The 72089-nt window shown below is 40.8% G+C and overlaps 4 protein-coding genes and 1 long non-coding RNA gene across 5 annotated transcripts in view; 2 read left to right on the plus strand and 3 right to left on the minus strand.

Moving 5' to 3' along the window:
• Positions 1-9583: 9583 nt before the first annotated feature.
• On the minus strand, positions 9584-27797 carry LOC118221668. Its single transcript, XM_035406935.1, has 12 exons — positions 26680-27797; positions 24928-25075; positions 24714-24815; positions 24371-24626; positions 22435-22583; positions 20039-20140; positions 18450-18555; positions 18152-18261; positions 17758-17897; positions 16655-16893; positions 16085-16174; positions 9584-11740 (listed from the first exon to the last, which is right to left on the minus strand). Exons 1-12 carry the CDS (start codon positions 26751-26753, stop codon positions 11052-11054), a joined length of 2205 nt encoding a protein of 734 aa, XP_035262826.1. The 5' UTR covers positions 26754-27797; the 3' UTR covers positions 9584-11051.
• A 255-nt stretch (positions 27798-28052) lies between these two features.
• On the plus strand, positions 28053-36236 carry LOC118221670 (vesicle transport protein SFT2A-like). The gene is made up of 8 exons (XM_035406938.1): positions 28053-28460; positions 31195-31281; positions 32036-32118; positions 32252-32333; positions 33798-33833; positions 34297-34355; positions 35018-35047; positions 35229-36236. The coding sequence occupies exons 1-8, from the start codon at positions 28398-28400 to the stop codon at positions 35266-35268; spliced, it is 480 nt and encodes a 159-aa protein (XP_035262829.1). The 5' UTR covers positions 28053-28397; the 3' UTR covers positions 35269-36236.
• Positions 36237-40077: 3841 nt separating this feature from the next.
• On the minus strand, positions 40078-41599 carry LOC118221672. The gene is made up of 2 exons (XR_004764161.1): positions 41008-41599; positions 40078-40877 (listed from the first exon to the last, which is right to left on the minus strand). It is a non-coding gene; the product is annotated as an uncharacterized LOC118221672 (long non-coding RNA).
• A 22302-nt stretch (positions 41600-63901) lies between these two features.
• On the plus strand, positions 63902-68475 carry LOC118221669 (group XIIB secretory phospholipase A2-like protein). The gene is made up of 4 exons (XM_035406937.1): positions 63902-64285; positions 66737-66825; positions 67381-67546; positions 67868-68475. Exons 1-4 carry the CDS (start codon positions 64036-64038, stop codon positions 67984-67986), a joined length of 624 nt encoding a protein of 207 aa, XP_035262828.1. The 5' UTR covers positions 63902-64035; the 3' UTR covers positions 67987-68475.
• A 2679-nt stretch (positions 68476-71154) lies between these two features.
• LOC118221671 (broad substrate specificity ATP-binding cassette transporter ABCG2-like) overlaps positions 71155-72089 on the minus strand; it is a 25173-nt gene continuing 24238 nt past the window's right edge. Inside the window, exons 14-15 of the mRNA XM_035406939.1 lie at positions 71970-72022; positions 71155-71598 (exon numbers count right to left, since the gene is read on the minus strand). Coding sequence (XP_035262830.1) covers positions 71451-71598; positions 71970-72022 — 201 coding nt within the window. The 3' untranslated portion in view covers positions 71155-71450. The remainder of the gene's footprint in view (positions 71599-71969; positions 72023-72089) is intronic.

Genomic DNA, 72089 nt, shown 5'->3' on the forward strand with positions numbered 1-72089 from the left:
TGGAAACTGATTTACAAACATAATTTCAGCCCTTACAATGTCCCACTGTGGAATAATAGAGTCATATTAAGTAAAAGAAAATCTATATTTATGGAAAACCGGATGAAGAAACACATATCGTCAATTATGCATCTGATGGACGGAAATGGTAATATACTTAAATTGGATGAGTTTAATAATAAATATAACTTGAATTGCTCTATTAAAAACTATATTAAAGTGACACAAAACATTCCAACGGTACTTATTCAGTTAATTAAAAACAATCTAGATAACACGCCAACACCTATATTACAAAATATAAATATAGACTATATGGATTTTTTACACAAAAGGTGCAATAATAAATTTCTAAGGCAATATTTGGTAAACACTATGTACCCTGGTTTAACGAGGAGGACATTTAATCTCAAAAACTATGGAAAAACTGAAATACTGGCTATTAGAACAAAATTTCTAAAATTTCCAATTCCTCCTAAACATAAAGAAATACATTTTAAAACTGTTAACGATATTTATCCTTCAAATGAATTCATCAGAACACGATTTAAACTTGAGGTAAATAATTGTCACCTATGCAATACAAATGTAGAAACAGCAGAGCACCCGTTCTTTGCTTGTGGCACGATCCAAAATTTATGGAAATCCTTGCATGATTGGCTGAGCTCCAAATCCATAAATATAGATTTCCTTTCTTTCAAAACTATCCAGTTAGGAGTAATCTTGAAGAACAAGCATATTGAATTTCTAGTTAACAATATCATCATCATAACAAAATACTATATACATAAATGTCGCTTCGCCAAATCCCCCCCATTGTGGAATGCACTAAAAAAAATTCTCTATTTAACAGATGTATAAAAAAGGTCAAAAGTGCCCATGCCAGGAAACTTTATATACTTATGTCTGAATATAATTTATACTCTGCCTCTGATTGGCTCTGACCCTGATATTCTTCTTCGCTCAATGCCGGTGGGGAAAAAAATAGGCATGTGTGATGCGCGGATCGCAGTAATATCCGCGGGCACCGCTGTTAATCCACGGATCGGGCGGGCCGAGTCATAAAAATTAACATTCTGATTAATAGCGGTTGGGTTGCGGGTGGTGAAATAATATATCACTAACGAGGAAAATATTAATTAGATTCTCTAAAATGTGAATAAAACATATTTTAAGCTTCATTTTTCGTCAGGCCCGAATTAGCAGACTCATTGCGCCACTTGCGGCGTCCATTTGTCTTAAACAGCAATGGAGGTCAAAAAAGATGCGAGAGAAAATTTAAAAAAAGGAGAATTTAAAAAAAAAAAGGAAGGGCAGAAAAGTTCCGTGTGGGAGCGATTTAGTGAAATACTGAACTATGACGAGTCAACTGGGTATGTCATATGCAACAGCTGCGAAATAATGATAAATAACGGTGGTGTGATCAGGTGCAGGTCTCTAAATCGGAGAAAACGATTAGTTCGGGTAGGTGATGAGTGGATGATTTATGCGTACATGCGGATTCGGATGGCGTCAGCCGATCCGTGCATCACTAGTGTGTAGCCTATGTGTGAAACCGCGCCCTGTACTCCTCCGGGAGCAGCGCACATTTTTGTTTGAGTTATTTGAGTTTGATTTATTTCTTTGAGGTTGTCAAGCAAGCATCAACACTTTTTAAGTTTATTTTTTAAACAATTGAGGTTATTGCGATTTCTTGTTTGTGCTGTGATTTACATAAAGAAAAAAAATTATCTGCACCTTTATTCCTGTTTACAATCATTTACATGATGTGTTAAAAAATTACCAATGTGTATGGGAACTGACAAAAAAGGTAACGCTTAAAATGTATTATTACGGCGCCAAAAGGCGCGGTGAAAATTTTTGGATGCACCTAAATTATGTTCTGGTGCACCTACATGAAAAAGTTTGGCGCACCAGTGCAACCAATGTAAAAAGTTAGTCTGGAGTCCTGTCAGCTAAGGTTATACTACAGATTTTTTGTGCATTTACTTCACAGTGTGCCTACGAGTCACAGAACACCATACCTGCACTTCCAGTTCATGTCTCCTGTCAGTTCTGGCCCCCTGGTGGTGTATTGAGCTTCTCACTGCAGTCAGAACCATAGAAACCCTGCCCAGTAGAAACAATATTCCAATTCAGACTGAAGCTTCACCTCTACAAATTGCACAATAGGTCCCCTGACCCCTTAGATAACCTCATTCATTCTTTGGATTTTCCTTTGAATAATGTTATAGTTACAGCTGTGTAAAGATAAGTTCTGTCTACTGGTACATTTGTTAGATACAATACAAATTGAAGGCATGGCCTTTTTGGTGATATCATATTTTTGTAATCCTGAGAGCTACGTTGATGAGTTAAACTTCTGTACAACGTTCTTGGTAAGAGCATCTGCAAAGATACTGGGGGGGGGGGGGGGGGGGGGGGGCAGACCCAGAGGACAACTGTAGCAAGGTCCTGGGCACAAGGTACAGTAAGCTACCATTCCACAAAACCCTAAAATGTTTGTCCAGAGATGTAGAATTCAATCCACTAAAGGGTAGCACTTGAGATCCTGAGTGTGGACAAAGTGGAAGGAAGAAGCATGTTGTCAATGGTGTCATAAGCTGCAGAAAGGTCCAGTAGGATTAGAACAGAAGAGTGGTAAAATGCTACAGCTTGCTGAAGTGCTGAGGTGATGGTGAGAAAGGCAGTTTCAGTGGAGCGATCAATCCTGAAACAATTATAGAGACACACTTGCACTTCAGCCAGCTTGTTCAGAATCCCGGTGCTCTCAGTAATAGACATACAGATCAGCAAAGACACTCTGGGTAACTTCACTAAAAAGGACTTACCCGGAGAAAGGCACTAGAGCACACGGATGTTCTTTTAAATATTTATTGTGCAAACACGACCAAAGTTTAGACGCTACTGCATCTTCATCAGAGTCAAAACAGCAGTGACTTGGATAGAGACCAGGTAAATAGCCTCACCTAGACTTCACCTGAGTTTCCTATAGGTAGAGAGACGAAGGTACAATTATCCAATGCTGTTAATCCACAAAAGGTCACATGAAACATAAATTAAAGATACAGTTATACAAATAAATATAGAAGAAAACTATATTACAATCAGAGCCATTAATTCAACCTGGTCAGTTTACAAAAGGAAAAAGAAAAAACAACAGAAAACATAAATACATCTCTTCCCATTTAGATTACAAATAACATGATAGTGACAATTCCTAATTTAATCCAAATGGCTCAAAAGAATTCAGGGTGTGAATCCAATAGGCTTCCCTCTCTAGAAGTTTGTTAATGATGTCTCCTCCTCTTGAGGAGAGAGACACTTTTTCAATTCCCCAGAATTTTAGGGTGGCAGGAGAGCTGTGATTAGCATTGTCATAATAACGTGCTATTGCATAATCCATATTTTTGTGTCGAATGGCAGCTTTGTGTTCGGCAATGCATATTTTTAGAGGACATTTTGTTTGACCCACATATACCATCCCGCATGGGCATTTCAGTAGATAACGCGTGTCGTACAGCAGTTATTGACCAAATTAATTTTGTATTTCTTTCCCGTGCGAGGATGGGTGAAATACTTTGTGTCGTTGGAGTTTGCACAATGAACACAGTGCCCACACCTGCAAAAACCAGGGGGAGGGGTTGGCATCCAACTGGGCTTCGTGGGTTTATCCATAAGGGTATGAACGACCCAATCTTTAATAGTAGAAGACCTCTTGAATGTAATGAGGGTAGGATTAGAGCACACTTTTCTCATTATTGGGTCACTTTGAAGTATTCGCCAATGTTTTAGAATCACATTTTTCACTTTCCCTGCCAGGGGTGAAAATTCTGTGGAGAAGCAAAAGCGGGGACAGTCACTGATGCGTTGTTTCTTAGCCAATAGGCTGTGCCGAACGCATTGCTCTTTGATAAGCTGTGTCTATATCAGTTTTAGAATAACCTCTATTTAGGAAATAAACTTTCACTTATTTAGATTTTAGTTCAAATTCCGCATCCGTGCTGCAATTGCGCTGTAGCCTCAAGAACTGACCCACCGGACTATTGCGTGTCAGACGTTTAGGATTACTGTCTGCTTTCAGGAATGTATTTCTGCTCATCGGTTTATGGTAGATCGTTGTAGCAAGTGTATTATCGCCCTCTTTAAGATGGTGAGGTCAAGGAAATTAATTTTGTCAATCGCGTGATCGTCAGTGAAGGATAAATAGTTAGTGCAGGACTTGAGATAGACAATAAAATCCTTTAGTTCGTTTTCAGTACCCTTCCAAATTAAAAGGATGTCATCTATGTAGCGTCACTACAGGGATATTTTTGCATGAAAAGGGTTCATGTCAGCGTTGTGTATAAACTTTTCTTCCCAGAGGCCCATTACTAGACATGCATATGAGGGCGCAAAAGCACTACGGAGGTGTAGCACAGTGGGTAAGGAACTAGACTTGTAACCGAAAGGTCGTAAGTTCGATTCCCGGGTAAGGACACTGCCGTTGTACCCTTGAGCAAGGTACTTAACCTGCATTGCTTCAGTATATATCTAGCTGTATAAATGGATACAATGTAAAATGCTATGTAAAAAGTTGTGTAAGTCGCTCTGGATAAGAGCGTCTGCTAAATGCCTGTAATGTAATGTACCCATACTAACGCCTCGTCCTTGGAAGAAAAATGATCCAGCATATTGAAAAAAGTTCATGGATAGGATAATTTCAGTCAACGTCAACAAAAATTCCTTGGGGGGGAGAATCCCTTCAGGGCGGGTATCTAAATAATGGGAAAGAGCCTGTAAACCTACGTCATGATGGGATGCAGGTGTAAAGGCTTTGGACATCGAGGGTTGTCAAAATATAATTTTTGTCACATGGGACAGAGTTTAAGACCTGTATGGTAAGATGTGTATTGTGTCACCCAGGTAAGAGGGCAGGTTTTATTACTTAATGAAGTAATCCACATACTGAGACAGAGATTCAGTGAGACAGCCAATACTAGATACAATAGGGCAGAGAGGGGGATTTTCTAGAGACTTGTGAATTTTTGGCAATCCATAGAACGACAGGCACACTGGGTGTTTTGTAATTAAAAAATCTCTCTCTTTTTCAGTGGGTCAAACAAAATGTCCTCTAACAAGACCAGGTAAAAACTTAGTATATGGCTGGACCTAACAGTGTTTCCTCTACGATTTTTTTCAGCAGCGGGGGGAAAGGGTTTTGTTGTACCTGGGTGGTGCGTGCATGCCGCCGGTGTCGGAGTGAATATAAATAGGTCATTTAAAAATATGAAATAAAATGACACTTGACTGCAAAGCAAACATTAGAACATATTTATTGACATCTATTTATTCATACATAATGCCTCTTTGAACCACTACTTACAGAGGGCACTGTATATTAGCCACAGTGGCAAAGTTTGCAGCCTGGCTTAGAGCCATGGGTGGAACCTTGTCTTGTCTACCCATTTCGGGTCCCAGCCTGATAGCCTGTGCTTAGTCTTCGTTTTCTCTCCTCTCTCCTGTCCTCCTCCACTCTCCTCTCCACTGATCTCTTTCTGCCCTCTCTCCTGCTTCACTCTGCTCTCCTGCTCCACTCGCCTCCACTACTCCTGTGTACTTGTCTAATAAGGTTACATTTGAGAATGAGTAACGTCTTTTCACATCACTAATATTTGATCACGCAACCAGTAAGAACATTAAAATATTGTAGTAGCCACCACTAAGGTTACATATTTTAGAACTAGAAGGCATTTCTTTCCCTTCAAAACTTCGGGGCATAGCTAAGAACCTTGAGCCCCTCTCTAGCGAAAGTAACGTTAGAGCGAGAGCACATTATCGACCGCCTGAACCGGTAGTATATTTACTTCGTAAATTATTAGAAAGAACTGGACATTGTTACCTATTAAATTGTAAGTCCTGTAAAAATACACATAATAAACTGTCTAAATGTGAAAAACCAACTTCATACATATACAATTAGTTATACTAAATAAGGCTGTATTAATATATCAACTTTAAGACAAGCAACATGCTCGGAATTATCTCATCGCAACCCATTAAAGGGGAATTACACTTTATAACACCTCTGCTTCTCGTGACTGATATTGTCCTTCTAATGAATGTGTCGCCCTTCATTTTTTGATTAGGTATTTCATTATGTTAATATTTTACGCTGTTTTGTTGTTTTCCTTTACAAATGCGGGAAGTAGACCCAGGCAGTTTAGTGTCGAACTCGAGGATGCATATCATTGCCCGACTTCTGATGTGGGCGTACCCAGGGGTTAAAGTTACAATCTCGAAGATTTCTGTTTCGTTCTCTTTGGCGGTACCAATGGCGAAAAGCAGTAATTGCAGGTGTGTTTTTGGACCCCACTTCCCAGAGATCCAACCGGATCCAACCAGTGTCAACTGTGTGACGTCAGTCAGTTGGCACCTGGGCCACGCCAACTATAACACTTACTATTTACTGAAAAATTGTTGTTATAAAAGTAACGTTATGTACACACTCATTCATTGTCTAACATTAGGCTAATTTAAGCTGTCTTTACACTGCCGAGCTGGGTTAAAATGCTGTAGCAGACCTGGGGTAGAATTAGTGATGATCAATTTCCACTTTATCTTTATCCACCTTTTGCCCGGTATGAACATCTTTACACTGCAGAGAAGAACTTGTGGGATTCGCTGTGGCTCGTACAATTATGTATCTCGTGCACACTAAACAGTCTTGATCGTGAATGATTGTTGTGTGATATTTTTGAAACAACTGCCTTGCAAAATGTTACCGCTGGTGTTTCTGGTTTTGCTAGCAAACTGTTCGAGAATAAAGCGGAGCTGGGTGTTAAATTAGCAATCAGAACAAGAATAATAAAACAAAAACAAAGGAGATTTCATCAAAAAGGGCAAGGCTGAAGGACCATATGAGGAAGCGTAATAAAATAATAACGCTAATCCATACTGCTGTATTCTTTTATTTAGTTTTCTCCGGTTTGACATCTTTACACTGAAATCAGACCTGGCTCTGCTCCACCTATACCCCTGGTTAATGCTCTGTGTAAAGACGGCTTTATTCCGATCATTATAATATATTGATGAACTTGATGGCAATGTAAATAACAGTAACGTTAAGGCCAGTTCAGATCAATGATTCGCAACGAGACGAAACGGTTTTAGAATGTTGCAGAGAAAATTGCAGCGGTGTGAACTGGTTAGTTGCAGAGCGTCTGAAGCCTTTGCCTGGGGTTTCAAAAGACCCACCATGTCAAATCGCCAAGTGCAGTTAGAACGTTTACAATCAGATTTCTTGGAATTTTGCAAGTTGCATCCAGTCTAGTTGCAAATCACTGATCTGAACTGACCTTTAGTTAGCTACATTGCAACGTTGCAACAAGGTAGCATTGCATTCGAGAGAGGTACCAGTCGGTAGCATTAGCTAGCGTTTTTTCTAATTGTTAGCTGACATTAAATGGTGTTAATTACATTAGCTAGCTAGCTAACGCAACGTTACCTGCTATGAGAGATGGATACAGTGCGCAACGTTGTCTAAACTAATGTTGCCTTTCTTGACATGGTCCGGTAGCTAGCGTTAGCTGTGCAGATAGCTAGGCTATGTAATTTAGTAACGTTACATTGTCATCAAATGTAATGCGAAATCTACATCAACAAATAATGACCTCTCATGTTACACAAAAACGTTTCAAGGTTCCATAACCCCAGGTTCCATAACCGCCGCCCCCCCCCCCCCCTTTTTCCTCTGTTATTGTAACGCTAGCAGACACCAGATAAAACAGTACACCGCTCACACACAAGTGAGTTAAAGAGCGAGCTTGTTGCGTTAGCTCCGTCTACCCTCTCTGGCGGACCAACTACTGATGGGTGATGGAAAACGCGTCACTATGTGCCGCTTGTGATTTTTTCCCGGGAATGTTGCCACAGACACCCAGTTCTTTAATCATAAATTATTATATTAATAATAATATAAATTAATATAATAATAGGCCTTTAAATTGTGATTTGGGAGGTGGGTGGACCCTGAGATCCGGTGGGAGGTGGGTGAAAAAAGGTACAAACCAATGAATGTTTCAGCTCAAAATAGTAGTATCTTTAATGTATTGTGCACATAACTGTAATTAAGGAAAATAATGTTTTAAAAAGAATGTATACTATTGATGCAAGCTTCTACATAAAATATTTCAAGTTTATCGAGTGTCAATGCTGATAATTTTTTTTACCCAAAGGTGGTAAATAACGCGTCCACCCCCAATTTAACCCCTGGGCGTACCTGCAGACAATAACATTCGGTTGGTCATAGAAATAGTGTTGTATGTACTAGCTAGCGAAACCGAAAATGTCTGAGGACGAAGGAGATTTTGTTTTTGATCATGGGCATTTCCAGCAGAAAAAAAACCTTAATGTTGAGCCCTAGAAATGGTGACTGGCTAATAGCTGTCAAAAGCACAAGGGTCCAGACTCTGCTTCATGAACAGAGGGGCGACCCTGAAAGCCATGGGCACAGGCCTCTGGTCAGTGATGAGCTGATTATGGAAGAAATAAATGGGAGTAATGGTTGAACAAAGCCTGAATGGGTGAAATGGTTGATCAAAGCCTTTCTGGTTCTAGGCGCTGTGCAGTAGCAGTAAAAAAAAGCCAACAGGATGCTGGGATATATACCCAAAAGTATTGAGTATAAATTCAAGGAAGTTATACTTATCTTATACAATACATTTGTTACTTAGAACACACTTGGAGTATTGTGTGCAGTTCTGGGGACCATACTACAAGAAAGATATAGAGGCTCTGGAAGAAGTTCAAAGAAGAGCAACAGAATTGATCCCTGGTATGAAAGATAAAAGATATGTGGAAAGACTTATGCTTAACCTCTTCAAGCTTAGTAAAAGGAGACTCAGGGGTGATTTGATTGAGGCTTTTAAATTCATAAAGGGGATCAACAAAGTGAACTACAAGAGATTCTTCAGTTTGAGTTCTGTTAGTAGAACAAGGGGACATAAATGGAAATTAACAAAATGTAGATTCTATACAGACATTAGGAAGATTTTTTCACACAGAGAGCTGTCAATGTGTGGAATAGCCTGCCAGGTCATGTAGTAGAGGCAGTAACTCTGGGGATTTTCAAGACTAGGCTTGATACAGTGGTAGATACTATCTAGCCTGTAGGTTATCAGAGCACTAATTTAGTTAGGAAAATGGCGAACGGCCTGTTTTCGTCATTATACTATGTTATGTTATGAGTATGCTGGATAATACGTTCTGGAGAAGAGTAGAGGGAATGCAGAGCAGGGCACAAGGGGGTTTGGTTGATATGTCGACAGCTGAGATGTGTCAGCATCTGTAAGGGAAGAGAACTTCAAAAGAGAATGTGAGAGGAGGACAGTGGGTTCACAGAATGAGATGGTTGGATAGGGGAGTGAGTGGAGGACAGGGACCTCTGAAAAGAGCTGTGGATGTCTACGATCTTCTTGCCAAAATGGCCCCACGGAGTCATCTGCAGAGAGGGTAGAGGGGGTGCAGGAGAAGTGAGAAGTGTTTGCTTGGGTTCACTATGGAGATTTGAATTTTGAAATGAAAGAAGGAGACTTTAACAGATAAAAAAGATACATGTACATTTTATTAGAGGAATATATAATTAAACAGACCACCATGATCTGGAGATGCAAATCTATCCAACTTTCATTTTCAGAAAATGCATAGACAGACACTGTATGCATTTGTGAACAAGCAAGTTTCTTGATTTAAACTTAAATTTTTTCTATAAAAGGCAACAGTAAATTTATGAATTAAATAAAATTTGCCCTATGCACACTACAGCTGAGATGTGATTTACTTATTCGCAACCAGATCTACATCGTACCCGCCAAAGTGACCTGGATGCTAAGGTTCTGCTTAGGTCAGTTCATACATTCTTTCTGGTTCAGCTAAAAGGCAGAGGCATAGGGGGATATTGCACACACCGAGTGGTTTTAATGATGATCTAGGCTTAATGGGTAAAACAACTTTGCAACCATTCACCACTTACTGTGTCATGATATTGTCAGCACTGTGTCATTATGCAACTGCACAACAGAACTACAGTTCTGTACTTCTGTATGGTAATAGATAGAATTTAAAATGAGTGCTATTTAGAAAATAAACTCCCTGTCACGTAACCCCCCTCTACATTTTAACTATGAACTATAAAACTCTGTTTTACTACAATGTACCTTCACCATTGAAATGCACAAATCTGCTTCCAGAAAAACCCCATAAAAATTCCAATTAAATTAATTTATTTGAGTAATTAGCTTTAAAAAAAAACTGTAATGGCTGCTCTGTTCTAACTAGTGACAACAGAAAATACTGCACAGAAGTGGTCTGTTTTGTCCCTTAACTCTACATTAGACTAAATGGAGGAAACAAAATAGTGACTATGGACATATATGTCTGAAATAAAGTTAAATTGAAAATTGACCATCCATAACCTAACATCACAGCTGTGTGTGCAGTCAGTGTTAGCCCCAGCATGTATATGTTTACCACAATTTGTAAAGTATCTTCATGTATAGAATAGATTTATTACAGTCTATTCAGATTATTGAATCACACTTGCTGTTGTAAGGACTCAACTAAGAATCAACTAAAAAGCAATACATGCAACAGACATTTATCAGCCAAACTTAAATAAATCTTGTCTGCTTCCTGATACAATGCTTCCTTCAAACGCAACTGAATGTTAATAATTGTCTTTTCCCAGATTTGGCGGTACATATCCCTGTACCATTAAGCACTACCCCCCTCCCCCCCAACAGTTAAAAGCAAAATTCTAACTTCATAGTCTGTTAAGATACAAAATGAAGTGCCCTTCTCTACACACCTGTGATTATATATTCACTACACACTTGTGTGAATGGTAAATCTTAGGGCTATGGAGTGTGTGTGTGTTTGCGAGTCCTACACAGTAGTCTCTGGCTAGGAGTATTTACACCTTGAAAGGCAGAAAAACGGAAAAGGGGTGCAGTGGGGACAGGTCAATGTCGCTGGCCGAGGTTAGTGAGGGTCGGAGCTCACCAACAGAAGGGTCATAGGTCACCCGCAGGAAGGAGGGTCGTAAAAAGACCCTTGAGAACGTTTCCCTTCGTCTGCGTCTCCCTAGCCGCAGGGTCTTCACCCTCCGATTTGACTGCCCTGCCTTTGCTGTATGTGGGGTGGATCAATCCAGCCAGCGCTGGCACGGGCAGCTTGTGCACTGCAGAGAACGCTACCTGAGGCAGGTTCCTGGGGGAGGTCCAGCTGCAGGAAGCGTGTTCGGGGGTGTCCGCCAAGGGGTGAGGAAAGTGACGAGTAGGGCTACCGCTCTGGGGGGAGGTGCCTACCTGGGGGGGGAGTGGGACCGGCTCCTCAGCGTCCCGCTCTACTGTGTAGGCAAACGGGGGTAGGGGCAACGTGACAGCGGCTGCACGGGGAGCAGGGCGAGGGTCCCTTCGCGCCATGCCGGGGATGGCATCCAGCGGCACCAGCGCAGGCTTGTCCCTCAGCCTCCCTTCCTCCTCTACCTTCCGTTCCCTGTCCTGAGCGGAGAGCGGTGTGTAAAAGGGTGCCGACTCCCCCTTGTGTTGGCCGGACTGTGCCTCGGCATCAAACGGCCGATCACACACATCTGTCCCCTGATTTATGGGGACCATACCCGGCGCCTGAGTCTTCTTGGCCGGAAGAGTGCCTGGCTGTTCATTTACATGCTCATCAGTCCCAGATGCGCTTGCAGAAACACCTGAAACATGAGTAATGTCAGTTTAAACATGGCGAATACATGAGCAACTCAAAAAAACAAGATGTCCTTAACAGAAACACACAAGGCTCCATCTTACATTCGACAAAATGGAACAGTAACATAAACGCAATGTTATTTGCTAGTTTTAGACCGTGGATCTGTCATTTTCCTGTCCAGCGTAGACTCTGTTGAAATAGCGTGGAAGTCATGGATGTCTCAGACATGAGGACACATTACAGGACTTCAGAAGGTGTGATGGTGAACTGTGTGCGCCGTTGCCAATTAATGAACCACGATACACTAAGAGCATGGGTGAGGAGAAATCAGCAGGCAGAAAAGCCGCTTCATCTATAGCCTGATAAGCAGACAGAATGGTTCATGTTACTGAAAAAATGAAAAATATGTTGTCCATCGAATATTGCATTTATTTGTAGATTTTAAATCACCTTAATGCATTGCAATGCTTTTTCAAATAAGGTCCCAGGGATTCACTGTACATTAGTTTTTTAAAAGAGAATCAAAAGACAAAATTAAGATTGTCTTATTAATAAACCTTTAAAAAAATACACTAAAAAATTTGCACCACATTACACAATTAATTCAGAATTCTAATAGATTCGCACACGAGTAGGTCTTTTTTTGTCAGAGGTAAATAGGCCTTTGCTGAATCTTCCATTATATTAGCAATCTGCCAAAGTGCAGGTGGCTTTAAAGGTAATGGAAGATGGTGGTCAAATTGGTTTATTGTATGCAACTCCCAAGACACACCTACTAATTAAGCCACTAAGTTCAGCCCCTTTGGACTTTGCACAGTACTTTGAGCTCATACTATCCCCCCTTTAAGCTAGTAAAAGTGGATCTGGCGGCACCATAAATGCACTTAGACCAGGGATCAGCAACTCACGGTCCTCGAGGGCCGAGAACTGCTAGTTTTCCACCCTCCCTTTACCTGGGAGTCAGGTGTGAAGACAGTCTGGCCAATCAGTGGCATTAATTACCCGGGAGAAAAGAAAACCAGGGCTGGATTTGGATTTGAGGGCCAGAGTTAATGATCCCTGCTTTAGACCATGCACTAAGATAATTCAAATGGAGTCCTCAAAATCAATAATCAAGGACCAATGCAATAAACAACAAAACTAGGGTGCACACACAAAATAGGTAATAGCTTATTGTCGTCGTCGTAATTTATCATTGAAGTTCAAAACAAAACAAAGCACAGCCTATTTAACTGCCTTAAACTTAACTCTAAAAAGACAGAAGTATTGCTGGTTGGCTCCAGGCGCAGTCTGACTAAGTCCCCATGTTTAGATGTGTATTTGACGGCCATTCTTTTAAACCATCAAAAACCATAAAAAATCTGGAAGTCATAATGGATCCTGAGCTTTGCCTGGATGCCCACATTAACTCTGTAGTCAAGACATCTTACTTCCACCTGCGCAATATTGTGAAATTGAGACCAATCCTGTCTAAGGAAGATTCCAAAATGCTGGTTCATGCCTTCATAATGTTGAGGCTTGATTATTGCAATGCTTTGTTAACTGGCCTACCAGAATCCACGTTACAGCGACTTCAATTAGTACAAAATGCAGCAGCCAGAGTACTTAACCACACACGCCGCTCAGAGCATATCACTCCTGTTCTTAAATCATTGCATTGGCTCCCTGTTAAATCCAGGGTTGAATTTGAAGTGTTGCTAACTATCTACAAAGCATTGCATGGCTTTGGACCTTCATATTTGCAGGATTTGATTGAACCTTATGTTCCCTGTCGTACCCTGCGTTCAGCTACTGCTGAACTTTTAGTGGTTCCTCGTTGCCGATTAAAAACAGTTGGGGGAAAAGCTTTTAAGCTGCGCTGCACCGTGCCTCAGGAATTCAATCCCAAGCCATATCAGAGGTACAGCTACAATTGGTTCTTTTAAATCCTATCTTAAGACTTACTTGTTCTCTTAGGTTTATTTATCTATTTTTATTTTTTTTGTAAAGTGCCCTGGGATGTACACATGAAGAGCACTATATAAGAGCTTATTGTATTGTATTGTATTGTATTGTATTAACACACCAGCACTAGAATTACATAGAATATGTTTATAGTTTTGCATAATCTTATTTTGAAAAGATGCTATTTAACCCAGATATTTAAATAAAGATGCCATTTAATCCTTGTTAGCTAAGAGAGCAATACCTACACACTAACAAAGTAGTCAAATGCAAATGTTAGCTAACATTAACTAGTGATCAATAATACAGCAATACACTATTAGTTCTATGGGTCACTCACAACAAGCTTCTTGCCAGCCAATGATTCAGACTGTCGATTAAACAAACAAAATAACACAACAAATTGACTGTTTAATATCTTTTAATAATGCTTAATAATATTTGAGCATTTGCAGTACAGAATCCTGTGGTTGTGTGGGTAATAAACACATTAAAAGCTGTAGGCACTAGCTCCATTAAGGCACCAATGTCCTAAAAGGTCCTCACCGGCAGTACATAGGGTACAGATAAGGTGACAGCTAGCAATTCAATGCTCTTCTTCACCTGTATCCTGTCTAGTTTACAGCGGACGTGTTAATTACACTGTGCTCTCCATTTGCTGTGCCAGCACTCCTTTGACAAGGGCTCTGCCAAATCATTGGGTGTTGCTCTGGTTTTTTCACAGATTACAATATATATACACTATAAGCTACTCAATGTTCTTGTGTGCATATACACAGGCTACACATGCGTGAAATAAAAAACTCAGTTCCCTGCCACACTTCAACACCATACAGGTGGAGTGAGGGAAAGATGCGCAGACGAAGAGATACGTATGTTCTGGGGTAGTGAGAAGTCAATATGTAAATGACTAAAGAGTTGAGTATTACAGGTGCAGCGAGGTGAGTATATAGCCGCGTTTCCACAGCAGGAACTATACCCCGGAACTAGGAACCTTTTGAGGAACTCGGTGCGTTTCCACCGCAGGAACTAGGGTCTAAATTTAGTTCTGGGGGCTTTGTTTTACCCCCCAAAACGTTCCTGCTCGGGGGGTAGTACTTTCCGAAAGTACAGGAACCTTTTGGGTGGAGCTTGCAGCGCTGAACATTTCTGATTGGTCGAGTACTCGTAGCATTTGGGTTGTATTTATTTTCCGCCATTACCCGCCATGTTTGAAAATATGCAGCGGCAAACCAATTTATTTTCATAATAACTTCAAATCAAACTTGTATGTTATGCGGCGCAGTAGCCTACTTTTGATTATAGCCTGTCAACGTCTTGAAATTATAACGTGTGCTCTTATGTTCTTTTCTTGCTTTAGTATTCGTTTTATAAAATGCTAAGCATTCGTGCTGGGACAGCATATTACGTAGGCTCCCAAAACATTCATTAATTCGGTTGCTGAATATTTTCTTCCAGATTTTCTTTGTTAGCCCATTGTAATTGACTCAAAACGTTTGATACAGTTATGTGAGGTATGCGGTAGTTCTGCATAATTAACATTGGTGATACAGTACAAGCAAACTGGAAATCACCTTCCGCACTTTTTATCCGGGTAAAATAACAGGTTAATTCTAGTAATCTTCCCTTTAGCTTTTTCAGACTGCCGTAATTTTACTCAATTTTACTGCCATTTTTCAATTCCACGAAAAGACCAGGAAGACTATGGACTCATTTATGGTGCGTGGTTCGCATCTGGAGGGCACACTTCGCTGCTCGGCTAGCAGTAACTTCGAAGGAAAGCAAACGGTGGCTGTACCAAATTTACATTTTCACGCAAGTCCGAGTTTTCGTTCTATTCTTGTCATTTTGCGATTAGCCTATATGGAATTGACGACGAGAAAGTAATAAAACAGCAAATTGTTTACAACGTGTGCATGTTTTCTGCTGTTAATGAATGTGTTTGAGAGGATATATGAAAATCAATAAATACAAAAGTAACCATATATAGTCATTGTTGGTAACCCGTTGTATATAAGTGGAATAAACCCCTCCGGGCTGTCCTGGTTATTAGAAAATAATGTAGGCTACTTCGGTGGTAGTATGGGGTTACAGAAGAAATCATATGACAGATGGACCGACGACAACGTCAGTGGGCTAATTTGCCTAATCTTCGCGGTACTTTAGACCCCGGTGGAAACGCAGACAACCATTGGCTGAAGGAACCTTTTAGTTCCTGGTAAAGTAGTTCCGGGTAATTTTGGTGGAAACGCGGCTTATGTAGGTACAGTGTATGGAATAAGTACAAGTGTGAAGAGCGGAGTATGCAGCGATGTAGACAGAGGAGTATGTACAGGTGTAAAGAGGGCAGCAAGTACTTGTTGAGGGAATGAGTAAGCGAATGCATGCTGGGGTGAATGCGTACCTGTCTCTCTGGCAGAGTTCTGTGGGTCCTCATAAGCGGAGCACAGGTGCAGGAACAGGGTCTTCAGGACTGAGGTAACGGGTTTAGGACCTAAAAGCGTACGTAAGCCCAAGTTAGCCCTATTCATCCACGTTTCCACAATGTGCTTTCCAAGTACTAATAAACATTATTGTGTTGAAAAAGTCAGTGTTGGAGAACATTCCTTTCCTTCCTTAGGGCCGACGTAGCTCAGGAGGTAAAAGTGGCTGTCTGGCAGTCAAAGGGTTGCCGGTTCGATCCCCCGCCCTGGGAGTGTCGAAGTGTCCCTGAGCAAGACACCTAACCTAATTGCTCCCAACAAGCTGACTGGCGCCTGGCATGGCAGCCTTTCGCCGTTGGCGTGTGAGTGTGATTGTGTGGGTGAATGAGAGCCAATTGTAAAGCGCTTTGGATACATAAATATAAAGATAAAAGCGCTATATAAATGCAGTCCATTACCATTTACCAAATGGTCAGAAGTAGGTCCATGACTAACTTCAATACAGTACGGCACTGTTATCAAGGAGAGGGTATTGACAGCTATGCTCTTACCTTCCTCCACAGGTGAAGAGAGCAGCTCATCCTGGACTGCCTCCAGATTCCTCTCCATCTTAAAGTGTGGGACTGCTGGAGAGTGTGTTTGCATTTGGGGCCTTCTCTCTAGGCCAGGAGACCTTGCAGGAATGGTCCTTTTTTCACTCTGTATGTTAAGACCTTCCCAAGACTGAGGCAGGGTTGAGCTTCCCTGGGGCTGGCATTCCGTGAGAGGGGTGCTGTTGTAGAAATTTGGCCTGCAACACAAACACACTGTCAATCAAAGTCTAGTGGGGTGTTGTGGCTGTTCTTGTTTGAGCATCATTTGAGTATTTTTATGTCTGCTTTTAATTTCCTTGTCTTTTATTACTCCTATTTATTCTATCATTATTTTAATCTATTCTAAATTTTGTTATTTTAGATGTAGATTAAAAAGTATCTATTTGTTTCAGATTTTCCATGTGTCTTTTATATATTTGAATGTTATTTCTATGTCGAGCACTTTGGGTTATTGTGTTGCTCCAGTGACACACGGTCAATCATTGGGGCCTGAGATGAGCTGAGATAAGCACAAAAGGGGGTGGGACATAGACAGTGAGGCAGGGTTCAAAGGGGAGGGTGTGGCTGTGACAGATGGACAGATGTAGTAGAGACAGGGAAAAAGTATGTAGATGTAGTAGAGACAGGGAAAAAGTATGTAGATGTAGTAGAGACAGGGAAAAAGGATGTAGACAAGTCCTTAGCTCCACCCAATGAAGGGTGCAAGGAAAGGACGCAAGGATGGAGGAATCGAGGAAGCACGTATTAGGCAAATGGAACGTCCTTGTTCAGGCAAGCATCAATTTGAAGCCATGCCAATAACAGATGTGGCAGTCCGGGAGAGGTGGATCCACAGGTCAATCATTAATATGCCATGAGTTCTGAAAATACTTCCGTTAAGGATGCACTCATGTTTCCTTGCTCAAGAATCATTTGGGAGCCTCCTAGCTCATCACTCCTAACTCCTTCAAGGAATATTTAACAGGGCGAATGTCCTTGAAGATGGCGGACGTTGACCAATTTCCGGGTTAATCGAGGACTGAGGAGACAAGTAATTGGAATGAGCCCAATATGAGCCTTACCTGACAGTGACCACATTGTCAGCCATGTCAATAGTGAGTTTGGCCACAGGGGGCAGAGGGGAGGGGGGGAGAGGGAAGGAGGAGTCGTCCTGTACCATCGGATCTGATTCTTCAGTCTTCACTGGCTCAGGGTTTAGAGACTGCTCCAGAAAAAACGCAAACGGTAAACAGATTAATAGAGCCTGCCACAGAAACAAGAAGCAGAACAGTCCCTCCATTAGGAAATGGGAAACAGAATAGAGTAAGCAGAGTAAACTCTAGAGAAAGAAAATAAAAACGTTGAAATAGAAGGGGAGGGTTATTTGGGCTTCAGAATGAACAGTTCAATTCTTCAAATTGTAAGCAATGCATAGAAAAGTTAAGAGACACATTTCAAATTAAAATCTAATTTCACCTGTTCCAGCAGCTCTCTAGTGAGGTCAGTGAGAGGCTCGTGAGAGAACCTGCACGCATCCCCTTGGTAACATGTTGTTCCTGTATGAAAGAACCTGCATGGGAATTCCTGTGATCATCGCCGTTAAGGCAAAAAGGCTCACAAAGGAACATATCCAAGTTAATTAGGCCTAAATAAAAAGATGTTCTACAGAATATACCTCACATTCCCATACTGAAATATGGATGCAGAGGCTGCTAGTTTACACTGTTTTTATGCAGAGCCACTCTCAATGTGGCACAAATTCAGAGAAGGATATCATGCATGTAGATGCAGGGATCCTTAGTACAGTAGCCCTGTACATAGAATTTGCACACCGCCATCATCTTTACGTTAGTGGCATGCTCAAAATTGCACTGGTCACCCTGTAAGAAAGAGGAAAAGCACAAAGCCAGGATAAAGCCAGGTCTGAAGCAGACCTGGGTCAAATACGTATTTGTTTTGAATTCAAATACTTTTCTACACTTTACTGATCTTGTCTGGTGTACTGGAACCAATGAAACACTCTTAAAAAGTGCAAACTCCGTCTTCTGGTCATATTGGCAGGCTCGAGATCAAGAGAGCACAGAAAAGTATTTGAATCCAGAACAAATATGTATTTGACCCAGGTCTGGTCTGAAACGGGTCAGATGGTCAAGCCATTGCCTATGGGTTTCACAGGCATCCACATGGGGTCTACACACAATTCCATAACGCACTGCACTGTGCGTGTTCCCACTCTCTGAACAAAAGCAGGCTTATGATTACTGACATGTAACTGGCCAACAGTATTATTAGTATGCTTTCAGACAATCAACCTCAATTATATCCCGGAAAATGTTTATGGCTTACTGAAATCTGTTTTTTCATTTCACACACCCACCCCCAAGATCCTGTGACCAGCCCTCCCCCTCAAGAGCACATCTGCAATGATGTTCCCCACATGACATCTACCATCAGTGGACATTCTGCTTCACTAAGGAGATTTCAGAAATGTTTTGAGCCTACTCTTGCACAGCTTTACAAAATTTATAGCATCCCCGTTTTGAAGCAACACTTCTTTTGCAACACCTGCAGCACCTTTTTTTCCCAAATTGAAGTTTGAAAAAGTCATTTCAAATCGAACCTTCTTGCCTGCTTCCTAACAGGACATGGGAAAGTTTGACCGATGAAGCCTGGCCTACAGTATTCAGTTTGTTATCGAGGAATTCTCTGACAATACACAAAGAATGCTGCCTCTTTTGCGATATGCCGTTATTTTTTTTTATTATGGAGGAACAATTCAGATGTTTGAAAGGGTTCAAAGAGAAAGATGCATATGCCGGTCAAAACACCAACGGCAGATTTACATTGTTTTTGGGTCACTGGAGACAGTATGCAATGAGAAATGGAAAAGTGTTGCAAATTCTAGTGTTTTACCAGCATTTGGTTGGCATGGCTGAAGTTCACCAAGTGCTTCAGTGGTCTAATATAATTAAAATTTTTAACAGTTAGCAAACATTCTTCATTCTTTGTTACTGTAGGAAAGTGATCCTATTAAGTTATTGGGCATTACAAATTATGGTAGCTACATAGGAGCCCACGAAATGTGGCTAGTTTGTACATCAATTACCAAAGCACTACCAAAAAATGTTCTAGCTTTGAATTGCCACTTGCATTCAGAATCCCACCTTCACAATAACGTGATTCATAAGTAGTAACTGATCATCTGTTTATTACCAAACTTAATATTGTTATAACAGTTTGGAAAGAGAAGTTACAGCGTAAAACTGCTTAAAACTGCTCTGACCAAACTGCTGCTTTCACCAGAGTTGCACAACATTACTCAAACCACTCCTCCATATGGATCCATTTCTCTCGTGTACTCACTCTGACGCACGTGCCTCTCAGGAAGTATTTACAAACGCGTCGTCCCTGGGCCTCCACTGTGTGTCGGTTGATATAATCTTCGGAAAGAAAGACTTTTTTTTCCTCCAGAAAAATAAGGGATGATGAGATCAGTGGATATTGACATCACCATAATAACATTAAAGTTTGAATAACCTGCCACAAGTTCCACATAGGAATTAAGGTTGTGGTGGGAATTAAGCCCATACAAAAATGATTAAAGGTTTAAGAAAGGCGATTAAAAAAAGAATTTAATATAATCAGGGGGCACAACTCCAATTCCAAAAGGGCCAGCGTGAATTTGAGTATACTTTTTTTGTTTTAACAAATTATTCTGGCTCAAGTCTTCCGAACATACCAATATTGTTTCAGCCCAGAGTAAAACTTTTCACCAGGGACAAACAGTGAGCACCATAATTCATTGGACAGTGACACATTTTTTGTTATTTTGGTTCTGTACTCTTAGCACTTTGAGTTTGAAAGGATACAATGACAATGATGTTGAAGTGCAGACTCAGGTTTAATTTGAGGATATTTTCATCCATATCGGATGAACCGTTTAGAAATGACAGCACCTTTTGTACATGGTCCCCCCATTTTAAGTTACTACAAGTATTTGTTGAATTGGCTTCACAGATGTGTTTCGTTAGGCAGGTGTATTCATTTGTGTCGTTAGTGAATGCAAAAGGGAGCTGCTAATGTCTAGTCTTGATTCTAGACTTTGCAATTGCCTTTGGAGATTGTGCTTGGGGTGTGACAACATGAGGAAGACGGCAGTGTCGATGCAAATTAAGCTGGCCGTCATAAGGCTCAGAAATGAAAATCAATCAGGAACACTGCAAAAACCCTGAGCATGCCCAAGTCAACAGTTTGGTTCATCATTAACAAGAAAAAAACAACTGGTGAACACAATTATGTCAAAAGACCCGGTAGACTGAGGAAGACCACTGTAGTGGATGAGCGGAGAATACTCTCTATGGTGAAGAAAACCCCCCTGACAACAGCCCAACACATCAAAAACACTCTCCTGGATGCATGTGTAGATGCGTCAAAGTCTACCATACGTAGAAGACTACACCAGCAGGACTACAGAGGGTACACTACAAGATGCAAACCACTGATAAGCCTGAAGAACAGAAAGGCGAGATTACAGTTTGCTAAAAAGCACCTAAAAGAGCCCCAGGAGTTCTGGAACAAAGTCTTGTGGACAGATGAGACAAATATTAAGATGTACCAGAGTTACGGAAAGAGGAAAGTGTGGAGAAAAAAAGGAAATGCCCATGATCCAAAGCATACCACCTCATCCGTGAAACATGGTGGAGGGGTGTTATGGCTTGGGCCTGTATGGCTGCCAGTGGAACAAGCTCACTTGCCTTCATCGATGATGTGACTGCAGACTGTCGAACAAAGAATTCTGAAGTCTACAGAAATATTTTATCTGCTCAGATAAAACCAAATGCCTCCAAACTCATTGGATGGCACTTTGTCATGCAACAAGACAATGACTCGAAACATACTGCCAGAGCAACGAAGGGGTTTTTGACGGGCAAAAAGTGGAAAATCCTCGACTGGCCGAGTCAATCACCGGATCTGAATCCAACTGAACATGCATTTCACATGCTGAAGAGGGGACTGAAGACAAAAAGTCCCCGAAACAAGCAGGAACTTAAGATGGCTGCAGTACAGGCCTGGCAGAGCATCACCAGGGAAGATACCCAGCGTCTGGTGATGTCTATGCATCGCAGACTTCGAGCAGTCATTGCATGCAAAGGATATGTGACCAAATATTAAAAATGATTACTTTATTCTACATTATGTTAAATGTCCAATATTCTTTGATGCCTGAAAGTGGAAGGGACCATGTACAAAAGTTTCTATAATTTCTAAACAGTTCATCCGATATGTATGAAAATACCCTCAAATTAAAGCTGACAGTCTGCACTTCATTGTATCCTTTCAAACTCAAAGTGCTAGAGTACAGAACCAAAATAACAAAAAATGTGTCACTGTCCAATGAATTATGGTGCTCACTGTATGTGCAGTCTGCTGCAGTGACCTATGGCACTACATACGCCATATCAGTTGTTGGAAAGGCATATGCAGGACTGCACAGTACCAAAACCTGGCCATTATCTGACTAAGTTCACTAGTTAGTCGTGTGGTACAGCTAACACTAGAAAGCATAGCTGGTGCAAGAGTAAATAATTCCTTTAAAAAGGAAAAAAATTTATGTAAACATCAGAAAAATATTTACCATTTAAATGTTTAAATTTTGAATGATTTCCACCCCTCATTAATAGTGTGGCAAAAACTGAGCTAAAAAAAAAGTGCAACTCAATGTTACAGTAACTATGCTCCATAAGAGCAGGGTAACTCACCTCTTTAGGCTTAGCTTCACCCATTCCCCCCTTTCGGCCACGCCCATTCCCACAGTTCCTGCCATATGGTTTGTTTTTCCAGAAGCCATGGCCTTGGCTCATGCCTCCCCCGTCTCTGCCCCTCTGACCCCTGCCTATCTGACCAGGACCTGCCCCCCCAAAAATAATGAATGAATGAATGAATGAATGAATGAATGAAAAATTAAAATTAAGATGTGTAACCTGTTAGATGGGCCACTTACTCCTACTTCTGGGCCACATACAATAACAGTAGTTGGAGTGGCATATGCAGGACTCAAAACCTGACCAATAATTACACCACCAGTTTTAATTTGCTCAACATTAACAAGGTTAATTGAGCTTTGTAAAGGCTGTTCAAAACTTCATCAAAAATAGTAATTTTTAACTGGACATAGGTCAATTGTTCAATCCGCAAAAAGTAAAAGCTGCCAAAGTGTTCATATCATCAGACAAAAAGATTCACAAAATAGTTTATGTAATGTTTCCTCGCTGAATAAAATTCCACATTTTACAGGAAAGGGCAGGCCATTACAGGAGTGTGTGCAGGTTATTATGAGTAGTCCAGGGGTCCCCAATCAAGGTGTAATCCACATTTCGGGAGGAAAACATGCTCTGAAACATTATAGTGGCTGGTCACTAGTGCTGTGTGAATAACTGACATTGTGGCATTTCGGTGTTTAAAGAATTCATCAACATCGGTTTGATTATTTTAACTGTCTTAATTTGATGTTTTTCCTCCAAGCTCAGTGTGCTAGTTTTTTAGGCTGTAGTTTGCAAAAGGCAGCTACTCAACACAGTTTGCACAGAAATAAGCATCATTACAATAACTACAATGACCATTAAGCACTGCATCTACAGACACGCAAGTTACGTGACAGTTCTGAAACACATAAAAGCCAGCAGGCTACCCAGACCACACAACACACATAACAGGAGGTGCAGCAAAGAGGTATGTACTGAATGACACCCAACAATACGTATATATTCCATAACAACATTTTCACAAACTGGTAGTTTACTCAGCAGAATGTCATATCTGCCTCAAAATTGGACTAATGGCTTTGTCAATGTTAGTTGCTAACGTGTCTCGTGGGGAACACTGAAAACAGTAGGCTGGTAACGTTTGATGCCGATAGCTGGCTGGCTGGCTGGCTGGCTGGCAGCCTGCCAAATAGAAAATATCTTTACTACAAACCAATAGTGTTTCACAAGGGAGATAAATTATAAAATCAACAAAATAAAAATCTGTTAAAATTTTAATATGCGTGCTCTAAACAGAACATGACACTTGATTATGCTTTTTAAAAATCTACTGAAATGGGAGCTATTTTACATTATCATTAAACTCTTTGGCTTGCATGCCTCCCTGGCCCCATTTCTGCCCAAAGATATTATCTGCTACACCTGCATAATGACTCTTGCCTCATGCTTCTCAACAGGAAAAAAAATCTAAGCTTAGCTTACCTTACCTACTGCAGCCCCATGAATGTTTTGTATATAGGCTACTTGTTCATCAAGCTAGTCAGCTCTTTTCAACAACACCAGCATTAATTTACCCCCAATTGTGCTGACATACTGAAATGTCAGCAAAAACTAGCAAGTTTATCCTTTAGTATAAAATTATTTGATGAAAACGCGAAAATGGGCTGTAGAAGTAGAATTTGGTAAATGATTTTCTGTGGTACAATTTTTTTTTTTTTTTTTTTTTTTGAGTTCTCCTGCCAGCTAACTCATATTATTATTATTATTATTATATAATTTTGTTATGATTCCTTGAATATAATCTGTATAAAATACTTCAAAAAGCCATGAAGCTTACATGTTCTCAGTTGGGGATTACTGAGACAGGTTATGGGTTGTTAGGGGAAAGGGTGCAAGTCATCTGTCACACTCATTCTTTCTTCTTCATCCTCACCTGGCATCTCTTGGTTTCTCTCACGGAACCTGGTTTTTCTTGGTTTCTCTTGTCCCCCGATGTCTATCTTCTTTTCCTTTTTCAGGGACAATCCCCTCATTTGCCGAGGGAAAGAGAAAGGGGGACTAGTTGGGGGTGCTGCCTCACTGACCCACTGGTCCTGGTCCTCTTCACAGGCAAAATCCGTTTTATTTTGATTACTGTGATTATTCCATTTCTTCTTGCGCTTTCGACGATTCACTGACGAATAATTATCCTGTGCAAAATGTGGAAAAAAATTTTCATTTCAGTTCAGAGAATCCACTTTGCACATTAAGGGAGAATTGGGCTCGGTAAATCTCACCTCAGTGTGTCCGTTGTAATTCCAGTACCACTCAACCTTTCCCCGAACCGTGGGCCTGTGCTCCTCGTCCAACTCGGCCTCATGGGAGGGAAGAGCGATGTGCTGGAGAGAGGAGTCCACACACACACACATCAGATTAAGCCTGACACCCATGCATTAGTATTATACTCTTGGAAGACAGTGTTCAGCAATACACCAATAGCACCACACCCACCCTCTGCCCGAATATCTTCTGCTGTCCATTCCTGGAGTGCACATCGATCCATCCATTTCCACCCCCCTTTTTCTTCTTCTTTCTCTTCTTCTTTGCAGCTGTATTCCTGTCTAAATTAATCTCTGCTTTTACTGCTCCAGCGGTCTCCCTTTAAGGAACAAGTGTGAACATGTTTATGTGGTCCAACACGTTTCCTGTAACAATCATGAACTTCAAACCCTTTTACACACTCATTTCCCATGCAAGTGTCAGCTCAGATATTCTGAGCCCTGAATTTGGGGATACATTGTTCACCAACCTCTAAATTTATTGTGTTTAACTGAACAGAAAATTAATTGCATCACATGACAGGAGGTCTGGAGAGGAGAGATATGCAGAGTACAATACATAATTATAAAGGCACATTTACCCATTTATATACATGCCTCGCTGATTTAAAAAGAAAAAGAAAAAGTAATGAAACCATCAAGGGGCGTAGAATCGTTAGAACTGCATTCTCTTTTTCAAAGAAACACACGAACAAATATGTTGGATAAAACCATTTAGCAAATGTTACCTACTCATATCACTTTCAGTACAAAGGTACCTCCAGTAATATTTTTACATTACACGGGACTGTGGCTTTCAAACTTCGTACTGGGGAACCCCAGCATATGCAGGTTTTTGTCAGTGCAAATGTCTGAAAGGTTGCTGAAAACATGTATTTGAGGTCAGAAATAGTGTAGGTTTGGCTGGGCAGCAGTGTAGTATAATGGGTAATGTTACAGGGTGCAGTGGTTTTTTTTTTTTTAATATTTGTTTATTGTTTATTATTTTTCCTAAAAATGATCTATTTGTTTTTCTCTTGAAGTTAATTAGCCTGACATGATTAAGGCTTTTACACAACAAAAACCTTCAATTTCAATAAGGGTGTATAGACTTTTATATACACTGTAACCCGTTTCTAAAGGACTTTTTTCGTACATTACAGAAAATAAAAGCATTGATCTGACTGATCAAACGACCTCAAGGGTGAATGTGGAATATTTTATCTTAACTATTTTTGAAATAATGTCAGAACCTTAAGAGTTGCTGTCCTTCGGTAGACGTTTAGTGCCTAATTAAGAGCAATTACTCATCACTATTTACTGTATTGTACAGCTAGCATTCAGTTAAAATCATGGGAGTAAACAAAGTTGGTCCCCAGGTTCGAGTCCGAAAACCCGACATAGACGGCAGCTTGAGAATCAGTGACACACAGCCAGAAAACCTTAAAACTAATATCGCATTCACACATGGTTTCAATGTAAACTCAAATCATCGTTAATTACGGGACTTTGAAATGGTTTTCACAATGTAACCCCCAGTAGCAGCGTGAAACAACAGAAACTAATGTGTGGGCTTGGCGTTGGGTAACATAACTTCCAGGTTTGCTTGAGACACAACACAGATCTTAGCTAGCCAACGACAATCAACATGAATAGAATGGTTAGCCAGCTAGCAATGGAAATTATCTGTCGGTAGTTTAAATTAGCTCACTTACTACAGCTAACGACGTAACGTTAATTTGTTGCGTGCATTCAAGTAGCTCACTAACTTGCATGCAAAGGCACGCTTTTCACCATAACAAGACATCAACCCATGAAACTAGCTAGTTACATATATTAACCTTAAAAATTGTCAGCTGAACGTCAGCTCTGGAAGAGTAAGAGCTCTGGAATACATTATCTAACTTTACAGTCAGCTAACGAATAGCTAGGCAATTGGCCTTACCTTTCGTTGCTTGCACAATCAGCCACGGGAAGACCCTTGTTTGGTGGACCTGAAAACAGGCTAGCGAAACTCATGGTGAAGTTGTTCAAAAAGAGACTGATAAAGAAATTAAGATTTCATTAGCCACACGTCGCAGCTAAGAATTCAACCTCGGGTATGCTCACCCAACATAAACCTGTACCTACGACTCATATTTACCATAGCCAGCTAGCAACGGCATACCTACTGATTAAAACACTGCATCTAGGTAGCGTTAGCTAGCCAGTTAGGGTACTTTAGTAATTATTATAATGTCCAGACGGTTGACTTGTCGTGTGATGTTTTGTTAGATGAGGGCAAAACAAAATGCCTCGATTGCAGCGATTTAATAGTGCTTTATAAAACACGTGTTCGCCCGCTGTAGCGTTAAGTTTAAGACTAGAGTTAAGCCACAGAATCTAACTATCCTGGTCCATGAGCTTAGCTCCGTGAAGCTGGAAATTGTTGCTGGCAACAATTGGAGACTTCCGGTTAGAGTATTTCAAACTAAAAGCTCGGTAAATGCAATGATTTCTTAAGTGCGATTTTGTCGTTCTTCTTCTTGTAACTAATACAGTTGGATATAATTGCACATTAAATACTCATATTTAAACCCATACGTTTAACATTATACAGTCATTTCTGTGAAATCGTGTTCCCAGCAATTGTTGCTGGTTTTAGTGTAGCCCGGACATGCATTACTATACACTCTCAGTTCAGTACTGGCTCATTGTTGACCAGATTACAAGATTAAAAATTGTTAGCAAATGAAAGGGGGGTTACATTTACTCTACAGACCCATATCTTCAAAATTATGCAATAATCTCTGAAATCACGTTCCCAGCACTTTTTGCTGGTGTTTTAGTGTAGCCCAGCCATGCATCTTCAAGACTCGCTCAGATTGTCTTCCTTGTTTAAACAAAAAAAGTTCCGGAAATTAATTAAAATGTATTATGCGTTCATCTTCGGCGGCAAATTGGCACCGAATGGTGCATTCGGTCGGTCCTCGCCAACTCGTAAAGTCGGTTATTTCCGATTTTACCACCAGGAAGTTGCACTCGAACGGCCGACCAAGTGGTAAATACCGGTAAATACCAGTGGCAAACTCGGGCAAGTTCCATGATACCCGAGTTTACCAGTTGTGACGTTGGTCACTGACCTCACATTGCTTTCAACACATGGTGGACAACTGGAAATGTATTCTGATATTGTTTCATGTATGAATATAAGATGTTAAAATGATCTTTCAATGTGATCAACTGTAATATATATTTTTCTGTACAATGTATTGTAACATTGAAAAATGTTTTTTTTTTTTACTGGAAATTTATCATGTGACCAACAGAGGGTGATCTCATTGGTCCACCTCCTTTACATCCCCAGCGGACATACGCATTGTTCATGTGATAAATTTACCAGTTGCCATGACCGCCCAAACGCAAGCACCTAGTAAATACAACTTGGTCACGTGATAAATTTCCGACTTTACGAGTTGACAAGTACCGTCCAAATGCATGATTATTCCTATAAATAGAATTTTTGAAGTGGGCGTGTGCTCGGGAGTCGGTGAGTTCCACTTCCTGTAAATTGTGTTGACACTGGAGCGGAAATAGGAAGTTTGACAGTATAGTTCACAGTCCGCAGTTCTCACACAATTCTATGTAACAGACTTAAAACGTCTATGACATTTAAAACAGAACATGGACAAGCTTCGTCGTGTATTAGGCGGTCAAGATGAAGAGGATCAAGGCGGGCTGACTGAGGTAACATTATAAGTATAACATTAGCAAATACACAAGTGTTACCTAGCTACATTCTGGCTAAAGTTGTTGCACGAGTCATTCTAGGCTTTTTCATTGACGTCGTACCTCGTTAGTCATGCCTCTTTTTTAATATCATGTGCATATTTGTAAAATATATAATTAGTTTGTATGTTTTAGAATCTGACTACCAGCTAGTGCTATCTGTTAACTGATTAGAAGGCATAAACGTCAGTTTTGTTTTTTTCCCAGTAGTTTCCACTTATGTAGGCTACAGTGTTTTTGAATTTCATTTGTAGTTCAGTTTAGTTTAATTAGTGGAACTGTCTGATTTTATTTAGTTTTTATTTTAATGCTTATTTAGTTTTATAGTATTTAGTTTAAGTTTCTGGGAGAGAATGTCTCTTCCAATTAACTTTGGTGCTGGAAGAACCAAGCAACCAAGCACCTTCGCCCTAAAAGTGAGTGGTGGCATCAACCGCAATAGACTCATTTAGCCACTGAAATTCAGTTTTACATAGGCTTATTATATAAATTATTTATATATTTTAAAAATAATTGGCACATTTCACAGATTAAAATGACCAACAACCCAAGTATCCTATTAAACATATAGCCTATATGATTAAGTAATATGCAGTCTGAGATCTTTTCAGCCATAAAGAGATTTGTTTAAAGCTTCTAACACTCAGCACCTCCACATAAAAACAGGCGTTGAAACTAAAAGTTAGAGTACACTGCTGGTAATGTATTCAAAGTAATCCAAGGCTGAGCTTTGTGTTCGCCGTACACTGGGTTTCAGTGCATGGTCCTCCGAGATTTGTTCGTTGTTTGTCGACGTTCTTCAGTTGAGTGACGATATAAAGATAGCACGTCGCCATCTAGTGGCAATGGCACGTGGTCGTGACTACCCTGAAACCAGACAAGGACTTCGTTACACTTCCATTTTATTCTTTGCCAATTTTTTTTATTTAATTTTGTTTATTTTTACGGGCAAATATTCTTGTTTCGTAGTTGCAAGTTGCTAGCATAGCGTCGACGCTAATTTGCAAGCTAGTGAGACATTTCCAGCACCAGCTGGGGAAAAGCTTGGACATGGGCCGATCGGGCTTTGCAGAGAGGTAGTGATCAGTAACGCAGCTGGATGGAGCAGTCCCCGATTAGTTCGATCATACAGTCTAAAAGTTTGACACCGCTTTAACGGCTACTTGCCCTGAAATGATGGCTTGAGCAAGTTTCTGTTTACTGTTTATTTCCGATTATCTAACTTAATCCTGCAGTCAAAACGAAGAACATAAATAGAAATCTAACTCAAAACGGTTTCGACCCTTGTTTGTGATTGTCTGAGCCATACAAATAAAGTCGTTAAGATTGTATTCACGGTGACAGTTTACAGAGTATTTATTGTCAAATAATGGAGGGAAACAAGGCAAACTGGGACACGTAACGTCTTCCCGTCACAAACTAGGGCCAGCTCGCCTTTGCACTTAACTTTGCATGTTGTCCGTCCACGGAGTAATGGACGATTCTAATGTGAGATGGTTCATCTACTGCTAGGTTCGGTGTTACGCATTAACTCTTCACTCAGCGCTATTGTGTGTTCCATTTGGTTTTACACGCTTTCCCATGGAGATTATGGATCCGGGAAGGTAAAGTATTCACCATCTCTTCTGCAGTGATGTCAGAGTTGCTACACGTGCACATGGATTAAACAGTGCACCTGAAGGAGGAACACGGTTGTGTCTCATGAATGAACAGCAGCATTATCAACACACCTCAATGTCTACCACTGGGACTAATTTTGTACACTGACTGAGTCCAGATTATTTATTACAGTGTCCATTGAAGGGGAAATTCACAAAAGCCCAAAATGCACTAATGTAACCACAGTTTCTTTTGATTAGACTAATTGATCAGCACTAATGCAACCACATTTGTCTTTTGATTAGGCTATTTGATCTCCCTTCCATGAAAGTGACATTAATTTAGTCATGTTTAAAATACGCATAATTGTGGATGTGAATGGTCATGTTCTCATTAGATATGTATATTGTGTTATAGATGTAAGGTATGTTTTTGTAATTGGATGTGCATTTTCAAGTCTGGCTGTAAATGTATGTTCTTAGGATGAATGTGTGTGCTGTAGGATGAACTTCTATAGGTTCTCCTTTCATTTGATTGGTGTGGGAGTTCCTGACTGTAGAAATCACAGTATTTCAATGGGAGAGTCGAGGCAGAATATTTACCCTTATACTGAGTAACAATGAATGTTTTATCACTAGTTTTAATGCTCTCAGCATCAATGCTGTGGATAATACACAAGAATCTCTCATGGTAAACAAATGAAAAAAAGCACTCTTGTAGGGTAACCTTGTCTGATACATTTATGAATGAAAAATCTCTTGAGATTTACAACTTGCTAGACATGCAGCTGTTGTTTTTTGGAAAATGTTTTTTTTATTATTTTTTTTTAAAATCATATAACTGAATCTCTGTCTTCACAATAAAAATAAGAAGCCAACAGCAATTGAGTTATCTTCTTTTTAACCAATCCTGAACGAAAAAGTAGAGTAAAATTAATTGTTCATTGTTCTATTTTTGTTTTGAAGCAGGCCCTATCACATGGATTTATGGATAGTCTACCCCCGGATATATTATATGTGCGTGTTTTTAGACGGATAAATGTGTTGTAGATATGTTGCAGATTAATTATAGATGAGGCTTGCTGGTCCCACAGATCCTGGATGCGTCCACACTCAGCTACAGCACGCGGTTTAAGTGCTTCATCGCCTGTTTCGCCTGCGGGGTCCTTTCCTCCATCCTGGTCAGCAAAACCTGTTCTCCTCTGCTTTCTTATACACTCTCACATTTATATTGCATTTACATTTATTTACTATTATTTTTGTTTCTGGTGAGTACATGTACTTACCCATCCAAGCCATTTGAGAAATTAATTTAGTAAGGTCTCAGCATCTGTAAGAAACCTTGCTTAGAGTAATTTTTCAAGTGATGTAGTGATGCAGCATATTGCTGAGTTGATGGCTGCTTGTTGTAAAGGTTGGTGGCTACTCAGTGAATGTACTAGTATTCAAAAAATGAATGACGTGTTACATTTACCACTAGGTGGTATAAAGAATGGAAACTCTGAACTCAAATGGCAGGCATTAGACAAATGTGTAAATGGCATGTAATCATTGTAATCACCTGTGTAAACGGCATGTAATCATTGTAGTATTCATTTAGGTTGTATTGCAAATCTCGCACTTTGAAAACAACAGTTAATCAGTTAATGGAGTGTGAATGGGGTAGTGCGGTGTACTGTAACAGTGTGAATGGGGTGTTGGTATACTGTAATTGAGTGTGCATGGGTTTTAGTATAATGTAATGGTGTTAATTGGGGGTTGGTGTACTGTAATTCCAATTAATTGGGATATTAGTGTCCTTATAACAGTGTAGATGAGGTGTTGGCCTACTGTAAGTGAATATAATTGGACTATTCGTCTAGTGTAGCAGCATTTAAATGGGGTGTTGGTACAAAGAGTTATAATACTGTATTTTACTGCTGTTTATTTGCACAGGGGACTGCATTGCTTTTCTTACCAAAAGGCACTCAGCTCTTCGCAGTTTTCTACACACTTGGAAATGTTGCAGCCTTACTAAGGTAACACTTTGCTTTCTGTAATGATTATTTATTGAAAGTTAACATGTACAACTGAATGTGCAGTTTAAAAAAAAAAAACTATCTTCTCTCTCTCTCACTCACTCACTCTCGCACTCACTGGCTTCCTCCTTAGTACCTGTTTCCTGATGGGTCCGCTGAAACAGTTGAAAAGAATGTTTGAACCAACCCGGTTGCTGGCGACATGTGTGATGCTGGTATGCTATTTACAGTATGCTATGCTTAAAAACAATTCAAATCCATGATAAAGATGAGCAGTGTAAATATAAAAGAAAATTGGGCAAAAATTGTGCCTCCATGCACAGTGAATCTCGCTCAAAATCTACCATCAGGTGCCACCTCCATGCCAGTAAGCTTTTTGGAAAGGTTGCCAGAAAAAAACTCACTATTGAAGACATTGAACAAGAATAATAAATACAGTTTGCTAAAAACCATTGGAACTTGCAGTTTGAACTGGGTGTCAACTGAGACCAAAATTAGCTTGGCTTTTCAAAAATTTTATTTACTTGCTGCAGGTTTGGCATTGGAAAGAAGATTCTTATGTTGAACGGAGTGTCTTACCTACAGTGAAATATGGTGGTGGATCTTTGATGTTATGAGGTTGTATTGCATCGAATGGTCCTGGATCTCTTGTAAGATCAAAGGAATCATAGACTCCAGCAAGTCCCAAGACATTCTGGCCTCAAACCTGGGTCAGCAAGACAATGATCCTGAGTATACATAAAAATCAAGCAAGACATGATAAACAAACTGCAAAATTAATGTTCTGCAATGACCATCTGTCTCCAGACATGAATCCAGTCAAAGGTTTTGGATTAGATTTAAAGAGTCATTCCACAAGGACAGAAAAAAGGATCCGGAGGATCTTCAGATAAATTGTTTTTTCTCTGAGCAATTGCATTTTGTATGAAGGCATATAATATTCCCATTACCTGTATAATTCATTTTATATAGACTTTGCTCATCTTTACCAAGACTATGAATAATTTTTGGAGGAAAAAGCAAGGCTGTCCAATCTTGTTCAAAAATGGCTGGTGTGGGTGCAGATTTTTGATTTAGCCAAGCACTATGACACCTGATTCAATTTAATAATCATGGTCTCAATTAAGAGCTTCATAAGTAGAGTCAGATGTCTTAGTGCTGGGCTAAAACAAAAACCACGTTGGCCCTTTTTGGATAAGTTTGCACACTCCTGGTGTAAAATGTATATTAACACTCTTCAAATCTGTTCATGTCTTCATAAATGGCTTGCGAATAGATTGACCTGGGTGTTTTACAGAGATGAAGTAACACTCTCCATCAGTTATGACATCACTGAACCATTGGGTTTACAGAACAGACCTCAGAAACACTACTGGGATCAGTCTTTAAGCAGCATATACAACTTCCCTCACACATATGCTCACACAAGCACACGCATGCACAAACATACCCAATCACACACACATACACACACCCATGTGTGCACACACTCATGGACACACATGTGTATGATCAGTTTAAACAACAGGTAGATGTGTAAGGAAGTTAACAGCACTGAAGGATTAGGATTCAGCCCTGAGTTGCTGATTAATTTTGAAATTCACCTGGCAGCACATACAACTTGTTGCTTGGTCTCAACACAAATATATATATAAACTCTTCTTCCCTTGTGCCCTCAGCTTTGCCTGATTCTGACACTGTGTTCAGTCTTCTGGGTAAGAATGCCCTCTCACTACTGTATCAGATATCCATAAAAGCAGGATGAGCCAATATCAGTTCCTGTGTTCCTCTCTGAGCTTATGAGTATTCATATCAAGTCTGGAATACACAATAGGATGACAGGTTCTTGTTTTCATATTTAAAAAAAAAATCCTATGACAGTAGAACTTTAAGCAATACTAAAATGATATTAACAGGAAACACATTTTGTCAAAACATCACATCCTCACATTTGATAGTATGAAACTGCACAAGCCACAGCACACAGAGTAGCCCCAGTTTACTATATTTTCCTTTTTTTAAATACAGATTTTCACTGTATGAAGTGTAAGATGTGAATCTGCCCTAAACTGTGAGATAACTTCCCTTTAATGATTCCCTACATGGAATGCCGTGAGGCTTCTACCACTTGGACACGAAAACAATTTAACCTGCTGTTCTTGCTGTTTTTCCCCCCAGTGGCAAAAAAAGGGCTTGGCAATCCTTTTCTGTATACTACAGTTTTTGGCAATGTCGTGGTGAGTTCTCTCTGGGGGTGTTGGGGGGGTTGTGGTGATTGGCAGGTGATAAATTGATTCCTGATAATTCAATTGGCTAATGCACTAGTGAAATAAGCATTTGATCTCCTGCCAAGATACTCAAACTACACTACATTTCTTTTATGTTCTTGTTGTCAATTTTGGCAGTATTATTATAAGCCACTGTTGTAGAAGCTCTTGGGGATCTTGTGATGTGAATCATTACCTAATTTAAAGTTCTGCTCACCTGTGAATACCTGACTTAAATTCAGATGAACATCCAGTTTCTAGATTTTAACAGAAGGGCATTTACAGGCCTGTGACGGAAAACAAGCGTCCCTCAGGCAGGGCAGATATAGGACTGTAACAGGATGCCCCCCTCTCATACAGAGGCCTGGACTATAAAAGGGGACTAATGACTCTCACCCAAAACAGCTACAAGGCTATAACAAGAAACTTAATGTCCCTCGCTCAGGGCAGTTACAGGAGTGTAACAGAATACTAATGCTACTCACCCAAAACAGTTACAGGACTGTAACATAAAAATAAAGTCCCTCATTCAGGACCGTTGCACGACTGTAATTGTAGACTAATGCACCTCACTCAAGGCAGTCACAGGACTTTTACATAAGACCAATACCTATCATGTTGTTGTTCTGCAGGTACAGCATCTCCTACATCCCATTTGCAAGGTAAGACTTCACACACTCTTTCTATTCTGCATGACAACCTCTCACATACAAAGCAAATCAATTACTGAAAAGCAATAATTAATTCAACATTTATTGTTCTTGAATGTCTTAGTAGAACAATGTTTTTGTTGTTGTTATATTATGTGATATGGTAGTTGAATGTCTTCTCTGTCTCTGCCAGGGATGCAGTGATGAAGTGCTTTACCACGTGCCTGAACTGAACTCCTCATTCTGCCTGAATTGAGCTCCACTTCCTGTCTGAGCTGAATTCCACCATCAATGTTTTGAGGCAAACAAAATTCTTTACTCCTGGTCTTTTCCCATCTGTATGGACTTATTTTAGGAGGTTCTGATGTTGTGTCCAACTTAGCTATGCTAGCTATTCTTGCATTGTTTTCAGTATCATGAAGCATAATGAGCGAGAAACTTGGAACACTTCAATATTCAAGAATAGCAAAGACAGAACTTTCAATGTTTCAAGTATGGAGCTGATCATATATGGTTAGTTTATAGACAATTTGTGACTCCTGATTCTCTGTGAGCAGAGCTTCACCTCTTTGTGCTGAACTCAGTCTTTGAATCAGCTCTTTTTGGCTTGATCTTATGCAAGCATGGCACATCTGCCAAGGGAATTTAGTTTCTTCTTCTTGAATGTATAAGTAACTGTACATATTATTTCCAAACATATTTTTAAATGGCATGTGTTTGTTATTCATAATTTATTGAGTGGACATGGTTAGTTTTAAGTGAATATTTTAATTAGGGGAGAGATGGTTAGTTTGGAATAGATAAAAAGTATTTAAGACCTTTTTAAAATGTGCATTTTCATAGAATGTAATAGTGCCTTTACTGTCTAATGTGGAGCGGAGGTTGAGGGATTGTTAATGTAGTCTGAAAGACCATTGAGTCTTTGATATGTTTCTTATTTTGTATGGAGAACAGTAATGTTTTTCCCCGTGTTTGCTTTGTATACTTTTTGTATACAAAATTATGGAATTGTGTTTTTAAAGGTTGTTAACTGCCATGATCTGATTGTAAAAATAAGCAAAAATGTAGGGGTTATAAAATAATTAATCATAAATAATCATCACTTCAGAATTGATGTCATAAGAGCTCCCACGTGAATTTGTCAATAATAAGCATATGGATGGTTGCAATTGAGTGGCTCAGTCAGTAAATGGGCTCACTACGAATACAGGCTTGGCCTTATATATTGGCACAGTCAGTAAAGGTTCTGAACGCAAGTGCAATATGTAGTGTCTTGGCCAGGAACGATTTTAGTGACAACAGTCGCACAAATGCTACCGGTGCCACAAAATTGCTAGTTCAGTCATGTGCTAACAGAATATGTTTTGCCTCTGCAGGTTTGGTAGTTTTGTGGTCTGAAATAATCCTGTTGTGTTAGGCGATGCAAAAGGGGGTGAGTCATTTAAAGCAGTGGTTCTCAGGGTGTAGGTCCTGGGGACCCTCTATGTATGCTGGTTTTTGTTCCAACCAGATAAAGTATACTTCAATCCCAGAATTTTAACAATTTTTCTTAATTTTTTTTTGGAGATTTTCATTTCAGTTTCAGTTTAGAGGGATCTACCCTGTTAAGCCACATTATGTCAGAAATAGCTATGCATGCCATGAAGAATAAAAGTCCCATGTTCTCCATGGCATGCATGTATATATATTTCTGACATAATGCATAATGCCTTTTTTAAATTATGGGATTGCAATTGTGGTTTGAATGAAAACCAACATACACAGGGCTCCCCTGGAACCACTGATTTAAAGCATTTAGCATTGTGCAAGTTTGGTGTCGAATGATTCATTTGCATTTTAACCCAAGACCACGTTTTAATTTGAACATTGGTTCATTGTTCTATTTTGGCGCTCTTACCAATGTTCACAAATGAACATTGAACGTAATGGGATAAACATAAGAAGACGGATGGTCAGAGAGGCAGTCTGTACGTCTGCCAAATTGTGTAAGAGGCATTTCTTAAATAATTATTTGCAGTAACACCTCTAATAACCTCTGATATATAACAGCAAGGAATTTAGATTTTCAGAAATTCCATTTCTGTGGGAACTTATGCCAATAGGCTCAGTTCCTTTCATTGGAGTTGTTACTTACATGAGACTACTGATAGTTTATTTTTAAATTAATTTTTTGCTGTAAACTTTATCTGGTAATCAAACCAGCTGTAATCAGAATATGATTAGAACTTGATTTTTGAACATGGGCTACATTAAACATAAACAATGATAAAAATTCAAAACATGTCCTCAGTCTGTAACTATATTGGTGTCATCTATGAATCTGCTCATTCTGAAGTAGTGACACTATGAAAAGAAAACAACGGTTAATTTTTTCCGCACACCAAACCTGCATTTAGTGCATTTCACAATACACTGCATTATTAAAGAATTAATAGTGTTAGGTTAGGAGCAGTTTAAGTTTAGCTGGGTTGTCAGAAGATGCCTTCAGTTCCACAGACTGTCACTTTTCCAGGGCATAGCAAGAACCATCTTTAGCTTGCTTAGAACTTTGTATCTTTCTAAAACTTTTCTTGGTTATTTGCTTATAATTTTTTTTGTAATTGGTAGACATAAACTACATTATAATATTAATTTAGCCTTAGTTCAGTTATTGATTTTAAAATGATTGTACTTGTTATACATGTCCTACAAGGCTTTGTACCAGAATACATACCTGGATTTTCAGGAAAAACATTGGCCCAAACATGCCCTCTGATCTTATGCTATTAACCTCTCTGTATTTCAAAGGTTCACGGCAAAAGAGCAGAATGATGCTTCTCCTTCCATGGTCCTATACAGGGAAACAGCCTGCCTCTTTAGATCAGAGAGGCATACACTAAAACTAAACATTAGTTTAAAAGGTTCATTAAAACCATGTTTTTACATTAGCTTGTAGTTGATTTGGGTTTCTTTTATTACTTTATTTTTAATCTTGGTTTTATTAGTTTGTCCCTGCTTTATTTTTTTTTAATTTATGTTCAGAAATGTATTTGATTTTCTAGCATTTAATTTCCAAAATTTACATTTTCTTCCTTTTTATTGAACCATCTTTGTGTTTTCTTGGAATGATTTATTATTATTTTAATAATATCAGTGCGCTGCATCATATTCTGTGTCTTTCAGAATGATGGCATAGAAAAAAATTTGATCCCACTTAAGACCACAGGTTGTTTGATTATTAACTTATAAAATGGTTTATAGCTAAATATGAGAGCCTAAAATAAGCTTAAAAATAAGGCCAGAGTGATGCAAATATATTTTCATTGTAATCATTTATTGGAAATGTTATGTAATTTCACTTAACTTTCAAAGTTGTTCAGAGTTCTGATCAACTCCCGTTCCCCATGGATTCAGGAATGGGTGATCTACTGTAGTAGGACTGGGACTCTACTGTAGTAGGAGATGAAGAGTCCATTGGATCTGCTGTGGGCACACTGCTGCTAGCTAGCCAGCAGTGACCTTCTAGCTAGCGAGTAACAACCTAATATTTTTTTATCTAACTCTTAAAAACGGACACCAAATATGGAATAGTTGAGGTTAGTAGACTGATAGATCCCTGCCCCCACAGCAAGTGCAGTATCTAGTTAGCTTTGTTGGTAATTTACTGTATTGTTTGTATTGTTGTATTCTCCTTCTCCGATGGCAATTTGAAACTTGATTAATGATTGTTACATTTCATGTATAAAACAGATTGCAAAAATATGTAAAAAAATTTTTTTTGCAATTCTACATTAAAATAATTATTTTATCTTTCCCCTCCCAAATCAAGTATACAGAGGGCGAAAAACTAGAAATTGCGCTGCCTATAATCTGCTTTGTTGCAAACTCCCCATTGGTCCAAATCAATCTGCTGTACGGGTCAAGATTGACTACAAATGCAACGAAAAATCCCCCTTTGAGCCATATTTCACTGCATTCCAGGTAGCCTGTAACAGAGAAGTTTAGAGAGAGCTAGCCAGCTAATAAAAAGGCTGTTGTGTATTGCATACAACTGTACAAATCGATATAGCATTAGTACCGTCTCTCCCCTTTAGATGTATTTTTGGATACAATACCTAGGTTACATTTCAACTTAGTTCTAACTATTCTTGTTGACCACTGTTCTTATGTATAGGTACACAGTAGACAACACGTATAGTAGACAGAGCTTTATGGGATTTCTATTATAAAAAGGTATTCAAATTTACAATTTACCCAAAACTTAAGCTCCAAATAATAATTGTCTGATAAACCACTGCACCTAATGAAATTTATGATCACAAAAATACCCCGAGATAACACATCAGTTGAAACTGGAAAAGCTGCAATTGCATGTATGTGAACACATTACCGTTAGTTCTTAATATTTTCCCCAGTCCCACTTATACACATAAATAGGGCCAACGTCACTTCCAATGGCACATGAATACCATGATGAACTTAATTTACGCATTTATTTATTGTGCGGTTATTTCACATCGTCTGAACTAATTTCAGTTTTTTTCCTCAACTGTGTTGGGCTGTAGTAAGGTATCCCTCGTGTATGTTTCATTCGCCATGCCCTCCAAAGTAGAGAATTAAAAGCAGTGCTCCACGCACAGGCTCGCGACAGGTCCACAATAGTACCAAAAAGCGCATTGGTGAATTGGTGGATGTGGAGAAATGGAGGGACACGGGGAAGTTCTTTGCTGACTCTGGCAGACGATGCCACTGCAACTGGGAGTGTGTCTTCGCTGCAGCCGGTACCTTGGGGCGAAATAACACTTGGTACGTGGGGTAACATGCTACTCCACCCCAAGTTTGTGTGGTCGAAGCAAAATAATAAAATAATGCTGAATGACTGCCTAGCCTACAGCAGTGGCATACATAAGGATGACGGTAAGGAAGACTTAAATTGAACATCTAACTTATAAAACGGTATATTTCTTTCAGGAAAATCGTCTTTGTAATGTGGTGTATGTCCATGTTAGACACAATGCATTCCTGATGTTACCAACGCAAGTATGAACGACAGGAGTCTCAAGTAAGAGAAAAACAGATCCTTTTTATTAACAAATTTCGTAAAAAACTATGGTAGGGAAGATAGCAAAATGCCAGCTTCCTTTATTTTCTCCAATTCATAAAATGGTTTAATGAGCAATAACATGCACATTTAACATTTCCACCCCTTACTGCAAACAGACTACCCAGCTGGCTTGTACCTTACTTGTGTTTGCTGCGACCTTAGAGAAGGGAATATATACACCTGTGAATTACACACTCCATTAAGGTACACTGCAATTGTAATCACACTGCAAACTCCACAGAGCAAAGTAGAAGAACACACAAATAGTTAAAGCAAAACCAAACGCTCTTAGTCAAGCACAGCAATCTAGAAGGGGCGCAAAGAATAGTTAAAGCAAGACTGGGTTAGCTGATTGAGTTAGAGCGGGGGAGAATGGCTAACATGAAAACAAAAAACAATTAAACAAAAAGAAATGCTCAAGCTAGCCGACCAGCTCCGTGTACTAGCTAATCAACACAAGGCAAGATACTATGAGCGGAAGCACACTCACTCGCGGTAGGTGGGCAGCTAATTTACAACATGTACATAAAACGGAAGGAAGGAACAGCGGTCAATCCATGCATCGGCCACCTACTCAAAATAAACCTATAAGCAAAACAAAAGGCACTGCTCAAGCTACATGCACAGAAAGCATCCACACCCAAACCAAGAAGCCACCAATATAAAAGCATGAATAAAACAATCTACATTACCGGATGGCTCTCAATGGCTGTATGCGGTAAGGTCAGTCAACGCTGGCCACGTCATCTCCAACCGTGGCTGCACATGAGATACCACCATTTACACAAGTCTGCTAAACAGGATCACATGTATAAATAGCAACCTTACATGTACACATTTATACAACTCAAATAGTTCTTCACTTAAGTAAACAGAGAAATACACATACTTTCTTCAGCTTACATACAGTACATGCACTCCCGGATAGGCAAAACAACCTGCAGTCCTACACAGGGACCGGCACAAACCATTTATCAACGCCGCACACAAACGTTCCACTCACAACTCTCAACCGGTGTAAGATTGTGAGGACCCCAAGATTGACGGCTCGCTGTCTGCCTGTTTAGAAAATGCTTATATGCATGTATTCGCGTATGACGTTACCGTGTCATCTAATTACCTGCCCACCTCTAGCGGCTACACTGATATGCAAATAAAGTAAAATTAGTATAACGTTATCTGTTAGCGATAGCCTTGTAATTTTATTGATTTGTAAATGAATTCTCTTTTCCGTCGAGTTAACCTGCGATTGACACGATGTCTGCCTCTCAACTACAACTGCTAACTTAACGTTGTAGATTAAACAGCGAGGTTATTGTTTCAGTCGGTAGCTTCATTATTTCACGAGCCAGTCCATACAGGGCTTTGAATTCTTATGTCAATCACATCCCGGTTAACCTGTACTTTCTCAAAACACCAATAGGTGTCACCAAACAACAAGCATCAAACATATGCCTATGTGTAAGATTTCCTTTCCTTTAGCTGTTGGAATATAAACATGCTTAACATAAGCCGCGTTTCCACCGCAGGAACTTTCCCCAGGAACTAGGAACCTTTTGAGGAACTCAGTGCGTTTCCACCGCAGGGAAGTTCTGGGGACTTTTTACCCCCCAAAAAGTCCCTGATCGGGGGTAGTACTTTCCAAAAGTACCGGAACTTTTGGGGTGGGGCGCAAGCACGAACATTTCTGATTGGTCGAGTACTCGCACCATTTTATTTCAACCGCCATTTTAAAAAATCTGCAGCCGCAAATCCAATTTATTATTTTCAAAATAATAACTTGAATTCAAACTTTTATGTTATGCAGCGCAGTAGCCTACTTTTGGTTATAGCCTGCCAACATCTACAGATGAGAAATTAAGATTGAGGATTATAACGTGTGCTCTTCTTTTCTTGCTTTATCATTAAGTCTGTTTTGTAAAATATTAAGCATTCGTGCTGGGACAGCATATTATGTACCAAAACATTCAAACGGTTTAATTCGGTTGCTGAATATTTTCATCCGGATTTTCTTTGTTAGCCCGTTATAACTGATTCAAAACGCTTGGCACTGTAAGTGAGGTATGTGGTATTTCTGCGTAATTTACATTGGGATACAGTAAAAGCAAACAGGAAAGAAATCACCTTCCGCACATTTCGTCAGGGTAAAATCAGGTTAATTCTAGTAATCGTCCCTTTTGCTTTTTCAAACTGCCATAATTTTACTCTGCGATTCTTCAATTCCACAAAAAGATCAGGAAGTCTAGACATGCATAGGTGCATGGTTCGCATCTGGAGGGCACACTTCCAATATTTAGCTGCTCCGCTAGCAGTAACTTTAAAGGTTGAAAGCAAACGGTGGCTGTACCACTGCAATATTAATTTAAATTTTCACTCTATTTTTCAGAGTTTTCATTCTATTTATTCTTTTCATTTTGCGATTATATGTAAATGACGATGAGAGTCGAATTAATCAATTCAACAGCAAATTGTTTAGGACATGTAAATGTTTTCTGCTATGAATATTGTACCAGTTACGAATGTGAATGCATTCTGTTGCCTCGGATGTCAAGACATGAAAGTGAATGTTCGCATAAAAACATAGCTAATTAATGTGTTTGAGAGGATATAAAACAGTTACAATATGTATATTGCCCTGTTATATCCTGTTTGTTGAATAACAATGGTCATTGTCGAACTACCAACGAGAGTTTTGCTTGGCAACGGTAAAATATGTCCAAACGGCCGCGGATAAAAATCAATAAATAATAAAGTAACCATATATAGTCATTGTTGGTAAACCCGTTGTATGTGTGGAATAAACCCCTCCAGGCTGTCCCGTTATTGAAAAATAATGTGGTAGTATGGAGTTACAGAAGAAATCATACGACAGATGGACAGACGACAATGTCGCTTTTTCATACGTCAGCGGACTAATTTGCTTAATTTTTGCGGGTCTTTAGACCGCGGTGGAACCGCAGACAACAATGGGCTGAAGGAACCTTTTAGTTCCTTGAAAAGTAGTTCCTGGGACTAAAAGTTCTGGGTACTTTGAGTGGAAACGCGGCTATATAGGCTGTATGTGTCTGTAAACTCGATAGCAGACTTGTAGAACTTCACACACTCCAAACTGCTTTATTCACCCAGTGGTGGTATACAGATGTGGCACTGTGTGCACATCGTACATCATCGCCTGTAATTTGAAGTGACAGCACAACTTCTAGATGTGACACCAAAGCCGCGTTTCCACCAAAATTACCCGGAACTTTTAGTCCCAGGAACTACTTTTCAAGGAACTAATAAGTTCCTTCAGCACATGGTTGTCTGCGTTTCCACCGCGGTCTAAAGTCCCGTGAAGATTAGGCAAATTAGCCCACTGACGTATGAAAAAACGACGTTGTCGTCGGTCCATCTGTCCTATGATTTCTTCTGTAACCCCATACTACCACCGAAGTAGCCTACATTATTTTCTAATAACTGGGACAGCCCGGAGGGGTTTATTCCACTTATACAACGGGTTACCAACAATGACTATATATGGTTACTTTTGTATTTATTGATTTTTATCGATTTTATCACCTGGAATTGAAATATTCTTCTGCAGCCGTTTGGGCATATTTTACCGTTGTCAAGCAAAACTGTCGTTGGTAGTTGAACTTGGACCGTTGTTATGCAACAAATAGGATATAACAGGCCAATAGTCAGATTGTAACTGTTTTATATATCCTCTCAAACACATTCATTATGTTTTTATGCGAACATTCACTTTCATGTCTTGACATCCGAGGCGACAGAATGCATTCACATTTCCAATATAACTGGCAACAACAGCAGAAAACATGCACACGTTGTAAACATTTTGCTGTCTGATTACTTTCTCATCGTCAATTCCATATAGGCTAATCGCAAAATGACAAGAATAGAAGGAAAACTCAGACTTGCGTGAAAATTTAAATTAGCAGTGGTACAGCCACCGTTTGCTTTCCTTCGAAGTTACTGCTAGCCGAGCAGCGAAGTGTGCCCTCCAGATGCGAACCATGCACCATAAATTAGTCCATAGTCTTCCTGGTCTTTTTGTGGAATTGAAGAATGGCAGAGGAAAATTATGGCAGTCTGAAAAAGCTAAAGGGACGATTACTAGAATTAACCTGTTATTTTACCCTGACAAAAAGTGCGGAAGGTGATTTCCAGTTTGCTTTTACTGTATTACAATGTGAATTACGCAGAACTACCGCATACCTCACATAACTGTATCAAACGTTTTGAGTCAATTACAACGGGCTAACAAAGAAAATCCGGAAGAAAATATTCAGCAACCGAATTAATCCGTTTGAATGTTTTGGTACGTAATATGCTGTCCCAGCACGAATGCTTAGCATTTTATAAAACGAATACTAAAGCAAGAAAAGAACAGAAGAGCACACGTTATAATTCCAAGACGTTGGCAGGCTATAACCAAAACTAGGCTACTGCGCCGCATAACATACAAGTTTGATTTGAAGTTATTATGAAAATAAATTGGTTTGCGGCTGCATATTTTTAAACATGGCGGCTGAAAACAAACACAAAAAAATGCTGCGAGTACTCGACCAATCAGAAATGTTCAGCGCTGCACGCTCCACCCAAAAGGTTCCTGTACTTTCGGAAAGTACTACCCCCCGAGCAGGAACTTTTTTGGGGGTAAAATAAAGCCCCCGGAACTAAATTTAGACCCTAGTTCCTGCGGTGGAAACGCACTGAGTTCCTCAAAAGGTTCCTAGTTCCGGGGTAAAGTTCCTGCGGTGGAAACGCAGCTCAAGAAATTACAGCAACACAAACAACAGCCACATACGTAACTTGAGTGGCACGGATCCCTGAATGCAACAGTATGAATAAGGGTACAGTACATAACTGGAAACTGACAACGCTCACACAAGAAGAAAATGAGATGGCACAGATAACGAATAAGGTACAGAATAACAAAAGAAGGAAAGTCAGTAAGCAATCACTGGAAGAATAATGTTTTTCAAGGTGCGCACATTAGTTTTATCTGTCACAGGGGCTCAGTTGTGATATAATCCTGATAACACTGGTTGGAGTGGCTGACTCTTCCTAAGCAAGTCACCACAGGTTGTCTGCCACATGAATCACCTGAGGTGACTGCTGGTGTGACGATGGGCAGTGTGGGTAGTGGGGTGTTATTGGGGACAGTTTCTGGATCAGGTGCTGCTGAGGTGGGCATTTTTGGTAGGTCATCCTCTGAGCTGGCCGGTGGGGGTTCATCAACTCGGAGGAGGTGTCGGCGATTCCTGATGTACCTGGTTTCTTGGGATGTTATTATGTAGCTGTTAGGCTGAAGGGCTGGGCTCTCTACTCTTGCTAACCTGTCAAAACCACGTGCAGTCTGCAGCCTGACGGTTTGACCTGGTCTAAATGCAGGGAGGCGCCGGGCATTGCGGTCATGATATGCTTTCCCCCTCACTCTCCTTTTTGTGATAGTGGTTGTCACTTCAGTGTGAACGGTAGGCTAGAGCATGGCTTTGGTTACTGGTAGAAATGTTCTGGTCCATCTGGACAGAAGTCGCTGGGTGGGAGAGGGGAGTCCATCACTGGGAATGTTGTGAGCGTGGAGGAGGGCAGCTTGGATGTCCGTGCCGTCACCGTAGCACTTTTCCAGGAGTTGCTTTACGGATCTTACAGCACACTCAGCAAGCCCATTCGATTGCGGGATATGAGGACTACTACTCATGTGTCTAAAGTCCCGTGTGTGCAAAGTCTGAAAAGTCCTTACCAGTGAACTGGGTCCTAATTTCAGTCGTGAGGGTGTGGGGAACATCATGTGTTGAGAAGTGTCGCTTCAGCTTTGCGATTACTGTGGTGCTTTTCATATCAGGGAGGTAGTTCAGCTCAAACCAGCCTGAGTAAGAGTCAACAAGCACTAAATGCATTTTGGCATGTCATTCAAATATGTCAGCTGCAGTGAATGACCATGGTAGGTCTGGGATTTCATGGAGGTGCAGTGGTTCCTTTGTGTGGTGAGGTGTAAGAGTGTTGCAGGCAGCACAACGAGACAACTCCCTCTCAATATCTGTGTACATGGAGGTCCAGCTCTGTGTTTAGTGGCTTCGATACCGGGATGGCCCTGGTGCAGCTGGCTAACATAGAACTTTTGCAGTGCAGAGGGTATTATTAGCCTTTGTAAGGAATTAGATTTAGTCGCAGGGAGGAAAACATGTCTATTTGACTCCATTAACTTCACATCCTGTAAAGTGAAGATGTATGTGAATACGGGTTCGCGGATACGTGCATTGGCAGGTCTGAAAAAGGAAAAAACAGTTTATGATGACACAATATGACCGTTGGCAATAACCGAAGATATGCAGTTTCAATGATGGAAAAGGTGAACATTTTATTTTACAAAGTAAGACAAAAGACCGCTATAAAAAGAAAAGGAACACAAAGTGAGTATTGATGAATGCCCAAATATTCTGTACAGCAAAGACTATGGTACCAGGGAAACTGTCAAGCAGATTCTCCCCGAATGTTTCTTTGGACTTCCCTTAAATCCAATCCTGAGAAAGCCTTCCACACCCCACAGCTCCCTTGGTTTGCCCAAATAAGGTCTGGACACGAATAGCCTGGTAACATCTGCCCCACTAAGAAACCCCCCCTACTCCTCCAGGAAGAGAGAAACTGCACTTCCCCCCTCCTCTGTAGACACAGGAGAAGTATCAAAATCCAGTGACAGTAATAAGATACTTTGTACGATGGCACGTGATCCTATGATTTTACCTATCAATTCTCCAAATACTTCTCTATGGGAGTCCATGGTGGTGACCCATCTGTGACCCAGACACTTATGTAGGCATACCTAAATATACTATGCTTTACATACTTGTGATCATACATATACCATCTCATACCCGTTCAGTGTACTTGTCTATGTATGTTATTATTCACAGTCCCCCACATGTATCATATCATCCTTAGTTGCATGCAAATACATACGACGCATTCTTATAGTCTATGGTAGTAGTTTTGTCTTACCCAGGAGAGCCTGGGCCATTGTCCATGGATTGCAGAGCAGCAGTTTATGGCCCCCAATTGAAGTTCTTCTTGACCCTCCACCTGGTATGGCCACAGCTCCAAGAGGGTAATGTTCTGTCATCTGATTCCTCCAACTCTTCCAGGATGATAAGCCATTTGAAGATTGCTTCCCCTCAATAAACGGGGCCGCAAAAGACAGTCCCAAGCAGCTTTCAGCTGCTCTCCCCATCCTGGGGCATTTTATGGCTCCACTCAGCTCCACTAATGTACGGCAGTGGAATTTTTACAACTCCACCAGTGTGCGCGGCATGGAAGAATATGTCCCGTTGTGAAGGGACAACAGAGTTGATTGGGAAAATTGAAATTTTACCTTACACCTTTGTCCATGGAGCAGGAGTCCATCCTGAACAGTCATCTCTTCCCTCATTGAAAAGAAAAGACGCAGATCATGGGGCAATTCCCTCGAGGTGTTTGGCCAACCACGCAGAATAACGTCAGAGAGCTGTTGACATATAACATCCCTCTCCACAGCATTTCTCAGTTCATCTGTGCGATATGAGGAGAGCACTTGTACAGTCATGACTTCCCAGAGGTCATCAGTAAGCGGGGGCTCAGTCAGCGGTAGGTGTGCACGTGATAACGCATCGGCAACAAAAAGTTCCTTACCGCGTTTGTAAATCATATCCAAGTTGTAGCTATGTAACTTCAACATCGTACCCTGTAGGCGGGGCTACGCAGTGTGAAGCAGTTTCCACAGAATTGTTGTTAAGGGCTGGTGGTCAGTTTCAGCTGTGACGGGACATCCATAGATGAAATCATGGAACTTCTTGGTTGCAAAGACTAGTGCCAACATTTCTTTTTCAATCTGTGCATACCTGGACTCGGTGGGTTTGAGGGCACGTGATGCGAATGCCACAGGTCTCCCTTGCTGGAGACACACCGCACCCAGCCCATGTTGTGAGGCATCTGCTGATATGACCACTGGCTTCGATATGTCAAAAAGCTGTAGGACTGGGGGGTGTGTTACTGCTTGTCTCAGCTTGTTAAATGCCGCATCGTAGGCTTCATGCCAAGTCCACTCCACATCTTGCTGTATCAGTTGCCAGTAACCTCACTGCTGAGGAATGAACTTTGACAGGTAGTTTGTCATACCTAAAAACTGCTGCAAGGTATGTTTGTCCTGCGGTTTCGGCATGTCACAAACTGCTTTTGTTTTTTCAGGGTCAGGCTTGACACCATCAGCTGTTAGCAGGTGGCCGACGTAGTGGACACTGCTGACTCTGAATTTGCATTTATCGGGGTTGAGCTTCAAGTTAATGGCACAAATTCTGTTCAATACCCGTCTTAGACGATCATCATGTTCTTGCTGTGTACGTCCCCAGATTAAAATATTGTCTACTACGATCTCGCAGGGTTGTCCAGCGAACAGTTGCTCCATCACATTTTGGAACACCTCGCTGCCTGTGCAGCTGCCATATGGCATTCTGAGGAACTTATAGCAACCATAGGGTGACATGAAAGTTGTGAGCTTTGAGGAAGCGTCATCAAGGGGGATCTGCAAAAAGCCGCATTTGACAGCCAAAATACTGAAAACTTTAGCACCAGGCATGTCTGCAATGATTTGTTCGATAGATTTCAGGGGGTGATGTGGTCTGAGAAGGGCCTTGTTCAGGTGCACTGGGTCGATGCAAATTTGCACAGTTCCATCTTTTTTCTTGGCTGCAACCATGGCGGACACCCATTCTGGGGCTTCAGTTTCTGGTGTTATGACACCAAGTGCAGTCATTCGATCAAGCTCTGCCTTAACCTTTTCTTTCATGGCTATTGGAACCTTGCGGGGAGCACATACTGCAGGGGCGACAGTGTCATCTAGCCTCATGTGGCATATGACTGGCAATTTACCTATAGTATTGCTATCAAAGAGGTCTGAGTGGGTAAATCAATTGGGTCACAATAAAAAGTATCATCCAGAGCACTGTCTGGTTGCGTATTCAATTCGTTCACTCAATCTGGCTGTCTTTTTCTGCATTGACTGGGGGCTTTGGCACTAGCTGTGGCCTGTGCTGGTGTGGATCTGCAGCAATTAGCAAAATTATTAAATTTGCCACAATTATTGCACTTGTTTGTTGAATGCATAGCATTTACTACGGTCAGGAACGTGTTGTCCATTGCAGTTGCCACAGCAAGTTTTCTGAATAGCACACACATCCGCTTCTTTTTTTAACTCCTTGGAGCTCTTTTCTAACTGTTCATGGAGCATACAAGTGCTAATCGCCAATTCGAGGGTGAGATTCTTTTTGCGGAGTAGCTGCTTGCGCACAATATCACTTTCTATGCCACACACTATGCAATCCCTTATCAATTTGTTGCGGAGTGCGCCAAAATCACATTTCATCGCCAGTATTTTCAAAGTGGAGACGTAAGCTTGCACCGACTCACCAGGCTTTTGAATAGCGGTTTTGAAAGCATGCCTGTCCATAATGACGTTTTTTGCAGGCAAGCATAAGTCAGCAAACTTTTTCAGTAGAACCTCCGGATCTTCGTGACTTTCTCCATCTTAGTTGATGAATGATTTGGATTTTTCAACAGCCTCAGGGCCGGCGAGGTTTTGGAGCGTGTAGGCTTGAACTTTCTTTGATTTATCCGACAGCCCCGCATTGCAATAGATTCTCTATTCCTTGTCAAATTTCCACCAGTTATCGGCAACGTTGTCATCAAAAACTAAGTGGTCAATGCGACGAAGCCCTTGAGCCATTATTATCCCACTTCTGACATCATGTACGTGTCTTTAAACTTGATAGCAGACTTGTAGAAGTTCACTCACTCCAAACAGCTTTATTCACCCAGTGGTGGTATAAATTCTGACCAACCAGTTGCACCATGTGCACGTCATACATCATCGCCTGTAATTTAAAGTGACAGCACCACAAGTCTATTGTGGTAGGGTGGGCGTGGTTTTGCGTTGGCTGCAGAGAGAGAGTGGGCGGGGCAGCTCTCGGACTCTGTGCCACAGCTGTTGGGGATTGCTAATCAGCACCGATGTTTAGTTGTTTGATTGATTAACAATGTTCTGATTACCTTGACAGTGACCCTGGGTGCTTAAAAGGCGGTCTCCGGAGGCAGATGGGGGCTGGCTGGAGACGAAGAAACTGCTGCGCTGAAAAATCCGTTTGATTGTGTGTGTTTATCGAAACCGAAAGCCATGTGTCGGCTGTAAAATGAAAAGACGCATTTTCGTTCCACAAGATCTGGTCTCTCTCTCTCTCTCTCTCTCTCTCTCTCTCTCTCTCTCTGTCCTACCAAGCGGTGGCACTCACTACATCTACATAGGCTATTCCCTTTAACTTCTCTAAAGTGCATGCTTTGCAAACATTTCACAATTTACAAAATGCATAGCATAACATATTTTACAGATCATCTCTGTCCTTTCACAATGTATTATTATTATTTTCACAAGGCATAAAGGAGCAGTCCAGCAGTCTTCTGTAAACATTTTCTTTGTATGTATACTGGAAATGTGTATGTGTGTGTGGGCTTTTGTTAGAGCAGAGATCCACCTACACCCTTGTGCCCATGTGCCTATATGTCTTACAATTTTTTTTTCCAAAAGTCTAGTTTAAAAGTTTAGTTTAGTTTAGTTTAGTCTTTGTGGTGGCCATGACAGGCGGCCACTACGCGAGTAGACGGCATGGCCTGTTGTACATACGTATTTTCCTGGTGTCAAATGCTGTCCTTGCGCCGGTGCACCCGGGATGTGAGGAGGTTCCCCTTTTCCTGCTTCGCCCTGACTTGAGACAGTCCTTGTCTCGACTGAGGCTGTCTCTCCAGTGACATGACCCTGGTCAGGATTGCTCTGCTCTGGCATTCCCAACTGCTGTGTTTGGGCTGAGCGCTCTGCAACACGCAGATCCACACGGTTGCGTCTGTAAAGTGTGCCGTTAACATCCACCACGTATGAACGAGGAGCGGCTTTCTGAAGGCTTTGGCCCAGTCGCTACCGTCCTGTGCAATCACCTGGAAGAGGCCTCATTCTTATATGATCTCCAACATTCAGCTCCGGGATGTCCCTGGCAGAGGTGTTGTAGATTGATTTCGCAATCCCCGTTTCCACCGCAACTTCTCTGTCACTCCGTCCACTACATGTGGTAGAAGCAAACTGTCTGCGACCGGCAGTGAAGTTTTGAGCCTGCATGACATTAAGCATTGGGCCGGGCTGCTGTCTAACCGACTCGGCTTTCCCATTTGATTTTGGATGTCGGGGTGAGGACATGGGTAAATCCCCAGCTCGCTGCAAATCTCCCGAATTGTTCACAAGCAAATTGCAGGCCATTGTCAGTGATCACTCTGTCTGGCTGTCCATAACGCGCAAACTGGGCTTTGCAGCTTGTGATGAGCATGTCAGGTGATAGATCTGGCATATTCCTGCACTGCCAATGGGGTGTCCTCCTTGACATCAGGCCTCCCACCGAGGATCACAGATTTTAGCTCTTGAAGTACATCATCCGTTTCTGTGTGCTGCGCAATTTGGCGGAATCTGAAGGCTGTAACATCCAGGTGCTGTGCTTGGTCCAGCTGTGAGTACTCAGTCTGAGTGCTGTCTATGGTACACACCGCATGTTGCACACATGGGCTGTCAGATCCGCGGCACGGTGGAGCAGCCCTGCTTAAAGTGTCACTGCCGTACATTTCGGGCCTTGGCTTGTACACAACATTGAGATTGTAACTTTGCAGCTGCAGCACCATGCCCTGGAGACATTTTGGTGCGCTCAGGAGGGGCTTTTTGAAGATAGCGATTAACAGTTTGTGGTCCATTTCTGCGGTGACTGATTCCCTGCTATATAAGTATTGGTGGAATCTCTGGCAGGCGAAAACTATGCTCGAGCACTCTCTCAATTTGGGCGTAGTTTTGCTCTGTCTGTGTCAGTGCTCTCGAGGCAAAAGCCACGGGCTGCCCCCCTTGCAACAAGCAGCACCCCAGTCCGGTCTTGCTAGCATTGCTCTGGATCGTAACAGGCTTTGTGATGTCATAATATTTCAGAACAGGTGTGCTAGAGACCATCTGCTTTATTTCACGCACTGCATCATCATGTTTGGGCAACCAATGCCATTCAGTGTCCTTATCCAGGAGCCTGCGGAGTGGCTCACAGATCTCTGAAAGCTTTGGCAGGAATTTTGCAAGGTATGTTAACTCAATGAAGCGTTGCACAGCTTTCACATCCGTGGGTGTTGGCATCTCCAACACAGCCTGTGTTTTCTCTGGGTCGATTTTCAGTCCTTCCGAGGACAGATTGTGACCATGGAAATGCACAGCTTTGAGCATGAACTGCACGAGAAGTCGAAGGAAGTTCAGACAGCCTCGCTGAGACGGCTAATGGGTAATGAGTGCAATCATATTTACATGCACAGCCTCACATTGACCGAGGAACAAAAGAAAGACCCAGTTGCTATCTTGAATGCTTTGGGGGGTTACTTCAAGCCGGCGAAAAATGTTATCTGTGAGAGATACATATTCGGGTGTTGCAAACAAGAAACTGATGAACCAATTGACAGTTTTCTGACGAGGCTAAGGGAAAGAGCATCATCATGTGAGTACCGAGAGCTTAAGGACGAACTGATTTGAGACAGGCTCGTACTAGGTGTTGCAAGTGAGGACACCAGACGGCACTTGCTGCGCGAACGAGACCTGACTTTACCTGCGGCAGTCGAAATCTGTCGGCTTGCAGAACTGACAGAGAAATGCATGAGAATCATTGAGGGCCCAATGAAACCTGTGTCTAATTTTCATTACATCATTCATCAACATGACTTTGGGATGATTTCACTGTTTAACAGATTTAAAAGCCTATACAAGATCTTCTAGATGTGAAATGAACCATAACAAAATGCTACAAGTATTTGTTGAATTGGCTTCACAGATGTGTTTCGTTAGGCAGCTGTATTCATTTGTGTCGTTAGTGAATGCAGAAGAGAGCTACTGATGTCTATTCTTGATTCTAGACTTTGCAATTGCCTTTGGAGATTGTGCTTGGGGTGTGACAACATGAAGAAGACGGCAGTGTCGATGCAAATTAAACTGGCCATCTTAAGGCTCAGAAATGAAAATCAATCAATCAGGAACATTGCAAAAACCCTGGGCATGCCCAAATCAACAGTTTGGTTCATCATCATTAACAAGAAAAAAACAACTGGTGAACTCAATTATGTCAAAAGACCCGGTAGACCGAGGAAGACCACTGTAGTGGATGACCGGAGAATACTCTCTATGGTGAAGAAAACCCCCCTGACAACAGCCCAACAGATCAAAAACACTCTCCTGGATGCAGGTGTAGATGTGTCCAAGTCTACCATTTGCAGAAGACTACACCAGCAGGACTACAGAGGGTACACTACAAGATGCAAACCACTGATAAGCCTGAAGAACAGAACAGAAAGGCGAGATTACAGTTTGCTAAAAAGCACCTAAAAGAGCCCCAAGAGTTCTGGAACAAAGTCTTGTGAACAGATGAGACAAAGATTAATATGTACCTGAGTTATGGAAAGAGGAAAGTGTGGAGAAAAAAAGGAAATGCCCATGATCCAAAGCATAACACTTCATCCGTGAAACATGGTGGAGGGGGTGTTATGGCTTGGGCCTGTATGGCTGCCAGTGGAACTGGAGTCTTGTCTTGATCAATGATATGACTGCAGACAGAAGTAGAACAATGAATTCTGAAGTCTACAGAAATGTTTACTACACAAACTCATTGGATGGCACTTCATCATGCAAAAAGATGGGGGGGAGGGGGGGACTATGTACACAAGGTTCTATAATTTCTAAACGGTTCATCCGATATGTATGAAAATACCCTCAAATTAAAGCTGACAGTCTGCACTTCAACCTCATTGTATCCTTTCAAACCTTTGCTAGAGTACAGAACCAAAATAACAAAAAATGTGTCACTGTCCAGTTAATTATGGTGCTCACTGTAGGTACTGTGTTGTAGTCTGTATTCCCGGTCACTTGTCTCCCCAGTACTGTCTCTGTGTCTGTGTTCCCTGAGCTGCTTCACTCCCCTGTACTTGTGTGATTTCACTATTCGGGTGGTTCCGGGTTTTCGTGGTTTCCCCCCTTCTTTCCAGTCTCGCTTTACTTCCTGCCTATTTCTAGTTTTACTAATTTCTACTAATCCCTACTAACTTATAGATTGTAAAGTACTAACCTCACTAATATACTAACATGTGAATATTACTAATGGACTAACACTCACTAGTTTTGGGTTTTTGATAGTTTAGATCACTATACTAATACATTAACCAGTCTCCCCTTTTCCATGCTGCGCTGTAGCTCCGCCTCTTTTCTTTCTAGCCTGCTCTAACGCTGAGTTCTGCAATTGCCTGCACCTGTCTCTTGCTCTGACTGCACCTCTCTCTCTCTGCACGTGTTTTACCTGCTTCACCCAGGCCGTCTATTATCATTGTTGTCTATGTGATTCCAGTCCGCGTTTTGTCAGTCCCCTGTCATTGAATTAGTTTTCCTAATGTTCTTCACCTGGATGTTGTTTGTTACTCCTCCCTCACTCACTTAGCCCCTCCTTGATTGTTACCTTCCCCAGTGTATAAATGTCAGTCTTTTCCACCAGCTCAGAGTCAGAACGTTGATCATATTCATTGTGCCGATTATTTGTAAGCCTTTGTCTATTGAGATTCCTGCGACACCCCTTTGCCCGACTTCGAGTTTGCCTGCCCCTTTTGGTTTTGTTTGCTTCTGGTTCGACCTTCGCTTTGCCTTGACTTCTCTTTTGCCTGTCCCTTTGTACCTTCGCCATTCTGATCTCCTGGTTTTTTGATTTTTTGCCTGTCTTTTCACTATTCTTTTGGAAACTCGATTCGGCACCGTCCTCTCTCTGATTACCTGGCTTCGAACCTCGGACTGATTAAAGACAACGTTTTTTGGATTTCCCTGGTCTGCGTGTGGGTCCTTACTCAGAACATAACATACTGTACCACATTGTGACAATATTTTTTGCATTATCCTTTAATCTGATATCTGATTTAATCTTAAACCTTAAACCTTAAACCTTCATAAGGGACTCATTTGTATGCTTTATAATGGACAAAAATCATTTTATTCATTTTGGAGAGATTTTGGATGTTTCTGGACCCCTAGATGTTTTAGACCACCGTACTGACAGAAAGCTTGCAATTCCCACTTGAAAATTATGCAACAGTGAGTTTCTTGAGTCAAAACAGTTGACTTGTAGTGAAATAACTTGTGGTCAAGAAGTTTTTGATCCAGCACATGTATAGTTTAACCTGCTGTATATATGCAGTCTCTCAGTATTTCATTGCAAACTAAAAAAGTGCAAATTCATTTTAGATTTTCTGTCTAGGTAATTGCATTTGTGGCACTTTATTTCTTCAAAAATGATTGATATAAACTAATATGCATTAGTATTGTAACTTGTACAAATGTCTTGCTTCATTTAAGCCATTTTTCAAGTCTCTGTGGAGTTATGAAGCTTTAAATAGGGTACCCCCGAAATGGGCAAGGATTGGCCAGATTTGGCATGTGCGCTAAGGAGCAAGCTGTATTCCAAAGCAATGCTACCCAATGTTACTTTAAAGAATTTAGGAAACATTGGGTAGCATTTCTTTGGAATACAAAACTGGTCAAGAGGTATTGAACTGTAGAAACAGTGGAAATGGCAGAGCGGTGTATTTGACATTGTCACTTTTTAAGGAAATGGATATACATGCCTTGAAGAAGTCATTATCTTGCACCAGTTTGTATACAAATGGTAAAGTTACCTACCGGACCGAAGTGTAAAGCTGATCATTGAGTTTAATTTGACAGCCGACTGTCCTGTTACACAGTCGGTCTGTCATCTTGTTAGCAAGGTATCTAGCGTTGAACTTGGTTAAAGTGCTGAAAGTGGAACTGTGTAAAGTGTAGGTGTATTTTATTTGTATTTCTGAGATTCACAGTTTTTAAATTCTAATATATTAATTTCACAGTTTAAAAAAAACTTATTTTCTTCCGTAGTTTACCTTGTAGGTTAGCAATCGACTTGCTAGCTATAGCAAGCAATCTTTGACTATTTCAGGGGCTTAAGAATGTAAATACCACAGGGAGTTGAATGCTGCAGTAGGCCTACTATAGTTATCAAAGTATGCCTGTGTGTTTTAAATTTGTAGCTGTGGTTCACTTATGGCTATATTGTATGAAATTTCTTACAGTTCACGCAGGACTCCATGTTTTGTTTGGCAAAAGCATTTACGTTACAACTCAGCCAATTCGTGTTGCATCTAGAATCCCAATTTCCCTGACTTGATCATCTGACAAAATAAGGTGGTCATGTGGACCTTCCTGACCGAAAACTCACCGTAAATCTGATGCCACCTGAAAGCAGAGACCGCCCTAAGCTCCAGGCTAGAGTGCTGCAGCGAAAGGTACAGCCAATGACGATTGTAGGGTGGGGTTACACGTGTTACTCCACCCAGGTGTAACTCCAACCCATGTTCTAGGCTTGTTAACTGGCATGAGCGAAATTGTGCCTTTTTCTCATTTTTCTTTTCCAGAAAATTGAGGTCAAATACCAAATTCATGTCCTACTTGATTTTGTTTCTCAGTGAAATGCCTTTCCCATGCATTAATCCATGAATCTCATGTCCGTGGAGAGAGCCATTCAAGAATACTTTTCTGAAAAGTATGCTCCCGATTCCCAAATATACTCTACAAAACCCTGGAAGTAAGTATATCATACTGGGATTTTAAGTACACTATACAAGACACAACTGATTCATGAGAGGGACCAATCTGCGCGGGGAAGGTGAGAAACCATGTCTTGTTTTACCCCAAAACAGCTAGTGAACAATAATAATGTCTTGTCCTCAGAAAAAAGTCCACAGTCCTTGCAAAGTTCACTGCGGAAGGAAGATATCAAAGATAAATTGCACCCGAGTGTTAGTCCAGAATCAGTTCTGGTTAAGCAGAAGTGCAATTTCATAGCAAATGGTGGCGACTTGTACTGCATCTTTGGGAACTCAAGGCAGATGAGATTCAGGCTCCAAAGGCCAAAAAGTAATAATTCAGTTCTAAAACTGACAAAATCAATGCAAAAGTAAAAATCTTGTTTAACTGGCCGTATTGTTGATGATACTGGTGTGAGAGTGCAGACTGGCTCTTGGAGCACAGCCTTTGAGAGAGTAGACAGTTTAGCTGTACCAATGGCGCTGCCAACTCTCAGGCCTTTGGCGTGAGAGGCTCTCAGGCTGTGTCTCATACTCACACGCTACCCGAACACATCTCACAACCATAGTTGTGCCATGGCAGTTTCATCAGTTAGTTATGAAATGGGTCCCGACCAGCAGAGGGGCTCCAAATGCCCACAAGAGGGAGTAGGCTAGTTGTGATGGCTCACTAGTCTCAGGTGTGTGATCAGTTTTACCTTTAAACAAGCACGAAACCATGCAGACCCACGACACGTGCGTCCCACCAAACGTCCCTCTCAGGTTGTCCATGAGTGAGTGACCATAATTTGCCATGCATAGCCCACGGTGGCAGTTCCTGCGCGCCGTGGGAAAAATAGGTGAGGTTGGGCTATAATAGTTGAATGATACGTGTCTAATCCAATCCCTAGCCACAAAATTTGTGTTCATTGCAACATAAATCCTCTCACTATTTCAGAAAATCACTGAACTGCTCTTTTTTTTTCCAATGACAGCTCCACGCTCAGTTCATGGGCAGCTCCATGCATGTTATTCAAATTCTTTAATGTGATATGTTATATTTTATCGGCCTATGTTTCAGATGTGTTATAGTCTATGTTAAAATGTTATATTTGGCTATTCTTATTGAAATTTTTTAATTACATTTGCACCCGTTTTTTTTTTTTCAGCATGTTTCATTTTTTAAAGCTTATTTTAAAATTATTAATACGTTTTCACATTTTCCCAAAAGCTATCAATTTTTTCCCCCTAAAAGCTATGGAAATGCATACAAGCAATGGGCTATGAATTTTTGCTTTTTGAAACGCAGCTTTTCAAAATTCCAGTTGTGAATGGTTGAAAGAACAAACACAAAGTTTTAATGTTTTGTGAGGCTCAGCTTTTACTTCTTAAAAGGATACTTTACTTTGGTATAACATAACGTAATTATTTGAGCCTACCCCATTGTATTTTCAGGCATGAATACTACAGCCTACATCAGCTTACACTTAACAGCATTGCCATTCCTCCCAGTTGTTAGGCTCCCAGTTCACTCCCATTAATTTTCGGGTCCTTTCCAAAATAATTAAAGTGCAAACTGACTACGGAGGATGATACATCAGTGTAATGTTTTTATCAAAATTATCTGTTTTGTGAGCTGATAAGCTGTTTTCAGGTTTAGGTTTAGGTTAACTATCCCTCCAGAAACTATTTTTAGATTAAAGTTAAAAAACCGACCAGTTTCGACCTTGCAGGGGCTTCATCGGGGTGTGAACAGAATGTTACAAGAGGAAGTATTTGTAGATTCAGGATAGGGATGAGCAAACCATCAATCACGTGACAGGTTGGCATGGATTGTCAATCAATACCATGTGACAACGTAATGGGATGTAATAAAGAAAGATATATGCATATTGAGAAAATAAAGTGAAACTTGGATGTATGTGACTGTAAACAAATGGAATAGATAAAATATAAATGCTCAGTATAACAAAATGAACAAAAATCACAAAGAAATTGAGTTGACACATTTTATAGAGTTGAAACATATTGATTCCTTTTGGTTTTAAAGGTATGTTCTGTAATCCACCTCCTCAGACCATACCTTTAAAACCTTACACCATATTTCAGTATTGGGATGGCAGGTATGCCATCCCGCCAAGTTACGCCTTGGCGGGGGCATGCCCCCATACCTATACAGCACCGAGAGTTTGGCACTTTTCAGGGTTCCCCACAGAAATAACCACAACAGCCACAGACACTCAGCCCTTAAAAACATTAAATTCTGTACATTCTGACCCCATTTCAACAGACAGAATTCATAAACAACTTCACATGTCCACACAATAAAGCCCCAAACTAAGGGGATTTTGCGTTTTCTCCTTCTTCTTCTTCTTCTTCTTCTCTTTCTTCTTCTTCTTCTTCTTCTTCTCATTCTTATTTTTCCTGCCGCCTATCCCACTAACAACATGTCTCCCCATTGGACATTTCACTAACACCAGCCAAATCTGCCCTACACGACCCAATCAAAAACGCGCATACACACGAAAAATACCCATACATTTTTATTCTGAAACATTTCCCGTTCAAACAGCTAGTCCGCCTGTGGCCTAGTGGGTAAGGTTACAGTCTTGGGAACATGGGGTCTTAGGTTCAAGCCCAGCTTAGAACACGTTTCTTTAACCTGCTTCAACCCTCGCTAATAATTGTCTACTAGCCTACTTATCAATTATTGCTTTTGCACCATATTTACCCGCCGTTCACCGTTCAGTTATTAACCGGCTACAATATTGCTAAGCCACATGGATTCAACGGGAGCTCTTCTGTGCTTACTGGCCTGTGTTCTTTAAAACCACCGGCAGGTTTGCTAATGATATTTCACGCATTGCATGGCATTAGCTAACGAAGTCACGGCAAATGTATTCCTTTCATTAAAAAGTTACACCAGTTCACCACTGTGCCATTTCTATTAACTATATTTCTTCACTTGGCTACCGTACAAAACTTTCATATCAGCAAACGCCACGTTTCTATTTCTACATTCATGTTACCTCGCTCTGTTCTCTATCTAGCCACATACGCTACAAACAATTACTACTTATGTACATTCTGCAACTCCGCAATTTGAACAGCTAATCCATCCGTGGCCTAGTGGGTAAGGTTACAGGCTTGGGAACACTGGGTCGCATGTTCAAGCCCAGCTTGAAACATGTTTCTTTAACCTGCTTCGATCCTCACTAATAATTGTCTACTACTTCTTAATTATTGCTTTTGCACCATTTCTACCCGCCGTTGACCGTTCAGTTATTAACCGGCTACAATATTGCTAAGATATATGCATTATGACTTACCGTCTGTACGTTCAGTTATTAACCGGCTACAATATTGCTAAGATATATGCATTATGACTTACCGTCTGTACGTTCAGTTATTAACCGGCTACAATATTGCTAAGCCATATGGATTCAACGGAAGCTCTTCTGTGCTTACTGGCTTGTGTTCTTCTTTAAAACCACCGGCAGGTTCGCTAATGATATTTCACGCATTGCATAGCTATGACATTAGCTAACGAAGTCACAGACTGGTAAACCTCACTCACTCACGGCCACCCATGTGCATTTCATGACGCAAATGTATTCCTTTTATTTAAAAGTTACACCAGTTCACCACTGTGCCATTTCTACTAACTATATTTCTTCACTTGGCTACCGTACAAAACCTTAATATCAGCAAACGCCACGTTTCTACATTCCTGTTACCTCGCCCTGTTCTCTATCTACCCACATACGCTACAAACAATTAGTACTTATGTACATTCCGCAACTCCGCAGGTTGAACAGCTAATCCGTCTGTGGCCTAGTGGGTAAGGTTACAGGCTTGGGAACACTGGGTCGCATGTTCAAGCTCAGCTTGGAACCCGTTTCTTTAACTTGCTTCGACCCTCACTAATAATTGTGTACTACTTCTTAATTATTGCTTTTGCACCATATCTACCCGCCGTTGACCGTTCAGTTATTAACCGGCTACAATATTGCTAAGATATATGCATTATGACTTACCGTCTGTACGTTCAGTTATTGACCGGCTATAATATTGCTAAGCCATATGGATTCAACGGAAGCTCTTCTGTGCTTACTGGCTTGTGTTCTTCTTTAAAACTACCGGCAGGTTCGCTAATGATATTTCACGCATTGCATAGCTATGGCATTAGCTAACGAAGTCACAGACTGGTAAACCTCACTCACGGCCACCCATATGCATTTCATGACGCAAATGTATTCCTTTTATTTAAAAGTTACACCGGTTCACCACTGTGCCATTTCTACTAACTATATTTCTTCACTTGGCCGTACAAAACCTTAATATCAGCAAACGCCACGTTTCTACATTCATGTTACCTCGCCGTGTTCTCTATCTAGCCACATAGGCTACACCCAATTACTACGTATGTACGTTTTGCAACTCCGCATTAAAACATTACATTTAAAATCATGATTCACTCATAAGTATAACTACTAGCACTGAACATGAGAAAAACACATTCGTGCAATAGATTACATTACCGGTAAATAATGTGTGCAATGTTATTTGACCCTCCACTTCAACAACCAATGTTCAATACCGACTGTTATATATACCATTTGATAAGGAATATCAACTCGCTCATGGTCACTCCATTTACTTCGCACTATACTCCGTGATCATGTCAACCTTCACCTACATGCCCATTCTGCTAAAAACATATTGTTTCAACTACGGAATTTCGTAATTTCATTTTAATTTCTCTCGCACTGCTGTTATTCTCTCATATGCAAAGCCTGCTGGGACATATGCGTCTGCTCCTATTCTCCACTATCATGTTTTCCGGTTCTAGTTTAGCAAAACGGCGAAGAGGATTCCTACCTGCAGATTAGCCTATCAAAATGCCTTATAAACCTTACAAACACTAAAAGTGCATCTCCACGAAATAACAGACAATGGAGCAGGACAGAAGGATAAACCTTACAAACACTAATAGTGCATCTCCACGAAATAACAGACAACGGAGCAGGACAGAAGGCTACACAAGTTGCGACCTAGGGAGTTATAATTCTACGGGCGTGTTGATTATTTTGTCAGTCAAGGCTCGTTGGATGGACGTCAAATCCGTGAGTACATACCATATTCCATCTGCGTTTCTGATGCGTTTACGCTTACGCCACTGCATCCTATCTCACAGCCACTGTTTTACATATATAGCAAACCGAAACTGCTGAACGGTACACGCTCATCAGGCTGTACAGATTCACACAACGATAGCCATAATCCACAACCGTTTCTTGCAGGGTCGCATTTCTCACTCTCATAATAAAACGCTTTGCAAAAAGAACTGATATCTCATAAAAAACACGTTTTCAACGTACAAAAATGCCAAGTTACTAAAAAGTATTGATATCAAAATGACGCCAAGTTACGATACTACAAACAATATAGGCTATCTTGCCTCACCGAAATGACATAAGATGTATCTCAAAGCAATGCTACCCAATATTTCCTCAGTTCTTTCAAGTCACTTGGCCCTGTGTTTTCTAATCTTACCATTTCACAATGTCATGCAAACTTTCTGTCAGATCAAAGAGACAAATATTTCGAATTGCCTCATGGAACACATTGAACATTGTACATTGAAATTAATGTATAAATTAATTAATGTACAGAACTGCTGCTGAGCAACGACAGGAAGCACATTTCTCCAGAAAACATGTTTATACTTGCTTCTGAACTGAATTTGAGTACATGTGCAAGTTATTGTATATTTGCTACGTACAATAAATACTGCATGTAAAACACATATTGTACATACATACATAGAGAACTTCTTTATCCGCATGGGGACATTTCCCTGGCAGCATCTTACATTCACATTCACGAACACACTTGTACCAAGAAACATACTATCATTCACGCAACAGAAAGCCTGGGCAGCGAAATACATAGGCCTACATACCAATACAAATTGGACATACACACACCTATTCAATCAATCTTGACTGTGAGAGAGCCATCCACACATATATTTGGCCTGTTCATGTAGTGCATGCTTATACACAGGGCCAAGTGACTTGAAAGAACTGAGGAAATATTGGGTAGCATTGCTTTGAGATACATCTTATGTCATTTCGGTGAGGCAAGATAGCCTATATTGTTTGTAGTATCGTAACTTGGCGTCATTTTGATATCAATACTTTTTAGTAACTTGGCATTTTTGTACGTTGAAAACGTGTTTTTTATGAGATAGAGTATACAGTAATCATTTACAGTGTGATTTGCTTGAGCATAATTATCTAGTTCCAGCCCTTCCCCCTCTCCCCCTCAAGCTCAGATAAGAGGCAAACTGCAGGGACACAAATGTCAGCCCAAGAAATACAATAAAGACGAATAACATTTTTTCTGTTATTTTCTACCAGAGCTGAAGAGCAGAATGGCCAGAAAAACCTACTTTGTGCCTGGATAAAAGAGGGGGAATCCCTGTCAACTCTGGTGGAGAAACTTGCCTCTATGGAGTGCGTCTCAGTCGATACACCAGCTCTGTCTCTGTGATGTTCTGACTGATTATGAGGTGCCAATGGAAATGGCAATCCAAGTTTCGTCTCTGTGGCCCCCGGGAAGATATCACCCACATTACTGGATTGTACATAGATTAGACTGCACAAAAAAGAGGGTGCTTTGCCTCATATTTAAAATAATGGCCTGCATTCATCCAACATCTGCCCTGAAGTTGCACTCATGGTTAAATGCATGATGAGATTCAAGTAGTAGTAGTGGTAGTAGTAGTAGTAGTCATTGGAGTGATAGTCGTGATAAACAAACCTTCAGAGTGACACTAAAGATTTATATTTATACTGTATGTATATTCTTTGTTCCTATTATAGATTGGCAATAACACATATATGGTCTTCTAGTTCATGAACAGAGCTGAGTTTAAGTTCGATTTATCTGAGTTGAACTGAGTTGAACCACGAGAGATAGGAGATGACTTTTGCTCCTCCACAACGAAGGCTGCCCTGCTGTCTGTCGGCTGCAGTCACGGGTTGAAGTCCACGCCTTTTTGAGATTGTAAGTTTGCGTGTGTGTGTGTGTGTGTGTGAGAGAGAGAGAGAGATGCTCAGTCTGTGTAATTATTTGTGCAGTGCCCAGTTTCTCTGATATTCTCACGCCGCACTGCTCCTGGAAGAACACGGCCGACATGTTACCTCACGCTTTGCTTCTGATCCTCCTCACCCTGCGGGCGACTGGTGCCCAGGACCCAGAGCCCATGAGTGCAGATGCCCCTGAGCCAACCCCGATGGCCAACACCACAGAGGCTGATGAAGAGGACTCAGATTGGGGCCTAAACTCCCTTCGTGGCAGCTTTGAGGCTGTCAATGGCTACTTTGACTCCATGCTGGAACTCCTGGGAGGCCGCAATGGCGTATGTCAGTATCGCTGTAAATACGGTAAGAAGACTGATGAATTCCTTATGTTTATTCATCATCTTATGTTGGATTTTTTTTTGCTGCGAAGCCTAATAATTGTATTAATGAACACAGGAAGACAATGTTAATGAATGATTGGAATAATAGATAGACATGTTGGGTCCCTGTCAAAGAAAAGGCACCTTCATTATCAGAAGGGAGCTTGAGTGAGTGCCATTCCCATAGCAGTACAGGTCAGGATGTATAGAGTCCACCAAGGCTGTCTCAGTGAATGTCCTGAATGTCCACTCTGTCTCAGTGAATATGCACTCTGTCTCAGTGAATATGCACTCTGTGTCTCAGTGAATATGCATTCTGTGTCTCAGTGAATATGCACTCTGTGTCTCAGTGAATATCCATTCTGTGTCTCAGTGAATATCTACTCTGTCTCTCAGGGAATATCTACTCTGTGTCTCAGTGAATATGCACTAAGTGTCTCAGTGAATATCTACTCTGTGTCTCTCTAAATATCTGCTCTGTGTCTCGGTGGATATCTGCTGTCTGTACCAGTATCACTGGTCCTGATGGAGGACTCTTCTCTTCTCTTTGTCAAACTGATCCAATACCTGTCTCTATGGTAACCAATGTCTCCAACCCCCTGAACTTTGTCTACTGGTTAAAGAGTGAATAGAGATGGTGTAATTAGTGTGTAGAGATGGTTTAGTGGGTATACTGGTTTGTGCATAGAGATTGTGTAGTGGGTATACTGGTTACTGTGTAGAGATGATGTAGTGGGTATCCTGGTTAGTGTGTCAAGATTGTGTAGAGGATATACTGGTTAGTGTGTCGAGATGGTTTTGTGGGTATGCTGGTTAGTGTGTAGAGATGATGTAGTGAGTATACTGGTCAATGTGTAGAGATGGTTTAGTGAGTATGCTGGTTAGTGTGTAGAGATGGTGTAGTGGGTTTATTGGTTAATGTGTAGAGATGGTGTAGAGGATATGCTGGTTAGTGTGTAGAGATGATGTAGTGGGTATATTGGTTAATGTGTAGAGATGGTGTAGTGAGTATACTGGTCAATGTGTAGAGATGGTGTAGAGGACATACTGGTTAGTGTGGAGAGGGTATATTGGTTAATGTATAGAGATGGTGTAGTGAGTATACTGGTTAATGTGTAGAGATGGTTTAGTGGGTATACTGGTTGAAGAGTGTGTAGAGATGGTAATAATAATTTATATGACACACAGTATTTATAGAAATATGAGAAATATTACATGAAGTGCGGTATTAAGGCTTCCTATATAAATGCAATTTTAAGGCATGTAATTTTTCCTTTGGCCACATGAGACTGACAGTTGTTTCATTTTTTATTTAGTGCTGCTGCTTTTATCAGCATTAATGATAAAAACAGTTCTCCCGCTGGGAAAAGTGGACTCTGTTCTGGGTGTGAAGTATTATCCTTGCTAGTTTTTCCTCACACACGCTGATCCAGAAGGAACAGAAAATTATTTTGTGCATGCGCATTGACTTCCAAAATGGCCCCAGCTTTATTGTGGAAATGGACTAACGTGGTTGAATAAAATAATTTTCTGTGTGTTTGTACTGATAAATACCTTGTAAACGCCACATGAGGCTTTAAGTAGGGACTGAATGTGTAGAATTTGTCCAACTGCAGCCTGTGTGAACACCTCCCTCCTAGCACACAGGCTTTCCACAGCAAGCACTGAATGAAAACAGAGTGAGTTTTTTTTTTTTTTTTTTCACAAAAAAGGGTGTCGGCAGCAACCCCTAAGTCTCAAGTAAATTATGTTGCCATCTAGATTGGAATTGTTATTGAACTTATATTTCACAAAGAACATCTCCCACAATTCTGGTCCAGGATCAGCTTTGTGTATAATAACAGTAATGATTATTGTCAGAAATGTTACAACAATGTGCTGCTGCTGCAAACCTGTATGTATTAAGCATTTTTGTATGCTTTTTAAATGGTTGATGTATGAAACAGCACTGTTGTACAAATGTGACACATTTAAATATGCTTCCACAGCATTGTGATAAACAAGATACAAATATTGTAAATTCAGGAAGATAATCATCTTCTGAAATGGTGTCAAAACATGCTTCTTAGAAGTAATAATTTTTATTTGAATTATTCAGTAAAAGCAATGTAGTCATATGCTCCAAGGGTATTATTCTAAATCAGTGGTAACCAACCCTGTTCCTGGAATCTACCATCCTGTATTTTCTCATTCCAACCCTAACAAAGTGCTCCTTATTAAACAACTAGAGATCTTGTTTAGCTGCTAATTAGTAGAGACAGTTGTGCTAAATTACAGTTGAAATGAAAACCTACAGAACGATAGATCTACTGGAACAGGGTTGGTTACCACTATTCTGAATTAACCTACAAAGGAAACAGAATCTGGATGCCTCTCAATTGCCCTCTTTCTCTCCCCTTTACTTCCTCTCCCTCACTCACTCTTGCTCTCTCAGGAAAGGCTCCTCTTCCTCGCCCTGACTTTAAAACTCCAGAACCCAATGGCTGCAGCTCCTACTTCCTGGGACTGCCTGTTCCTGAGGGAGTGTGTACCTGTTGCATACAAACCTGTCAATCAACACACACCAAGGGCGTAACCTTAACATTAGGGGGGGGGGGCACTTTCCTTTACAGTTTGTAACCGAAGATAATTAAATCAGCATGGCCTTTTATAAGGAATTAAGATGAAGAAGACAAACCACAAGATTATGTGCTGTGTGAAATGAACAAAATTGTTGATTTCTGAGCAATTGAATCAAATACATTTTGAACTGCATCCCAACACGGTGTATGAGCAGGGCTAGCATACACCATTCACAAGAAATTAGCTAGCTATTAACTTACTTGCTGACTTGTTAGCCTTATATCTTGGATTCCCATCATTGTGATTAACTCCCACATGCTTTATGCATATTTTCAGCATTTAAGGGAGGTTCAAATGTAAATCGCCTCCCCTTCACAGATTCATTAATTATTATTGGTGTGGGAAGTGTCCCCTGCATAAGGCTGTCTGTTAGGCTAATCATACTCCACGTACTAACCTGTGACACACACACACACACACACACACTCATTGACTCCTTTCTCCCATGTTGCGTAGGTTGATATGGGAATCCCGGCCATGACAAAGTGTTGTAACCAGCTGGACATGTGCTACGACACGTGTGGCTCCAATAAGTATCGCTGTGACTCCAAGTTTCGCTGGTGTTTACATGGAATCTGTTCTGACCTCAAGAAGAGTCTTGGCTTTGTATCAAGAGTCGAAGGTCAGTCATTCTCCTGAATTCTCCTAAATGCAGATATTCCTCACAAAAGGATTCCTTACACATTCATGAACTGAAGCAAGAATGGCTCTTACTGCTGAGGCAAGTACAGTAATGCAGGTGGGGAATTATTGTGTTTAGATGGTGTGAAAAATATGGTGTCCTCTCACCACGGGCAAGTGAATGAACAAACTGCAGCTCTCCTAGTGTTTATTTAGGCTGATTACTGAGGGTGTACATGAGTCCATGGAAGAGTTATTGACGGATCTCTCTCTCTCTTTCTCTCTCTCTCTCTCTCTCTCTCTCTCTCTCTCTCTCTCACAGCATGTGAAACGGTGGCTGACACCCTGTTTAACACAGTTTGGACTTTGGGCTGCAGGCCTTTCATGAACAGCCAGAGGGCAGCATGTGTCTGTGAAGGAGAGGAGCGAGACGAGCTTTAGAGAATCTACCTCCTGTGCAGTACTACAACACAACAATATGCAACACATCACAACATGATTCAATGCTACATTACTACATGACACAATGCATTAGTAAAGGACTCTGAATAGAACATTGCAAGACATTATAACATACTACACAACACAGCATAACACAGCAAAAGTGCAATGTAATGTCACACAATGTAGCGTGACGCCAAGTGTAACACAACGTAACTCCGGTCAGATAAATCTCTTCAACACCACGTAACATAATAGAATGCATTAGCACATAACACTGTAATGTAACACATCACTGCACAAAACATGGAGCACAACGCTAACACCACACTATCCTCACAGATACACATAAAAACTCACTGTGTCAACCATGAGAAATGAAATTTCCTAATGATAATGTATATTGCTGTAGCAATATAATTTAAGCTACAATATAATTACGAGATGTATACATTATGCACAAAGTAAATATAACTAATTCTATTTGCATCTTTTGTGTATTTCTCTGTATATTCCAGTCACATTTAAATTTGGATAACTCAGGTTATCAGGCAAACTACAGATCAGTCAGCCTGACTGACACATCACCTTTCATTTGAAAATAAGGTGTAACATCTGCATTCACTCCTGTTCACTTAAAAATTGGTTCAACTGCTGAAAGGATTGGTATATGACAGAAGTGGGTAGGGGGCTGGGGATACAGTATGATAGGGTACAGGGATAGGCTACAGAGGTAGAGTATATGGTAGAGGGGTAGGATGTATGGTAGGACAGAGGGTTGATGCTATGCTTTTACATTAACCTGTTCTGGTCTGGTCAGTGTAGAATAATGGGTAAGGAACTGGTCTTGTAACATAAATGTTGCAGGTTCGATTCCTGGGTAGGATTCTGCTTTTGCACCCTGGATGCAATGTAAATGCTATGTAAAATGTTGCATAATTCGCTCTGGATAAGACCGTCTGCTAAATCCCTGTAATGTAGTGTTTTGGAGTTTCAGTTTTAAGTTGTGTAAGTCACTCTGGAGAAGTGCGTCTGCTAAATGCCTGTAATGTAAACATAATGTAATGAGAACCCCAGCCTCAGGACAAGATTTTTTATTAACCTTTAAACGAGGGCAGACAACTGCCATGAGCTCAGTCCAGATTCATCTTCAGGTACTGCAGCTATGTGAGAGAGAGGGAATGGGGTACAGCTGTACATACAAGAAGGGGCTTGGGTACTTAGCTACATGTGTATCAGACCTGGGTCAAATACATATTTGTTTTAGATTCAAATACTTTTCTACGTTTTACTGATCTTGTCTGGTGTATTGGAACCAATGAAATAATGAAAAGTGCGTCTTCTGGTCATGGTCATTGGCAGGCTCAATTACACCAGGCAAGATCAATAGAGCACAGAAAAGTATTTGAATCCAAAACTAATACGTCTTTGACCGAGGTCTGATGTGTATGTGTGTGTGTGTGTGTGTGGGGTTAGTAACCGCAATTGAATGTAAGAGGGGTAAGATTATTGCAACTGTATGCGAGAAAAGGGTGGGGTTACTGTAGCAGTAATAATAATGTAGCTGTTGGTCTGTCAGAGAGGTGGATTGGTCTTGGCTGCGCCGGCTGATGGAGAGAGTACACGCACCTGGGCTGTGTTAGCTAATCAGGCCAGGTGCTTAAAGGTGTGCTGCTCTCCACAGTTCAGGGCCAACACCAAGAGCGCAGTTATGATTTTCTGTTCATTTTATTTTGACACTGAAAAGAAAGCAATCCTCAGCTGGGATGCTGGAGGGGCTGGACCTGGCCAGGAAGGCGGGTCAGCTACAGAGCGACGAACTGAAATAGTTGTCGCTCTGTTTTACTTTCTTTTGTCTTTGTTATTTTAGCTTGTTGTTTTAGTTTATTGTTTTTGCCCGGAACCCGTGAGGGGGAAGGGTGAAGAGGTCCGTTTATTTTATTTTGTATTGGTGTGGGTGCGCTCTCTCTCTCCATGTGACAGAAAACTGTGTTGCCCGTACTCTCCCTCCCTCCCAGGGATGTCAGACTCGTGTGTGACAAATAATAATACAGTTCTTATTTCAGAAACAACTTTATTTATACCATCCTTTTCTTACATGGTGTACATACAGCTTTACACAAAAAACATGCATAAAATCATGAAATAAGAGGTCAGAGGTCCTGATAAAATCTGACAAAATTATTAAATAAACTTGGAGCCCTAGCCACAAATGCCTTGTCTGCTCTGTTTTAGAATGTGTGACCATTATCCAAGTGTGCAGTCCTCCGTTTTCAATTAAGTTGTATTACATAATGACATCATGCTACCCACAAGGTCTTTATATGGAAGTATCTGGGCCATCCAGATATACAAGAACTGTAGACAGCTTCTGCTTACCAGTTCCTTGGATTCCTATGCTAGCTGCTCATTGGCGCATGAAGCCAGTTCATGGAGGTTGCCATGTTTGACTATGGGCCTTTTTGGCACCAGAGCATGCACACTGGGTACCTAAATGTGAAGGATCCAAAGCCTCATGTTCATTAATGTGCTGTGATGCAGACCAAAAAGAAATGAAAATAATCTTATCTTCTGTGGGGCTCAGAAATTGCTTAAACCATTCGGTCCCAGGAGAGTAGTCCGGTGTGAAGAAATTTTATTATTTAAATGTGCTGTCTAAAATAGCATAGTTTGGCCTGGGTAAATTTGTAGTTTTGAATGGACTTCATATGAGAGATTTGGTTTTTGGAACCAGAGGCTTACTAAACTGCAATACCTCAGGCAACCGCTGGAGTTAGCGAGCTTCACAGAGAATGGCAATCCCTGGTCCCCTGATCTAGGCACTTGGAGCAAAATTAAAATTAATACAGAATGGAAATGCTTAATACTGACAAAACTCCTTAATTCAACGTGTGATGTTCATATATTTATCATTGGAGTGAAATTTTAACACATTCATATAAAAAAAATCCCCAAAATATGCATTTTCAAAAAGACAAAAAAAAGCTATTTTAAAAATTTTCCTTTAACCTGAATAGCACAATGGATAACCTTCTGGAGCCGAACACAGGGTATAGTTAAGCCTTCTGAGACCCAACAGAAAAATTTTATTTAATGATTTTTTTTTGTTTGACATAATACAAGTGCCTTGGATTTTGAAAAACACATTTTCAAAAATATTGTTTCTTTTATTTTTATTGAATGTCAGTTGTGGCGTAATAGAATATATGGTTCTTGAGATTAAGACCAGAGACTCATGTCCCCTATAGGGGACAGAAATTAATTGCTGGGTATTGGAAGGATGTACATTGAGTTGGATGAAGCAGAGCTGAAAATCAGAGGGTGTTTGGCCATGAGAACAAAATGTGTGTGGATTAAAAGGAACAGAAGCTTTTTGTGTTACACTAGGCAGTAACAGATGCAGTGCCCGGTTGATAAAGTGTCTGCTCCCCCCCAAACCTTCACATCCTAATTCCTGATGCCCTTCACTTCCAGCGGTTGATCCTGCGCAATTGGACATATGCCAGCACCATGCACACAAACATGATGCCAAACAGAGCCACTTGGTTCTGCCAGAATCCCCACAGACTGTAGTCAATGCCCTGAGCCTTCAGGTACATCTCTCCTGTTAAACTGAGAGATGGAGAGAGAGAGAAAGAGAGTGAGAGAGACAGAGAGAGATAAGTCAAGGAGAAGAGACAGGTGTAAAGCATAGTTTTTATTGACTGCTGAATTCTTTCCTCTAACACTTAGCCCAGCATAATAAGTTTAAAAAGCCAGAATTGTGCTTGCAGAAGAGTGAGACTGTTCTAGGCTCCACACACACACACCTGTGTGCAGACATATAGAGTCATACACAGATTGTACCAGACTATACCAAATTATATACTGAGCAGTAATTCTATTTTTCAGTGCATTTCAATACATTTTTCTGTGACTTCGTACTCTGTGATTGTCGGGTTGTCCCACTGGATGGCAGCAGAACAGTACAGATTGAAACTTACGTGATGTTACCCATGGAAAACACTTGCCCCTTCATCTCATTTATAGTCACTGCCTGTGAGGGGAGAGTAGTCTTTAGTGACCTTGCCCTACTGTTATGAAACATGGAAAAATATTACTTG

This window comes from Anguilla anguilla, chromosome 2, assembly GCF_013347855.1.
Source record: "Anguilla anguilla isolate fAngAng1 chromosome 2, fAngAng1.pri, whole genome shotgun sequence".
In the NCBI taxonomy this organism is placed as follows: Eukaryota; Metazoa; Chordata; class Actinopteri; order Anguilliformes; family Anguillidae; genus Anguilla; species Anguilla anguilla.

Excerpts from the sequence above, each read along its gene's own strand:
- LOC118221668 (XM_035406935.1), bottom strand. The coding sequence starts at position 26,753 with ATGAGTTTCGCTAGCCTGTTTTCAGGTCCACCAAACAAGGGTCTTCCC. Across the intron at positions 18,556-20,038 it reads TGAGAGGCACGTGCGTCAGA|GGTGACCAGTGCAATTTTGA; the intron begins GTGAGTACACGA and ends TCTTTCTTACAG. Across the intron at positions 11,741-16,084 it reads GAACTCTGCCAGAGAGACAG|GTGTTTCTGCAAGCGCATCT; the intron begins GTACGCATTCAC and ends CTCATGTTTCAG.
- LOC118221670 (XM_035406938.1), top strand. The coding sequence starts at position 28,398 with ATGGACAAGCTTCGTCGTGTATTAGGCGGTCAAGATGAAGAGGATCAA. Across the intron at positions 32,334-33,797 it reads TGGCGACATGTGTGATGCTG|CTTTGCCTGATTCTGACACT; the intron begins GTATGCTATTTA and ends TTGTGCCCTCAG. Across the intron at positions 33,834-34,296 it reads CACTGTGTTCAGTCTTCTGG|TGGCAAAAAAAGGGCTTGGC; the intron begins GTAAGAATGCCC and ends TTTTCCCCCCAG.
- LOC118221669 (XM_035406937.1), top strand. The coding sequence starts at position 64,036 with ATGTTACCTCACGCTTTGCTTCTGATCCTCCTCACCCTGCGGGCGACT. Across the intron at positions 64,286-66,736 it reads TCAGTATCGCTGTAAATACG|GAAAGGCTCCTCTTCCTCGC; the intron begins GTAAGAAGACTG and ends TTGCTCTCTCAG. Across the intron at positions 66,826-67,380 it reads GACTGCCTGTTCCTGAGGGA|GTTGATATGGGAATCCCGGC; the intron begins GTGTGTACCTGT and ends CATGTTGCGTAG.